General features: G+C 56.1%; 2 protein-coding genes, 3 long non-coding RNA genes and 1 other non-coding gene across 6 annotated transcripts; 3 read left to right on the forward strand and 3 right to left on the reverse strand.

Moving 5' to 3' along the window:
- Nucleotides 1–4,092: 4,092 nt before the first annotated feature.
- On the reverse strand, nt 4,093–18,141 carry LOC135363032 (uncharacterized). The gene is made up of 2 exons (XR_010408709.1): nt 7,164–18,141; nt 4,093–5,301 (listed from the first exon to the last, which is right to left on the reverse strand). It is a non-coding gene; the product is annotated as an uncharacterized LOC135363032 (long non-coding RNA).
- Nucleotides 12,632–12,733, forward strand: LOC123854798 (U6 spliceosomal RNA). Its single transcript, XR_006793357.1, has one exon. It is a non-coding gene; the product is annotated as a U6 spliceosomal RNA (small nuclear RNA).
- Nucleotides 18,142–19,256: 1,115 nt separating the features above from the next.
- Nucleotides 19,257–26,698, reverse strand: LOC135363031 (uncharacterized). Its single transcript, XR_010408708.1, has 3 exons — nt 26,605–26,698; nt 25,569–25,743; nt 19,257–22,057 (listed from the first exon to the last, which is right to left on the reverse strand). It is a non-coding gene; the product is annotated as an uncharacterized LOC135363031 (long non-coding RNA).
- A 1,906-nt stretch (nt 26,699–28,604) lies between these two features.
- On the forward strand, nt 28,605–33,729 carry ENPP7 (ectonucleotide pyrophosphatase/phosphodiesterase 7). The gene is made up of 5 exons (XM_045890164.2): nt 28,605–28,857; nt 30,140–30,285; nt 31,551–32,177; nt 32,837–33,062; nt 33,637–33,729. Exons 1-5 carry the CDS (start codon nt 28,605–28,607, stop codon nt 33,717–33,719), a joined length of 1,335 nt encoding a protein of 444 aa, XP_045746120.1. The 3' UTR covers nt 33,720–33,729.
- An 11,591-nt stretch (nt 33,730–45,320) lies between these two features.
- Nucleotides 45,321–45,690, forward strand: LOC123854674 (ubiquitin-ribosomal protein eL40 fusion protein-like). Its single transcript, XM_064583336.1, has 2 exons — nt 45,321–45,455; nt 45,541–45,690. Exons 1-2 carry the CDS (start codon nt 45,321–45,323, stop codon nt 45,688–45,690), a joined length of 285 nt encoding a protein of 94 aa, XP_064439406.1.
- A 9,491-nt stretch (nt 45,691–55,181) lies between these two features.
- On the reverse strand, nt 55,182–59,495 carry LOC135362917 (uncharacterized). Its single transcript, XR_010408368.1, has 3 exons — nt 56,443–59,495; nt 55,731–55,962; nt 55,182–55,515 (listed from the first exon to the last, which is right to left on the reverse strand). It is a non-coding gene; the product is annotated as an uncharacterized LOC135362917 (long non-coding RNA).
- Nucleotides 59,496–60,948: the final 1,453 nt, after the last annotated feature.

The following is a 60,948-nucleotide window of genomic DNA, read 5'->3' on the forward strand; positions in this document are numbered from 1 at the left end:
CTTGCAGGGGGACTTTTTACAGGGATTTGACTCCCCACCACAACTGTCGGAGCTAGGTAAGCTGTCTCTCTGAGGAGTGTGAGGTCCACAGGGCAGGTGGCAGGAAAGGGAGGGTGGCTGGCAGGTGAGAGGTGAAAGGGGGTGGAGAGTGCGAACCCCCCAGCATGAGCTGGAACCTGCAGGGACAGCCACTCTGGCCAATACCCCTCGCCCTTAGAAATGACCCACCCATTACCTGTTGGGGGGCTGAGACCTGTGTGCAGCTTGGAAATTTTCATGATTATAGGATGTCTAATTGAGGTCCCTACAAGTGTCTTCAGCGGGTGCCCTAGAAGGAGCGCCCAACCTGGGGGTTCCTGGTGGGCGACTCCCATGAGGGCTCCCAGAAAAGGCAGAGGGAGGGGCAGGAGAGTGGCAGGAGGGGACCTCAGCCTGGGGCCAGCCCTTTACACTTCCTGTCGCCCGCTGGTCACGGGGGGTGGGAGAGGGGGAGGCTGCAAACAGACAGATCGGCGGGGCATCAGTAGCACCCTCTCCAGCAGGGACCCCTCTGGCAGGTCCTCTCTCCCTCCTCCTCCCCATCCTCCCACCCGATGGGCTTGAAAACCAGAGCATGGCAAAATTCTCTCCTTGTCCCGAGACCCAACACAACCCAGCTCTTCCTGGTCACACCTCCTGGGGGACCCACCCAGTGATGGCAACTATCGGCACCTTCCGGGCTGCCCAAAACCTTCGGGAAGGCACCTTGGATCCTCACAAGTTTAGCGGTGCAAATAATAACAATAATTAAAAGGCAGCGGGTCCGGGCTGCATTGATTTCTTGTTTTATTTTGCTCTGAGTGGAGCTCATCTCATGGCTACTATTTAAATGGGCAGGGCAGACAGGAATTACATCCTCTTTCCCCCTCCAAATAGATTCTGCCCTCATCGGGTGACAAGAGCTTGGCAAGGGGCTTGGGTTACCGGCCCCGCTGTGACCGGGGACCGGCAGCCACGAGCAGCTTGCAGCTCTTCCGGTCCATTACCGCTGCTCCAGGAGACCCTTCGTATGGATTTTTATGTTGTGTTGGCAGCTCCTCACGCCTTAGTCACGCACGCATCAGACCCCAGCGCCGAAAGAAACCAAGCCACCAGAACAATAAGGCCCGACAGGAGGGGATGTGCAGGGCATCTGTGCAGGCCGTGGCAGAAGACCAGGCAGCCCGGGGGTCCTGGCAGATGGGCGCAGGCTTGAGTCGCCGGGGGCAGATAGAAGGTTCCAGGAGACATCCTCCACCCAAGGCGGCCTCCTCAGGCTGCGCAGAGCTTGTTCATGGCTAATGAGCCCTAATTAACATGTTGATGGGATGTGCGCTGTTTATATTTGGAAACTTTTTGCTGTGTTGGTTGTTGCTTTTGCCGGATTCATGGTGTTCAGGTTGGATCCTCTCCTCCTTCCTGGCCCCCTGTCCTCTCCTCCTCCCCGGCCCCCTGTCCTCTCCTCCTCCCTGGCCTCCTGTCCTCTGCTTCTCCCCAGGCCTCTGCCCTCAGCCAGCCCTCTGAGCCCAATCACTTGCTGGGGCCCTGTGCCCGCTGCATCCGTGGCTCTTCTCCAGACCATCATGGTTCCAGGCTACGCATCCGGACTTCCAAGCCCATCCTGCTTCTCTCTAGGCAACTCGTTGATCCTGGCACCTGCCTCTATGTTCACCACTCTTTGGCTAGGGCATCTGGAAAGGAGAGTCCTAAGAGACCATTTGGATGGGTGTCCTTGAAGGGAGCTGAGGGCTGAGGCACCAGAATCAGAATTAAGTTAAAGACTGTGGCCTGGGGGCAACTGGGTGGCTCAGTCGTTAGGCGTCTGCCTTCGGCTCAGGTCATGATCCCAGGGTCCTGGGATTGAGCCCCGCATCGGGCTCCCTGCTCCACGGGAAGCCTGCTTCTCCCTCTCCCACTCCCCCTGCTTGTATTCCCTCTCTCGCTGTCTCTCTCTCTCTAATAAATAAATAAAATCTTTTAAAAATTAAAAAAAAAAAAAGGCCCGGAGCCTGGATCTGCTCAGAATATCCTCCTAAGGATCGAGCCCCTCACTGAAACATCCACGTGTTCTGGTGGGGAGTGGTGAGCACCTGTAGTCATCCAGAGAAAATACCTTTTTCCCAAGTTCTATGGCAATTCGGGAGCAAGCCTGGATACAGAGGTCGTGATAAGGGGGAGAAAGACTGTGCCCTGGGGTAGGGGAGCTTCTCTGAGACCACTACCAGTTCATACAGCCTGCTTCCGAAGTGCTTTTCCAACTCCCCCTCCCCGCTCCTCAAACCCTCTCCAGCCTCCCTGCTAACCTCACACAGTCTTCTTCCTTCTGCACCCCTGCATAGCCCTGCCCTCCCCAACACCTTCGAACCCTCACCCCTCACCCCACATCAGCTTCCCCAAACCCACCCTCCACTAGAGTGAGTGCATCAGGCAGCTACTGCCCACATAATACTCCATAACAAACTACCCACAAAGTCAGTGGCTTACGAAAGAATTTGCCCTCACTCTGACATGTTTGCAGACAAATCTCCTTTCTGTCAGTTAAAGAAGGGCTGGGCAGGACAGCCTTGTCTCAGGCTGTGTATTACTTGAGCTTGACTCCCGGCTGCGGGTTGGGCCCAGGTCTGCTCCCCGTGTATTTATCCAAAGCCTAGGCTGGTGGGGCCCTGCTCATGGCATATCACCAGAGCACAGGATCCAAGCATGCACTCTGCTCATGCCTTGTCCACTGTCATCCCATTGACCAACACAAGCCACTTGATCAACCTTGGCATCGATGGGGAAAGGAAAATAATTTTTTTTCTCTGCCCACAGTGGGAGAGAGGCTATGACTATTTGCTAAACAGCAACCCAACTATCTCCCCTCGGCTAAGTCCCACTTCCCACAAAGCCTCCCTGGCTCTCCTGACCGGCCAGCCCTCATCTCTCACCTCTGAACTTCCTGCTTCATGACAGCCTCCTCTGGACCTGGCTCTGTCAGCATGCGGTGATGTGTGTCCTATGGCCTCATCTGGATTGCAAACACCCTGCATTTGGGCCACCCCCCAAGGTCCTATTTGCCCCACACAACCCTTAGCATGGTTCCTCACAAGAGATGCTCAATAAATGACTTACAAATACATGAATAAGTGAAGTTGTACCTTTGAATCAAAGGTGACTCCCCATCCATAAGGCTTTCTCCCAGTCATACACAGAAGGGCCAGGTTCGTGGGCCCCAGGCTCCACGAGGGAATGAGCATCCCCTGCCTGTTGGGAAGGCTTTGACATGCTGGCCTCACCCTAGGCCCCCAAGGTCAGGGACAAGGAACCAGGTTCTTACTCCAGCAGCCTAACATGGCCATGACAAGATGCTCCCTCTCTGCAGACTCCTCCAGCCCTGGTATGATTACCAACCACTCCTATACAGCTTTTCTAACGTGGCAGCAACCCACATTCTCTAAAAGGGACATACCACCAAAACTAAAAAATCCCAATTAATACCCAGGAATGGGATGGACACGCAGCTCTTCTGTTGGTGAAAATGTGGCTTCACATCTCCCTGTACGGGTGACCCTGTCACTGGCTCCACACTGTTGTGGGACACAGAGGTGTCAGACTCGCCCTGGCTATGGGTGATGGGGTTCTGGGAGCTGGGGCCAGGGAAGGGGAGCCAATCTACAAGTGCTAGAGCAAATCAATGAACTACTTGAAGGTCTTGTTAACACACAGTGGTCACCAAAGAAACATTTGTTGGATAGATGGCTAGATGGAAGGATGGATGGATAAGTGGATGGATGGATGGATGGATGGATAAGTGGATGGATGGATGGATGGATGGATGGATGGATGGATGGATGGATGGATGGATGGATGAATAAGTGGATGGATGGATGGATGGATGGATGGATGGATGGATGGATGGATAAGTAGATGGATGGATGGATGAATAAGTGGATGGATAGATGGATGGATGGATGATGGATGGATGGATAAGTAGATGGATGGATGGATGGATAAATGGATGGATGGATGGATGGATGGATGGATGGATGGATGGATGGTTGGATGAATGGATGGATGGATGGTTGGATGGATGGATGGATGGATGGATGGATGGATGGATGGATGGATGGATGAGTGGATGGATGGATGAGTGGATGGATGGATGGATGGACGGACGGACGGACGGACGGACGGGTGGATGGATGGATGGATGGTTAAGTAGATGGATGGATGGAGGGAGGGAGGGAGGGATGGATGGATGGATGGATAAATGGATAGATAAGTGGATGAGACATTGCCTCTATTGAACTATGATGACTGAACATAACCAACCATCCTAGTTGGCCCAGCACCCCAGTGAGGTTTTCTGAGATACAGAAAACTCAGGACTGTTCCAGGCAAGTTGGGGTAAGTTGGTTGCCTTCTGTGAACAAGCAAATCCATCAAGTCCTTCAGTGTAACTTTCCTGTGCCTGGCCTTGGGGAGAGAGGCAGAAATCAGGGCCATAACAGTGGGAAGCAGACCAGAGACTCACCCCACCTTCACACAAACTTCCCTGGCAGGAAGAAAGGATCAGTTCCTGGAGGAACGGACCATTCCATCAGGGTGACTCTTGCTGATGTCACCAGCTAGCTGCTCCTGAGGGGAAACAGTGGGAACCCCTGGAGGCTGAGAAAGCAGGCTCTCATGGGCTCCTTGACTGCTAAGAGCAGCTGTGCTGGGAGGGAGCAGGATTGTTTCTGGAACAGCGGAAAAGCAGAAAACTAGGGATTGCCTCCAAATCTGGGGCTTCTGCCCAGCGCCCTCAGAGGTCAGCCAGCCAGAACCCAATGTTCATAGCAATGCAGCCTGACATCCTTGAACACGTATCCAACAACTGGAGGATGGGGGTTTGTGGTGCACTCCCACACTGGAATTCTACCTGGCACTGAAAAGAAATGAACCACGTTTCGCATGCGTGAAGCTCAGAAAAAACAACATAGAGTTTAAAAAAGGGAAAAAGGTGCAGAAGAAAATACAGTGTGAGTCTATTCGAACAAAGTTCAGAAATATACAAGTAAATCATATGCTGTTTGGAGGAAACACAGAGTAGTTACAACCATAAAGAAAAGCAAGCAAATGAACAATTCAAAACACAGGACGGGGCGCCTGGGTGGCTCAGTCATTAAGCGTCTGCCTTTGGCTCAGGTCATGATCCCTGGGTCCTGGGATCGAGTCCCACGTCGGGCTCCCTGCTCCGCGGGAGGCCTGCTTCTCCCTCTCCCACTCCCCCCGCTTGTGTTCCTGCTCTCACTGTGTCTCTCTCTGTCCAAGAAATAAATAAAATCTTTAAAAAAAAAAAAAAAAGAAAACCACAGGACAGAGTTCCCCTTTTGGGGACAGGGAATAAAACCGGGAGGAGCAGTGGGGCCAGTGGTGGGTCCACAGGCACGTTGTGCTTATGTATTATTTACACTTCAATGTCTATGCATATTTCATAAAGCAAGCAAGGAACAGAAAGGCAAGGCAAGAAGCTAACATGACGGGACAGAGAGTGAAGGGAAGGAGAAGAGGGGCAGTGAGGAGCTGCTGACGTGATCTCTGAGCCAGGGAGGCACCCCCAACCCACTGATGGGGGTGTCTCTCAGTCCCACATGGTGCTTTGTCCTCCTGTCCCACAGAGGGGGCCCATCTCTGAGTCCGACACCCTACCAGAGCACGGCATGGGCAAAGCACGTCTGCTCTCCTGCCTGGGGCTCCCATGGTGCGACCATGGGGCTCTCCCCTGGGCTGAACTGGGCTGGACAGGGGTGCTGGCCCGGCTGCTACTGGGAAGTGTCCTGGGGGACCTGGCCTGGCCCTACCTTCCCCCCTTCCTCATTCCCACCTGCCAGCCTCAGGGTGGGGCTTCCTGCCACACTCCCTCTGCTTGGGGGCAGTGGGGAGGGAGCAGAAACCCAAGGTCCTCAGGGGCCATGCCTTTTCTCCCGGCAAAGCTTTCCTCTCAAGGGGTGAGGGGCATGTAGCGATGTCATCCCATCCCCTTTGGCCAAACCCTGTTCCATGCCCCTCTCCACCTGCCCCAAGAGGGACACCCTAGGACCCCACTCGGCACCCAAACGCACGCAAGCACAAGGCAGCTAACCTCCAGCCCAGGAGGAGACCGCCATGGGCCAGTCTCCTCTCTCCTTCCTCCATCTGGACAGACCATCCTGACAGGTGCCTTACAAGGCCCCTTGGAGGCTGGTCCTGGGAGCTGGGCTGTCCATCCCGCCTGGGGGGACTCCACCCCCCTCCCCAAGAAATCAAGATCCTTCCTGTCAGGCTCTGCTTCCCTGTGATCCTGGGCTGAGCCCTCCAGGACACCCCCAGAGCCCGCAGTGCCCCGTTCCTCAGCACCCACCCTGGGATCTAGACCCTCCACTGCCTTTGCAATGGATTTGCACAACAGCACATTTGTTCGGTTTCATGGGGTATTGCACGAAAATTCTGTGAAATTAGGTTCTGGTACTAATATCATGCTCTGCCCATTCGTCTGCTTTTATGTCCAGCGCAGAGACTGAAAGGAGAGGAACCAGGGCATGCAGTGGGGGCGGGAGGGCCTGGGGCGGTGGCTAGGGTTTTCCATCCGTCCGGGGAATGGGGGAGGGAAGCTGAGGAGCAGAGGGAGGCTGTGGGGCCCCGCAGTGGGCACGTTTGAGATGGTGGGGCTCCCAGACTCCTGCCCAGTCTGGTGCACCTTTGGGCCTGGGCCTGCTGGTCTCTGAGGCTGGTTAGTAATGCCACCAGCAGAGAGCAGCTTCTCCGGGGCCAGTAAGGAGGGAAAGGGGAGAAGGGTGGGGAGGAAGGGGAAGGAAGGAAGGGAGGAAGGGAAGAGGGGGTGGGAGGGGAGGGGAAAGGGCGTGGGAGGGGGAGGGGAAGGAAGAGGAGGAGGGGAGGAGCCACCCATGGGCCAAGGCCATACCCCTTCCCTCTGAGAGCTGCTCTGAAGGGGATCCGTGGTTCCCAAAACCCCAGCCAGCTTCCCCTTCCTCACCAGCTTCACCCCGAGGTCTCTGGGCTGTGAAACCCTCAAATGCAAATCCCCCCACACCACCCACAGCCCCCCACCCATGCGCACACATGCACCCGAGAACATGCAAACCCAGCCACCCCATTCCCACCACTTGGCTGGCCCCTCGTCCCACCGATAGGGCTTCTTCCACTGCTGGCTTTCGTGGGCTGGCATTGGGCTTGGCCCACCGTGGGGGCCCCTCCGCATGTTGGAGACGCATCAGTCCAGCACAGCCAGGTCCAAGCAGCCCGCTCATCTGGCCTGTCAGGGGACTGGGTCTAAGGGCCACTCTCCTACTCCCAGGGGCTCCTCCTGCCCCCCAGGAGGCCTGATGGGGGGGTGGAATAGGGACAGGAGCCTCGGAATAGAAGTAAGAAACAGCTGGGTCAGGCTCCAGAGCTCAGCTGCATGCAGGGCACACAGGTCACTGGGAGGAGAAAGAGCCCCGGGTGCCGGACACGTCCTGCCCACCCCGCAGAGAGGGTGTCACCCTGCAGAGAGGGGGTCAGGCAGCCGGGACGAGGCCATCTCCAGCTGGCCTCCCCGCAACTGATGTCGCTTATTTTAAGTAAGCACAACCCTGGCCAGCATGGCCATCTGCATTGTTTGTCTGACTCAGAGGGAGAGAAAAGAAGCCCCACGAGGGGGGGCGCCGCGAGTGGAAACTGCCGAGCCCCTCCCGAGGCTCTGCTGCAGGCTCCGGCTCACTCGGCACTCAGGACCGGGCCTGCTGCCCTGCCCTAAATTTAACCAGCTGGAAATCTTTTTTAAGTCACATCCTATTGAACCTTTTGAAATAAAGATTTGCCTTTTAATGGGAAATCTGCATTTCATTGTGAAGAAAGAGCTGAGCAGCCTCCTGGCTTTGGCTGCAAACCCAGGGAAGCTCCCAGTGTGGGCACCCTCCCCCTCCACGCTGTCCCTGGGCTGAGGGGCTGGTTCCCAGCCGGCAGGCACAGCGGGCACACAGGCTTCCCCGGAGACAGCAGGAAACCGAGAGAGCCAACCGTGAAGGAAAGATGCCCTACCAAGAAAATAAGTAAGACGTCCTTGCTCACGCGGGACGGGGACCACGATCACGAGGAGCCCACAGCAGCCCCAATCCCACAGGCTGCATCCCGGGGCTGGGAGCGGGGCCCTCCCCCTGGGTTGTGGGCGAGGCACAGCCCGAAAGCCAGATAGCGTGTTCTCCGTGGGGACGACCTGTCACCAAACACGTGGAGGTAGAGGTCACAAGCACAGAAGAAGCGCTCACCACATTCAACTCTGTGAGGCCGTGTGTGAGGCTGGCTGCAGAGAGCACAGCCCAGCCCTCACCGACCTCACGATCTCCGTGGAGATCCACAGCAGAAAGGGGGGGCCCGGTGTGGGGTCCCCCCTGCAGGTAACCCCGGTCCAGTCCCAGGTGACACAGGGCAGGGGTGCGGGGAAGGGAGAGGGAGTGTAGGGCTGCAGAGCCCCTTGGCCCTGCCCTGGCTGGCTCCTGCCCAGGAGGGGGCCTGCTGAGCTCCCCCCCACCATGACGTCTTGACGTGTCAGCATGTAAACCAAACCCCCAAAGCCTTCTTCTGCAAGGAGGTGAACAGGTCCCTTGGTAACCGTTAACCATCTGTTTTCTGGGCTAGCTTGCCTGCCTAACTTCACTCTTCCTCTTACCAAAAGAGCATATTTTCATCCTTTTCACTGTTTTTATCTCAATGACAGTGCAAGCCAGAGCCGGGGCCGTGGATCAGCTTGCGTGGCCTCTGAGTTAGGGTCCTTTGTTCTGGGCCTGTACGTACGACCTGGATGTGGCCGCCCCTGCCTGGCCCTGTGAAGGGGGTGGCCAGTGTGCGGTTTCATCAGAGGCTCACCTGGGGAAGGAGCCACTTCCAAGCTCCTGCTGGTTGTCGGCAGAACTCCCTTCCTTGTGGTCTTAGGCCCTCATGTCCTCCTGCTGGCTGATGGCCGGGGTGGCTCTCAGTTCCCAGAGGCCACCCACGAACCCTACTCTTCCACTCCCTCGCCTCTGATCTGACTGCCCTTCCGGGAGCAAGATCCTCCCGAGCATCCTTGCGGCTTCTGAGTTCTGGGAGGCATGAGGCTGGGATGATCAGGAGGCCAAGCCTCCAGGGTCCCCTGGACACCCACACCCTTGGGCTCTCGGAGAAGACGCTTGCTTTCTTCACCCCTTCCTGACACCAGCAGGGCCCTAGGGACAGACCCCTGGGACGGCGACAAGTCCTTTGGCTTCAGGTCACACCTTGGGCTCCAGAGGCCCCACCTCACCACGTAAAGGATGGGGTGGAATGCAGCAATTCATGACTAACCCAGAGAAGCTGGTGGGTGGCCCCTGGGCCACTCCGAATCCGTTTACTATTTTAGGGCTTTTCCACTAAGCCTCAGGGACCTGGAGCTGCAGCTCCAGGAGAGAGGGGGGAGCAAAATGGCAGTCAGAAGAAAACCTATAAAAAAGGAAACATTTCAATAAAAGGTATTAAAAGATAAAGCAGTGATACATTTTTAAACATTTCTCATTTGTTTTCCCGAAGGTCTCGACAACTGGCTTCTAGAAGAGTGGATGGTAGGCTTTAGAAATGTGATTTTAATTGTCTCCTGAGCAGCCACCCCGGCCCGCCCGCACTTCCACCCCCATTTATAGAGGCAGCTTTTCCAGCCCCTGTGGTGCAGTGACCGGGGGACAGGGCTTCACAGGCAGGCAATCCGGACACGCGTGGAGCTGCCCAGCCTTCACAGGCTTGTCTTGTATTATTCAACACCCAACCCTTTCAGCTCACATCGGCTGCAGAGCTTATGTTCCCAGCAGAGGGAAAGGAACCAAAGGAATATTTGCAAAAAGCTGAGTTAAGTAAATATTTTATACCTGTTAATGTGATGGCTCGAAATGATGTGTGGGGTTGGCCCAGGGGCGGGCAGCACATGCTGCGGAATGTGCAGAGGGCCCCCAGGGGGTTCCTGCCAGCAGTGAGATGATCTTGCCCCCCTGCTTCTCAGCCTGCCGGCAAGGACTGATCCCAGACACCCCCTCTGCCCCCTCGATGGCCCTTAGACACTGGCTTGGTTTCCAGCAGAGGCTGAAAGAAGCAAAACATGAAGTCCTGGTGCCATTCCTAAGAAGGGAAACTTTCCGAGCTTGGTTAACGTGGTTCTCAAAGTGGGGCCCCAGAGCACTGGCCAGATGAAATGTGGATTCTCAGGCCTCACCCGAGACGCCACAGAGTCAGACGCTTTGGGCACGGGACCCAGCGACTGGGTTTACCAAGTCCTCCAGGGGACTCAGACACAAGATCAGTGCCGGGTGCTGGGGGGAAGGTGGCAGTGGGTCTTAGACGAGGGTGGTGGGGGGTCCCAGCTGTAGCCACTGTGGTCTGGCTGCGTTGCTGTGAGTCTATTTCATAGCTGGGGACTCCCCACTCCCCAGCAGCCAGGGCTTGGGAAGGAGCCCAGGGTATGTGGCCACACAGGGCCAGGTGGCATCTGCAATGCCAAATCTGGGAGCCCCCACTACCCCTTCCCACTGCTGGGGGCCTGGAATCTTGGGTGGGGCCAGGCATTTGGGGACTGAGCAGAAAGGCGGAAGCCCAGCTACAGTGGGAGGGAAGGAAGGAGCAGAGGACCCCTCGGCCTACCGACCGGGCACCTACACTGGACGGTGTCCCTTCTGTGACATTCTCCTTGGCCTGATCCTTCAGGGCTTTCCTAGGCAGGGGAGCAGGGAGGGGCAGGGGCTCTGCAGACGAGGGACTGCAGCTCCAACAAGAAGCCTCCACAGGCCCAACCTGGCCCCAGGCCCCTCTGCCCACTGGCACCATCTCAGGGGTCTCCCCCACCTCCCCCCAGGGCTCCGTGATGATGCATCCCGAGGGAGGGGCCTTCCTTGCAGATAGAGGCTTTCTTCCCAGGTCCGGTAGGAGTTAAACCCAGAGGTGGGAGCCTGATGCCCAAGGTTAATAGGGAGCTTGGGGTGGGGGGGTGTGGAACCCCATCGTCCTTCCCTCCCCTGAGGCTTCTCACCAGAAAGTTCCTCCACCCAGCTAGATGAGTCGGTTGGTGCAAGTGGAGGAGAGATGTTCTCCTGGGCCTGGTGAGAAGGGGATGGGTGGTGGGTATTCTGTCTTCCTCCTGGAGGGCCCTGAAGGGAGGGACAAGGCATGGGGGGGGGGCAGGGACCCGGGGAGGGACGTGGGGTGGGGGAGGGCCGGCAGGGCGCAAGGGCGGCACGGGGAGGGGCTGGTACGTAAAGTCTCAGACCGGCCGCAGGGTGCAGTGAGGAGATGCCTGAGCAAGAGGCTCCTTTGCTGCGGATCAATGGCAGCCAAAGCCATTAGCCACGAAAATGAGATCGAAGGGAGGGGCCTGGTCCGCGATCGATAGCAGGTTAGGCAGGACGGGCGGGAAAGGGCCCAACAGAGGACACCAGTGTCCACCACGGACGTCTCAACCCCAGGCGGCAGCCAGAGAAGCTCTTCTGCCCCCACCAGGGCCCTGCGCTCGCCACCTTAGTCTGGGCTCCGTGTGGCCCCAGAGAACCGTGGGGCCTCCCAGGGGCAGCCGTGCGGGCAGACAGCACCAAAGGAAGGAGGTCCCCAGGGGGCCGGGTGTCCCCAGGGGCCCGGGCTACTGCTGCAGCACTCGGGGGTGGAAGGCAAGGGGGCATGGCTCAGAGGATGTAGGAGGCCCAGGGCAGGGGAGGAGCTGAAGAATCTGGCTCACAAAGGCAGGGCCGGGTCACTGCAAGGACAAGTCAGCCCTCCTTTCCGCCCAAATGGCCCTCTGCCCAAGACTCAGAACCTGCGAGAGGTGTGCAGGGGGCCTGCTTATGGTCCAGTCCCACCCTTGCCGGGAGAGAGGCAGCCCCCGCCCCTGCCATCCAGGAATCCAGAGCCGTGTCCACCAGGGCAGGGGTGGAAGCCCCCGAGCGCCCACTCCCAGACACAAGTCCTTCCGTTCTCAGACACGAATACCAGCTGCGTGGCCTCAGGCAGAGGCCACTTGACACTGTCCCTAAGTGGGGAGCTCTGCAAGTTCTCTGCGCACAAGGGAGCTCCTCCCTAGAGAACAAGATCTCCTCCCTCCTGGCTCCCAGACTCACTGGGGCCCCTCCAGGCCAGGGAAGCAAGGCTCAGGCTCTGTGTCTGCGCAGGAGGCCAAAGGTCTCAAGCAGGAGTGAGCCACATCCACAGCCCAAGGTGACACCTGCAGAACCAGGGATGCCCATGGGGGACCCGGGTGATCCCAGGCAGGAGGAGGGAGGGGAAGCCCGGCAGAGTGGACGAGGAGCAGACAGGACGGGGAGGGGGAGGAGGAAGGCACGGGAGCCAGGGTCCCCCATACCCACAGCCACTGTACCAGATGAGGAGCCCCATGACACGCGGGCAGGGACAAGCCCAGGGACAGCCCACGTGCGGGAACAGCAGAAGACCACAGGAAGGGGCTGCGTCTCTGTGTGCCTCAGGTTCCCCCACATGCAGCACGAGGCAGCATGGAGTCAGCCTCATGACGAGAAGGAGCCTGGCACTACTAGGATTTCAACAAAGAGTTTCATCATCATCCATGGACCATAAAGAAGGATCCAGATAATAAAGGTTAAGACATGCACCAGAACGCTTGCGCCTATATGCTAAAACTGAAACCGTACGGAGATGCTCAGCGTGGCCCCTGCACCAGGACAACACCCACATTTGCAAAGGGTTCCACATAAAGAAAAATGCAACAGGTGTTCAAATAAAAATGTGTACACACACGTTCACAGCACCATTCCTGACAAGAGCCGAAAGGTAGAAGCAGTCCAAATATGCATCGATGCGCGAAAGGAGACGCGGGATGTGGTCTAGCCACACCGTGGAATATCCCGCCGCCGCGCAAAGGGACGGACTCTGACCCCTCCTGCGACGCGGATGGACCCTGAGCACATGGTGCCCCGAGGATGGCGCCAGGCAACTCCAGAGGCAGACGGAAGGTTGGGGGCTGCCAGGGGCGCTGCTGGAGAGGCTGGGGGGTCCCCGGGGCTGCTGACAATGTTCTAGAAGTAGACAGCACTGATGGTGGCAGACACCGCAAGGCACGAGACGCCACTGACTTGAACGAGTTTCTCTAACGTAAGTGGGTTCCACCCCAACAAGAGAAAACGAAGACCACAACGTAGTGATTATAGGAGCGGGCACCAGCTGTGTGCAGGACGGGGGGGGGGCCTAAGCCATCGTCAGTGAATCGTCACAGCGACCCCACCAAGTACAGATGTGACTGTCCCCCTTTTACACCTGAAGGAATCAAAGCCCAGAGAGGCTGAGTGACCTTGGGCAGGTATGGAGGGGGATTGGACCCTGCGATCTGGCTCCGGGAGAGCTGAATTTGGGGAGGAACCAGGGAGGAGGATGGCAGGGAGCGGGCAAGGTGAGCTCCCTACAGCCACAGGCGGGGTGGGCAGGGGGTGCTGCCCAAGCCCTGAGCCCTCACTGGGGCAGACGCCAGGACCACACTCTACCCGGCATCCAGGGGACCTTCTGGAAGGCCACCTGGACCCTGTCACGCCCCCTCCTCCACCCTGTCTCCCCCACACCCCCGCCCGGTCCCTTCCCTCCCGCCTGGAGCAGGGGACCGGCCTCCCTCCCTCACGGGAGGCGCTCCCGGCAATAGGAAAACCCCAACGCTCAGCCCGAAGCCGGGCTCTGTGAAAACAGCTGTTTGTCGCACTGGGCGCAGCAAAGGTTTTCCTTTGTAATTGGCCAAAAAGAGAAAAAGGTATTTTTCGAGCATCATTATCAATATAAGAACACAATAGGATCAATTCTCCCAACCCCCTCGGGCCCAGGACATGGCCGTGGCAGACCCCGCACAGGGGTCTGAGGACTGACGTCCCGGGAGGTGACCCCACAGCCTCCCCTGGATGCCCAGTCTTCGCGCCTCTCACAGTGGAGCGGACCACCCCCCGCCTCCTGCCTTGGCCTCCGTCTGCCCACCCGCCACCCTCGTCCCACCCTGGAGCCTGCGTGGGCTCAGCCATCCGGTCCTATGGGAAGCAGCCCTGGCCCCCCACCGGGGTGACCCTCCCTCGGCTACTGACCCTCGTCCATGACCCCCTCATCTGCTGTAGCAAGCTGACTGCTGATGACAAGGGAGCACTTATCACCTGCCTGTCCCGGGAGCCCCCTGGCATCACCTAGTGCCACATGCTCTACTCTGCCACCCCTGGACTCTCGGGAATCCCTCCAGCTCTGTGACCACCGGCCCAGTGCCAGCTGCGGGAAGGGGGCTACAAGACCCCAGACCAGCCCTAGGCAGGGACACCCAGCCCTGAGCCCTGGGTCAGAAGGGACCCAGCAGAACATGAGCAGGCCTGGGCCTCCTCCCAATTCAACCCCAGGTGGACAAGAAAAGCCCCACCAGGAGCCTGGAGCAGATGGGGCGGGCTCCGGACCCCTGCCCGGCCCACCATCTGTCCTGACAGTCGGCCCATCTGCCCGGGCAGCCCCTCCTCCCGGCCCACCATCTGCCGGCCTGCTTGGCCCTCCTCCTGGCTCCCCCAGGGCCCTCGGGAGGGGATGGGCCAGGAGCCAGAGCCCGGACCTGGCTGCCTCGGACCAACCCCATCTGGCACCCCTGAGGGGAAGGGGACGGCAGGAACCCAGCCAGGCAGGGCCATCTCCACAATGGCGGCCCCATGACTAGGGGGTGGCAGACGCGGGCCTCGCCCCTGGAGGAGGTGGCAGCCACACACACCCTCCTCCCCGCAAGGCCTGGCATCCCTGCTGAAAAGGCCTTGACCAGCCCCTTGTCCAGGCCTCCCCTGCCCACTTCACTTGCCCCCCCCCCCCCCCTCCGGCTGGCAGGTCCTCCAGGGTCCCTGGGAGCTGGCCAGAGCCTCCCCCTCCCTGAGAAGGAAGAAGAGGAATCTCCCTCCAGGACCCCAAGGGCAGGCTGGTGAGGGCAGAGGGGCATCGGAAGTCCCAGTTCTGCCCTGAGGCCCAGCTGCCAGGCCCCCATGCTGGCAACCCCAAATTTCCCAGCCATTTGCTCCCGAGGAACCCAGTGCTGAGAGGGCCAGGTCTGCCTTTGGAAGCCCACCTCGGGCACAGGGCTTCGCGGGCACCCAAGAGGTCATGAGATGGGGACTCAGCCCCTCCCCCTGCCTTGGACCCTTTGCTCATGAAACCCCCCCAGGGCCCCCACATCCTCCCTGGATCCCCTCACAAGGTGACACGATCACTCGGCCATAGAAGAAATGTGGGGTGCATGAGCTCTACTTGGTGAGGGGGTGAGGCAGGGCATGGGGGCCTACCAGGCTGTGGACGGTAGCCCAGCAGGTGGTCAGTCCCTCTATCTGGTCCCACAGACCCCCCACTCCCCATCGTGCCCTGAGCAGCCCCCAGGACGGCACCCAGCAGGGAAGGCAGTCAGGGGCTGGAACACAGGAGCCCCCCGCTCCTGCCCCAGGGGCAAATGGCTGGTCGGGACCTTGCCCCACCTTCCATCCATCAAGACCCTCGCGCCGGACCCCAGGAAGAGCTTCCTTTTGCCTGATGGAGGATGCCTTCCTGGTGACCCGCCATTCACCAGGCACCCTTGAGCCAGGGAGCCCCTTCCTGCCCTCCACCACACTGGACCACCCCCCATTCCCGCCGGGGGCAGGAAGCTGGAACCCACACCCACCAACGGGCCACCTCACTCCGGCGACACCCACCTGCCCCCCAGCCCCAGCTGGCTAACCAACAGACGTCGGTTTTCCTTTTAGGAGCAGGTAGACACAAGCCCACCCTGAGCCCCTATCAGCAGGGTGGAGCCCAGCATGCCGGGGTTGGGGACAGCACCAGCAAACCCACATCCACGCACCCTGTGGGGCACAGGGGACTCTGTCCTCCCTTGGCCCCCAGGGCCTGGTGGAAGCAGCCGGCAGGGGAACCCATTGGGGTAGCGCGAGGCCAGCAGATCGGTGGCTGGACAGCGCCACCTGGTGGCCCTCTCAGAGACTACAAAGCCAGGCGACCTTTTTGTTCTGGTTCTGGGGTTTTCAGGCGAGGCATTTCTTTCCCTCTTCCCAACAGGGCTCCGTGACTATCAGAACCCCCTGCCCTCTAATCGGATTCTGCTTAGATATGGCTAGTTATCAGAGGGCTCAACCCAGGCACTTCAAACAAGACAGGAAAATAAATAAAGAGCTTTTCCCCAATGAGGCCCCTGCAAGGCTAGCATGCCGGTCACCCGCTGCCTGAGGGAGTCACCCTTCCTCCTGTTCCCCGCCCCTGGCCTGCCACCTCTGAGGGGGGGAAAAGTCAGAAATCCCTGGCCAACGAGAGACAAATCAAGCCTAAAAAGAATACTAAAGGCAAGTGATAAAAACACACTAAATACATAAAATAGAAAAATATGTAGAAAAAGAGAAAACAAAACAAAATTTCAGGGAAACCCACTGGACGTAACAGGCTCCCAACTCTACTTTGAAAATTGTGAAAAGAAACGAATTAAGGATGTCTCCTTTTGAGCTGGATTCCAGGGTAATCTGTAAGTCCAGTTGATGCGGATGGTTTGGTTTGATTCACAGGAGGATTCCAGCTCCTCACTGCAGAAGGACGATGCCATTCGGAAATCACCATTTTGCAAGCTCTTTGTGACATAATTATTTCTTGAAACGGTCATGGATGGATAAGACCATCGATGAAAGATGTTAGCGAGGAGCTGGGGCCCGTCCAGCAGACCTGCTGAGTGGCCCCAGCATCACAGGTGAGCTCTGGGTGAGACACATGCCCGCCCATGAAGGGTTCTAGCAGAAAGATGAGCCTGCATGGGATCAAGCTTCCACAGCTAAACTTCTGTTTCCAGGAGAGATGGGAACAAAGTGACGCCACAGGAGGTGATCAGATCAATCGGATGGAGAATGTGCAGACACTGGGCAGGACAGCTGATCTGGCTTCTACAAGTCATGGCAGGAGGGAAATTGGGGTGGGGGTGATGCCTGATCTAGATCCAGAGAGATTTAAATGGCCCAGCAATCAAACTTGATGTGTGGACCTTGTTGGGAACCCAATTTAAACAAACCAGCTGCAAAAAGGTATTCCTGAGGCCATCAGAGAAGTCAGTTACGGACAGGGCATCAGCCCATAGGGAGGAATTCCTGCTGATTTTGATACGGTGTTATCAGAGCTGTAATTGTGTCACAAAATTTACGGGGGCAAAACCGCAGAGTGTCTGCTATGGGTTTGGGGATACTTCAATGAGGTAATACCAGTGTTGGGTGCTTATTAAGGTCACTTGATGGAATTGATGAAAAATCATAACAGATGAATTTAAAAATTTAGAAATAATTTTTAGAGGGATGACCTTGCAGTTACAGGGGTTAGATATCATTGTAAACAAACCTTCTGGAAATTACAGAGTAATACTGAAGGGGGTTACCCAAGGGAACAGCAAAGAGCAAGGAAACGATAAATAAACGTGACAATTCTCAGGAACTGTCAAATCAGGGTGATACGCACAGGACCTTGTGTTCTGTATTCTATTTTTCAGGGATTATGAAAACTTCCATTATAGAAATTTTTTCAAAGGAAGACACGTCCTGTCTCCTGCAAACGTCATCTGACACGGACCATCGCAGACGCTGACCCATCCTGCATGCCTGACCTGTCTCCTCTCTTTCTCAGGGACCTGTCTTGGGGTGGGAACATCTCTGGTGTTTACGGCCCCCGTGTCCCTGAGTGCGTAGGGCCCCCGCAGCGGGGCTGGGCACCTGCTCAGAGTCCCTGCCTGGCCCCCACAAGCTCCAGCACCCTGGGTCCCTGAGCAGCCCAAGCCAGCTGTTAGTCCCTGGTGATAAGGATTTGATGACTCAGCATCATCTCATCCTTCACAGAAACCAGCTTAGATGTGGTTGGTAAAAAAAAAAAATTCTCAGCTGGCAAAGCACTTTCTCCAGCCACCAAAGACCCCCCTGCCCTTCTGCCCACCGAGGAGTGCCACCAATATCCCTGAGAGCAAAGATGCACCACGCTCTCCGCATGCTGGGGGCTTTATGGCTGTGCCCACAAGCAGGTGCCTTCAATGGTTACTCCTTCCCTCACCTACTCTCAGACCCCAAGCAACCTGTCCGGGAGGGTTATGGGTTTCAGATCTTCTTAGAACTCCGGCTAGTCTGGGCCTCTGACCCCAGCCGTGGTCTCCAGAGCACCCAGGCTTGGAACTCCCCAAAGTGTGTTTCTGGGGTGTGCTGGCTTTCGAGGCTTCCCCTCTTGCCCCAGTGGCTGAGCTCTGCTGGGTGGGGAGGGGGCCGCAGCCGGGCCGGGGGGGGCAGCTGGGCCAGGGGCCGTGTCTGGGGCTCTCTGCAAAGTGTAAAGGGTGCCCGTCTACACCCCAGCCTTTAGAAAGCACCTCCCCCAATGCCTTTCACACAGCGGGTGCCCCCGCAAGTGCTGGCCGAACAGAGCGGCCCCCTGGACAACGCAAGCTGAGATGGAGGATCACGGAGACGCTTGTAAATTAACGGGTTGTCGTGCTGTGGCCGCATTACGTGGGACACAGGCCAGCCTCCAGTGAGATTTCCTGAACCTTCCCCTGGAGGGTCTCAGCGGCCAGAGCACAGGAGGACATCCACGCTCTCTCCCCCGCCTTCCCTCGGACCCGGGCCCAGGTGGGTCACAGTGGTTGACAGGGCGGTTCTTGACTTCATCCGTCTGCAGCCCGGGCTCGGCCCCACACACCTCCCCTGGTCGCCAAGCGTCCCGCTGGTGAAGGACTCGGACGACAGCAGCACCCATATAAAGGGGGTTCTCTGCCCGAGGGCCTTTGCTGCACGAGAGGGACACCGTCCTCCCCCAGGTGGGGGCGAGGAGTTGGGAGGAACAGCCCCAGCAGGGACATGTTAGCCGTCCCTTATCCGCCCAGCATGGCCAAAGGTAGTCCCTTATCTGCCTTGACATGTCCCTTCTTCATTATCTGCACATACACAGCATCTAAGTGGCTATAAAATAGATGGTTCTGAAGATAGCAGGTGCTCTGAGCTCCCCCGAGGGAAGGTCCTGGGACAGCGGCCCCGATGGACCCAGATGCCATCTGTCCTCTTCCCGCTGCCCGGTGTCCAGAAGGGCCCTCGACCTGCCTGGCCTTCGGGCAAAGTCAGCACTGCCACGCCCGCCCCCTGCCCCCACCCACCAGGGTGGTCGGCCAAGAGCCGGGAGCCAGTGGAAGGACAGACGGCCCCTGGCCCAGGTCCGCGCACCCCCCGCCCGGCTGCGGCCCCCTCCCCGCCCAGCAGAGCTCAGCCACTGGGGCAAGAAGGGAAGCCTCGAAAGCCAGCACACCCCGGAAACACACTTTGGGGAGTTCCAAGCCTGGGTGCTCTGGAGACCACGGCTGGGGTCAGAGGCCCAGACAAGCCGGAGTTCTAAGAAGAAAGCAAAGGCAAAGATTTATGCCTAAAACACCCAGGGGACAATGACAAAGCAAGTTCCAGGAAAAAACCCTCACGGATTAGCTGCAAGGGAGACCGGGCTTGCAAGGGGGTGGCAGCCAGCAGTGGGCTCCCCTCTGGGGGGGTTGGGGAGGGCTCAACCACAGACAGGACCAAGTTACTGGGGGCTCTGGGTGGGAAGGCAGGAGTGTACCCTCAGGTCCCCTTGCTCTGTCCCCCTCTGCCTTCCTGCCCCAATCAGCTGACAGTGCTGCTGACTCCCCCCGCCCACACAACCCTGCCTTGTCCTCCAGGGGGCCAAGGGCTCTGAGAAGGTGGGGAGATGCCCACCCAGGCCTTTGCTGCCCAGGACAGATCATGCTGAAGCCCTCATTTCTCATTGTCCTCCTTGCAATGGACCTGCTGGGGTCTGCTGGTGCTGGGGGGAAGCAGGACAGGCCAAGGAGGCCTCCCCGGGGCAGATTCTCAGGGCTGGGGGACACTATGGGCCGCAGGGTCGGTAGTCTGGCCAGGCCTGGCTGCTGGCCCCAGTGCCATCTGCCCGAGACCCCTCCCTGCATCTTTCCCAGGCCACCGAGCCCCTCCCGCTCGTCTGTCCTCAGTGGGAACGCGGGGCCAGCACCTCGCTGGCTAAGGACCCGGGACCCACCCCTCAGCTCACAGGTGCCAGAGGAAGCAGGAAGAGCAGGGCTAATCCAGGCTGGTTCTGGCCAGCCCAAGGAAAGCTCAGACTCAGCCACTGCCCAACCTCCCCAGCCAGGCTAGCTCCCCATTCGTGGTCAGCGTCCACCCAGCCCCTCTGGGGTCCTCCAAGCCAGTCTAGCAGTGAAGGGAGGAGTCTCCTTCATGCTGATCCAGCAAGCGAGCTTGTTAAATAGCAGGTGCCGCGGGGTACCGGCCAGAAGCACAGGGAGGGCACAGACAGAGCCACACACCCCGCCCAGGGGCCCCACGGCCCCCACAAACCTCCGGGGACACCTCCTCGGGCTCCTGAATGGAGATCCAGAGGTGGGGTCCTGCTGAGTCTGGGCGTCCAGCCAGCCCAGCCCTCGACCAGCTCTCCAAGGTGACCAGACCTCACACTCTCTGGACCTGGGAGTCCATTCTCGCATGATGGGCAGCTGGTGTCCCTGAATAAATGGTGGAGAGCCATGCTCACTGAGGAGCACAGTGGGGAACAGCTAACGGAGGGCAAGAGGAAGCCGGGAGAAGGTGAGCGCCAGGACGGGAGCCAAGCTGTCCCAGCAGGAGAGCCAGTGGAGGGCAGGGGCGGAGAAGGGACGGGTGGACGGAAGGCTCCGAGCAGGGCGATGGCCCCAAAGAATGGCCAGTTCCGCTCAGAAACAGCCACAGAGTCTCATCCTGCAGCCCCCAGGGGAGATCACTGGCCCTTGGAGCCTGCCTGGGGCCTGGGGTCCAGGGCGCAGCCCCAAGCCCAGCTGGGTGAGGAGGTGATGATGGGTGAGGAGGAGGAGGAGGGCTGGGGGCCCCCAACTCCCAAAGTGGCCTAAATCCAGGGCCTCGTGGCCGTGGACCACCTCACAGGAAGACCACTGATGGGGAACCAGGGGTCCCAGGCCTGCGAGGCTCAGCAGGGCCTGGGGGAGTCCCGATCCTCAGTGCTCAGCTCAGGGGCCCTGCCGGCTAGAATTCCCTTACCCCACGCCCCCACCCCACGCCCCTGCAGGCAGCGTCCCCACACTGGCCGAGGATGTTCTGTTGAGCTCATCACTCACTAAGCACTAAGAGGGAGAAAGACAAAATCCAAACTAACATTTATGTCACACTGACCCACACGTAAGTGGATATTCATGACGTTCGAGGAGAAAGATCATTGGTGGCCACAATCCCTTGGGTTGTGAGCTTTAAATATACTTATTTTCCTCTCTATGCTCTTCTGTATTTTCCAAATGTTCTGAAATGAGTATGAATTACTTCCAAAATTATCTTCTTAATTATCACTAAACGTCTAAAACTATTTTACTTATTTGTAAAATGGGGGTGAGGGGTGGGTAGAGGTTTTATGACCGTGATTTCGGTGTGCAGGTCTGCCCTCCACCAAGGGCGGGGACCCCATCCTTCTTATCCTCATCTGGAAACGCCTGACATAGCCGGGGCCTCGCTGGGGTTGTCCACCTACCACAGAATCTAGAATTCTCCAGTGAGGGCTGAACCCCCCTTAACATCCTTGGCATCTCAGAAAGGCCCCAGGATTCCCGGGTCTTTTTATTTTTAAATTTTTACTGGTAGTAAAATACACAGAACGTGAGATTCGCACTCATGTTGTTGTGCAACCGATTTGCAGAACTTTGTAATCGTCCCAAAGTGAAACTCTGTCCCCATTAAAACACTAACTCCCCACCCTGTCCTCTGACCCCCGGTGCCCCCATCCTACACTCTGTCTCTATGAGGACTCTAGGAACCTCACATAAATGGAATCCTATACTACCCATCCTTCTGTGACTGGCTGATTCCAGCTGGCTCCATGTCCTCCAGGTCCGTCCACACCGCAGCAGGTGTGCGGATGTCCTTCCCGTCTAAGGCTGCATGATATTCCACCGTGTGGACGGACCCTCATCCGAGGAGGGACTCCCGGCTTGCTTCTGTGTTTCAGCTCTTGTGAATCACCACTATGAACACAAGTGTGCAAATATCAGCCCTGGTCCCTCGTTCAGGGAGCCAACCTCCCTCCCTCATTCATTCCTCAGTGGTGGGAAAAGCAGACCAACTCATAATTACAGAGGTGACGAGCAGTTCAGCAAAAGAATCACAAAGGTCCCCAGCTCTGCCTGGGGCCATGGGGAAAAGCTCCCAAGTTGGGGGCGGGCCCTTCCTCCAGCTTATGAAGGACATGGTGGCTCTGGGAAAGGAGACCGATGCAGGGGTCCCTCAGACACGGGGATCCACAGGGCCAAGTGCGCAGATCCAGGAAGCCCCACCTGAGAACCTGGGTTTTGTCCCTTGGTCTCTTCAGGGACCTCACACTGCAGGGCTATCCCTACCCTGGGACAGATCTGCTCTTCAAGACAACCCGTCCCCACAGCCCAGAGCCCTCCCCCCACCCCCCATCCCAGAGTCGGGAACCAGGTGGCCCCAGCTCTCCGACCTCAGGACTCCGCCTCCCCGCATACCAGGAGGGAGGCCTGGGGGGCAGAGGAGAGGCTGCAAGGGAGGGGAGCACCCGTGTTCCCGGAGAGTCCTGCTAACCCCCACCACATAGTCCTGTTAAAATATTAATCCTCATTTAGCTGGCGGCGAGGTGGCCGCTGAGATAAAGCTCCTGAGTGGTAATAAAAAGCAGAGGCAACTGATAAAGTAGATCTTCGCACTCATAAAATCCTGCTGTCGTGAAGGTCAGGTCAGGCCCCCGTCATGGGGAGCAACCAGCAGACAGGTCCCAGTGGCACTAGGCAGGGGTGACCGCCTCCCACGACAGCGGAGGGAGGGTGCTCATCTTGGGGGGGGGGCCTGCTAATCCCTCCAGCAGAGGGAGCGGAGGGAGGCTGGGTCTCTCAGCTCCTTCTTCCCCCCCACAGTGCCGCTGGCCACCATGGCCCTTTGGGAGGGAACCGCCAGCCTCAGGCCACTGTCTCTCCCGCAGGAACACCACCGATCGCGGTGCCTCCTGCAGTTCACCTGCTGAGCCCAGGCCAGTCTGCGTGTGGCTCCTGGTGGCCTCCCACTGCCCCCCCCCCCCCGACACCTGTCCCAGGCTCAACGGCTCAGGCCTCCCAGGGACACGAGGATGAAGCACCCAATCCAGCCCCCACCACAGGTTCACAGGGACCCCCTCCCAAGGTGGCTGGCATGGCAACGGTGACATCCGGGACCCTGTTTGGGAAGGGTCATCTGCCATGTCCCCAGGTCAAATTCTTTGTTCATCTCCATCCTGATGGCAACGCTCCTCTCCAGCAAACTGTGTGGGCACCACCACCGCTTTCACTCCAAAGGGGCATGGACTGGGCACGGGGAGAGACCCACTAGACCCAAGCTTGCCACCTGTCACTGTGGACATGGGGAGGGTGGGCTCAGGATTTCCACATGCCTCCAACAGAGGGGACAGCCCCCGGCCAGATCACCTGCTCCTGCGCCCAGTCCCCCTGCCGGGGCGTCAGGGGCTCCCTGGCAGGTCACACCAGCCCGGGACTACACGGTGGCCAGACAGGGAGACGGTGATTCCTGGTTTGGAAACATCACTTCAACTGCTGCATAGAGATGAAGGAGAAGCTAGGAGATCCATCAGAGCCCAAACCCTGCTCCCGACATCCACACCTTCTTTCCTTCCGGCCCACTGTGCCAGGCACCGTACCAGGAGACAGGGAGAAAGTGTCGCTCACGGCCAGAAACAAGGGCACTGTCACTTGCCACACCCAGCTCTTGGTCTCTAGTATCAGCACCAAGAAAAGGAACCAGGGCCCCTGAGAAATGCCTGATCCCAGGCCTGGGGCAGCAAACACAGGAGGGGAGCCTGGAGCATCCTCTGGTGCCAGAGACCAAGGATGTGCTCAAGGAAAAAAAGCAACGGGCATGACAAGGGGACCCAGGAGCCCATGGAAAGAGCTCCTGGTGGCCAAAGACAGAACAATTAGAGCAACGAAATCAACCAGGTAGCAGTGGGATATAATCCAGTGTGAAAGAAATATCCGTGAGTCTGTACTGATATAAATTATTGAAGAGATAAATAAATGGGGGGAAGAGACAATCTCCTGCTCAGAACTCCAAATAATGGATGTAGATACTCTGCCCCCACAGAGGTGGAGCATGACCCCTCGCCCCTGAAGTGTGGGTGGCACATGGTGACCTTCCTTCCTTCCAAAGACCAGAGAGCGCGAGAAAGAATGGCCATCCTGCAGAGACGCCTGGAGACGTGCTCTTGGCCAAGGAGCAAGGTCGCGCAGCAGCGATGAGTCACATTGATAGGATGTACCCTTGATATGATGTTATGGGAATGACACTTTATCTTGTGCCCTTCCTCCTAAAACCCCATAATCCCCGTGTAATCAAGAGAAAAACAGATAATTTCAACAGAGGGACATTCTACAGAATGCATGACCAGCACTCCTCCAAACCGTCCATGTCATCAAAAACAAGGAAAGTCTGAGAAATGATCACACCCAAGAGGGATGTAGGGGACATGGTGATGACCTAATAGGACCCTGGAACAGAGCCAGGGCAGCGGGGCAGGCACTGAGGACATCTGAGTAGAATGTGGGCCTGTCAATACTGAACAGAATAATAACTTAAACCAATATTGCTCACGCGCTGTGCAAACACACCACAGAATGTAACATGTTACTAACCGAGGAAACCAGGCGCGGGGCATGTGGGAACTCTACCATCTTTGCAGTATTTCCTTAAACCTGAGATTGTCGTCCAATAAAGAGTTTCTTTTAAAAAATGTTTTCCCTAACCAAAAGTACGATAGATATTTGCACAAATTTTCCTTCTAAGCATATCTGTTCATCCAACAAATACAGGGTGATGCCTACTCTGGGCTGGTCCCCGTGCCAGGCTCTGGGGATACGACGATGAACAATATGGCAAGCCCTGTCTTTGGGGAGCTTCGGGTCTACCGTCTACCCGAAGAATGACCAGTGTGCAAGAGAGTGGGAAAAGTTACGAGTGACAGATAGAAATGATAAAAGGTCTATGAAAAACAGCTTGCAGAGTATAGATTCCCAAACATATATATTACAAAATACATACAGAACCGATGAAGCCCTAAGATTCGATGGCCGCTTGGACCACCTGACCCATGGTCGGAGACAATCAACGATCTGCCCATGGGGAGCAGAGCGAAGAAAGTGTGACATGGAAAATCTCCTAGCCTCTCTCAGGTAACGCTTTCCGACATCATTACACACCTGTTAAGCACACAAAAGGAATAAAAAATAAAACCCAACGGACACCGTGGGGCAGAGGAGTTAGGACAACTCATGGCTGGTGGGACCAGCGACTCACAGCCTCAGCCGTTCCTGACAGCAAGAGGACTCAAAGCACCAAGCAGCCTCTCCGTCCTTGTCCAAGGACCCCTTCCTAGGTAGCGCACCCCAAGGAATGACGAGAACGTAAGAGGGAAAAGTCCGTGATACCCCACCGTAGTCACAGCCGCACCATGTTTAAAAGAAGTCAACAGGGCACCTGGGTGGCTCAGTCGGTTAAGTGTCTGCCTTCGGCTCAAGTCATGATCTCAGGTCCTGGGATCGACGAGTCCCGCATCTCCTTGCTCAGCAGGGGCCTGCTTCTCCCTCTCCCTCTGCTGCTCCCCTTGCTTGTGCTCTCTCTCTCTCTCTCTCTCTCCCAAATAAATAAAAATCTAAAAAAAAAAAAAAAGAAGAAGAAGAAGAAGTCAACAGCCCCCCAAAGCCGGGCAAGAGGGTCCCAAGTGGCTGGTAGGTCAATGGCACTCAGAAGTGGGTCAAAGCAGGGTCCTGGGCCCTGGCTCCTCCACCTGCTGAGTGACCTGAAACCTCTCTCTGCCTCGGTTTCCCCACACACGAAGTGCGCACATTACTAACTCCTGCCTTCCAGAACCACCTTGAGGCGCGAATGAGATCCGGGGTAAAGCGAGCGCTGGGTCTGGAGAGATGCCCCGTTACTGCTGGTCACAGTGGGCGAGGACACCCGCCCTTGCTGAAGTGCTCTCGGGGCCACGGAAGGGAAAGGAGCCCCGTGCAGGGCGAGCCGCGAGGGCGGTTCGGCGGGGAAAGGCCGGGCTGCGACGTCGGGGAGGGCGAGGGCGAGGAGCGGACGTCTCCTGCCGCCCCCAGGCCGGGCCCCGGCGGGCAGGCGAGGGTGAGCAGGCCCTGAATCCACACACCGCCCACGGGCCCGGCAGGTCCCCGAGGCCTCGCTCGCCCGCACCCCTGCACGCACCTGCCGCCAGGACCCGCGCCGGCCCCACCTCTGCCCGAGGCCGGGTCTGGCCCCTCCCGCCTCCCCCCTGCCCGCGCGGCCGCCCGCAGTTCAGGTCACCTCCCTGCTTAAACCCGGCAAGGCCGCCCAGAGCCTGGGACCGGGTCCCGCTGAGGCGCACCGAAAACCCAAACAAGGCAACAGAACCAAGACGACGCGCGCACATCCGCCCGCGAGGTGCAGCCGGGCGGGCCACGCCGCCCACGACGCCCTCGGGGGCCGCCCCCTCGGCGCACACCCGCGCCGCCCGGGAGCCCCTCACCGTCCAGCCCAGGGCGGCCCCGCAGCGGCAGGCACCGGCGGGAGGAAGACCCCGCAAGGGAGAGCCGGGGCGGGCTCGCGACAGTTTCCTTTCGTCCCATTGGCCAGAACGGAGTCACGTGGCCAGCCCTCGCTGGCGGGAATGCTGGGAAATGTAGTCTTTCTTCTTGGCAGCCATTTTACTCTGGACGACAGCTAGCCCAGGATCTAGGCTCCTCCATGACCTGCCCCCTTGCCTCCAGCCCGACCCCGCCCCTCCTCCAGCTCACTCTGCTGTCTCGATCCATCCCGTAGGCCTCCGGGGACGTCAGGCCCTCAGAGCAGCCTTCCTGGTCCTCGCCCCCCAACACCGGCGTAAATGCGGCCCCGCCGCGCTCTCCCAAGGCACCTGCCCCCACTCGCACACGGCTGCCCGGCCCTTCCCTGGAGCTGGGGCCCTGCGCCGTGGGAGGGAGGGTGCCGCACCCCCGCAGTCCTGCACCTGCTGTGCCCCGGCCCACCGCCCCGCAGCCCCGCCCAGCCCCACCCCTCCCGCGCTGGCTGTAGGAGCCCAGGCCGCCCGCCAAGAAAAGGAACCAGGGCCCCCGAGAGATGCCTGCTCCCAGGCCCGGGGCAGCCGACACAGGAGGGCAGCCTGGAGCACCCTCTGGTGCCAGAGGGCTCGGGGGCCGCTGCTGGACGAGGATTCCCCCCCGGGGTGTGTTTCAGCAGGTTGCGCGGGGAGGGCCCAAGAATCTGCACCCGTGGTCCCTGGGCCACACCTCAGAGGAGGCTCTGAATATGCTCCTGTGGCGCGGGTGAGCTGGGACTCGCGTGGTGAGCACATCCGCTTGCGGCAGCCAACGGGAGGGGGGGCGGCTGTTGGCAGGGGCGCAGATGAAGAAAATCCAAATCAGGACGCGCACCACCTCCTGGACACCTCCACCGGGAGGTCCTCCAGCGCAGTGTGGCCCCAGGGGACTGCTTGTTTCCGTCCTTCACCCTCTCTGCGTGTGCACACACGTCATCCTCTGACTCGACCCTGGCCGCCACCTGGGGTGCTGCCCCTCCCCAGCCTCACTATTTTGCTGTTTTCCTTATTCGCTCATCTGTCTCATTCACTGCTGTGTCCCCCCGAATTGAGAACCGTGCCTGCCTGGCTCACAGAACGTGCTTCATAGGTCCTGAGAGAGGGAGACGGACAGAGCAGAGATGGGGGGGGTGCGCACACTAAACTCAGGGATCCCTTTCCTGCACACACACACACCCCCATGAGCACAGCTAACAAGGGACCCCCTCTGACCGCCTCGTGTGATGAAGTCCACAAGTGAGATCACCCGCATCTGTGAGCCTCTCTGAGGTTCCACGGGACCCAAGGGGGCAGGTGCGGTGGGCGCTAATCCGGGCCACCAGGCTGGAGCTGTGGCTGCCTCATCCCAGGACACCCCTTCATGGGCACGGCAGGAAAGGGGGCTCACCCAAGCTGGGGCTCCCACAGACAAAGCCAGCCTTGGGCTGAGCTGCCGGCCCTTGACTCCCAGGTCCTGGGAAGCCCACCATAGCCCTGACCCAGGCAGGCCTGAGACCCATGCACCCCAGAGCTCTCCCCAACTTACAAGCTGGAGGGGCCCCTCCCAGTGCTCTGGGGCCAGGGTGAGCAGGGCACAGGGGCCAAGAGTGGCTAGGAGAGGTGGAGTGGGGACACAGGCCTGCGGGATGGAGTGGCCCCTTCTGCTCTCCAGGCCTCTGGGACTGGTCCCCATCCTCCCTGCGAGGACACGTGTGCATGGGGGCGGGGGGGGAGAAGCCCGCCCAGAAGGCTCTGCCGGCAATAAAGGCAGATGCCACCCGAGGGCTGGGCCAGGGTGGCAGGCACGCGGCGACCCAGGCTGCATCCTGAGAATCAGGTATGTGCACAGTCTCGTGTTGAAGGAGGCACAGGGCAAGACCGGCCCGGCTGACCTTGGGACTTTGCTCCTCAGCAGGAACCAACCGGACGCCCTCATGTCTGGAAAGCCCATCATGGGGCACTCGGCTGTCCTCCTGGCCCTGGCTCTGGCCACCCTCCTGGCTGCAGGGGCAGGGGTTCCGCTCGGCAGGAAGGGCTCCCGGAATAAGCTGCTGCTGGTGTCCTTTGACGGTTTCCGCTGGAACTATGACCGGGACGTACAAACCCCCAACCTGGATGCCATGGCGCTCGATGGAGTGAAGGCCCACTACATGACACCAGCCTTTGTCACCATGACCAGCCCCTGCCACTTCACCCTGGTCACTGGTGAGCGTCAGCCTCGGGCTGGGGCCTGGGGGCAGGGAGGGGGCTGAGCATCTAGCGGAACCGACAGAGGGAGCCTGGTGTGTGCACAGAGCCCCATCCCCCCAGGGACCGCACAGGGACAAAGGAGACCAAGGAGGGGATGCTGTCCCTGGGAGACACAGCACGGCCAAGGGAGGGGGTCATCAGCAAGCCCCACTGTTGGTGGGAACTTAAACAAGGCATCAAAATGCCCAGCAGTCCCGTTTTAAACCGTGACCCCCAACCAAGGTGGCAACCCAGGAGGGCTTCTGGAGGAAGTGAGCGTGGCCGGGTTCCAGACAGGCAGAAGAGATGAGCCTGAGGCTCCTGCTCTTCCCACTGCGGCCCCTGAGATGCCCTCAAACCCTCCATGGCTCTGTTTGGGCTGGAAGTCTAGAATGCAGGTGTCAGGAGGGCCATGCTCCCTCGGGAGACTCTAGAGGACACTGCCTGCGGCTCCCAGCCTCCGTGGCGCTTCCGTGGCCCTTCCGTGGCCTGTCTCTCCAACCCCAGCTGTCTTCCCCTTGTGTGTCTCTCCTCGTCCTGTGAGGACGCTCATCCATAGACATAGGGCCCACCGTGACCCAGACTGCCCTCATCTTAACCTAACTTGTCACATCTCCAAAGACCCTATTTCCAAGCAAGGTCACATGTTGAGGCTCCGGGTCAACGTGACCTTGGGGGGAGACCCTACTCAGTACGGACGGCTCATCCGTATGCCAGCATTCTGTGACCAGGGCCCCCTGCTGCAAACATCTGGTTCTCCCCTCCTGCATGCCACCTGTTTCCTTACTAGATCATGGATGGGGATGGGGGGACAGGGGGCATGCTCTTCATCGTCCCTCCTCCTGTGGCTTCTGAGCACGAGTGCATGTGTGTCCCACACAAAAAGTGAATTTTAGAAAATAACTCATGGATGGAGCTCCACGTGGTGCATTGAAATGTCTGCCTGGGATTCTGCTTTATGACTGGGCCATAGCTGTCTCATTAAGTCCCTCCTGATAACCATCTGGGTCACTACCGGTCTTCGCTAAAACCCACGAGGCTACAGATAACATCCACACACACGTGCGTTTGCCCTGTGTGCACATTTAGCTGGTGGAGAAACCACGGGAACAGGTCATAGAACCTCGGGTTTGGAGAGGATGTGCCTGTGACCCCGAACGGGGGCTCCCCCCGGCCGCGTGTGCGAAAGCCTGCCCGCTTCCCTCCTGCCCTCCCACCTCCTACCTCCCCTCTGCCATCTCCTCCCCCCACCCCACAGGCAAATACATCGAGAACCACGGAGTGGTTCACAACATGTACTACAATACCACCAGCAAGGTGAAGCTGCCCTACCATGCCACGCTGGGCATCCAGACATGGTGGGACTACGGCAGCATACCCATTTGGATCACAGCCCAACGGCAGGTAATGCTGGCCCCGAGCCCACGGACGGCAGTCGGGGGACAGGGGAAGGGAGGACCTGGCCCAGAAAGGCTGTGACCTTGTGAGACCCATGCAGGCCTACTCCCCCCCCCAGAATCCTGGGCTCCCAGCATGGAGGGGTATTAAGTGGAGCCCCGAGGGTGGTGGGTGCTGGGTGCTGATGAGCATCCACCAGCAGGCTCCGTGGCCCTGCCCAGTCCTCCCTGCAGCCCTGGGATGCAGAGGGAGGGCCCCATCCTCCCAACGGGAAGGAAAACGGCGCCCCTGGGCCCCTGGCTCTGGGAGAGGGGTCCACACAGGGAAAATAAGATCACTCAACAAAAAGGCACCTAACAATAAAACAGCTTTCTGCCTTCCCCCTTCTGAATTCCTCCCGGGGCTGGGCCGCTAACTTCCAGAGGACGAAAGATAAGTAAGGGGTGGGCTGTAGGGTTGAGCCAGGAACCCCTCCATCCTGCAGTGCTCTGGGGAATTCCTGGCCCTCGAGGTGTGCCTGCTCCTCAACAAGGTCAAAGGGAGGTTTTTAAGATGAGCCCAGAATGAACTTCAGAGCCTACACCCACCCTCTGGGCAGGGCGTCTACTCAGGTCAGAGTCCCTTTACTCTGGAAGGAGCTACCCCGACGCCAGGCTCACGCATAGAAAGCCAGAGCTAAGAGCCTGGCATCACATGGTGCTCGGTCTAAACAGAAGGGCAGCTGGGGAGCGGACATGCAGACAGGGCGAGCTTGGACGTATGGCTCAAAAAGGACAGGATCTGTAAATAAAGCAGCAATGGATTTATGAAAAGGCAGATGGATAGCCAGGCAGATGGATGACCAGGCTGAAGGCTGGAAGGGCAGGCAAGGGGACACAGGTAGAAGGGCCTGGACGAGAATACAGTAGGGAGAGGCCAGTCTCCAGGCCAGAAGGGGAGGGCTGATTGGGCAGCTCAGCCATGGGGACCCAGGGCCATGGTGACGAGGAGGATGCCAAATATCTGGGGACACTTTTATATCCATTAGGTCGCTAATGCTGGGTCCACTGGGCACCTGATCTCTCCTCTATAAAATCAGTATCAGCCGTGGCAACATAAGAGTTATAAAAGGCCTCCCCCAAAAGAAAGACCCGTGCCTGCGCCGGGAGCAGGGCTGAGTGAGCCGACGGGAGGAGAGGCGGGCGGGCAGGGGGCAAGCCGTGACCGCGGCAGGAACGGGCAGGGGGCAAGCCCAAGGAGGCCTGTGGCTTTAATGCCGCCTTCCCTGGCAGGGCTTAAAGACTGGCTCCTTCTTCTACCCTGGCGGGAACGTCACCTATGAAGGCATGGCCGTGACACTGAGCCGGAAGGAAGGCGTTCTGCACAACTACAAAGATGAGGCGGAGTGGAGGGCCAACATCGACACGGTGATGAAGTGGTTCACCGAGGAGGGCCTGGACCTGGTCACGCTCTACTTTGGGGAGCCAGACTCCACGGGCCACAAGTATGGCCCCGAGTCCCAGCAGAGGAAGGAGATGGTGATGCAGGTGGACAGGACGGTGGGCTACCTTCGGGACAGCATCAGCAGGAGCGGCCTGGAGGGCAGTCTCAACCTGATCATCACGTCCGACCACGGCATGACCACCGTCAACAAGCAGGCCCCGGACCTGGTGGAGTTCCATGCGTTCCCCAACTTCACCTTCAAGGACATCGAGTTTGAGCTCCTGGACTATGGGCCCAACGGGATGCTGCTCCCCAAGGAAGGGATGTTGGACAAGGTGTATGAGGTCCTCAAGGATGCCCACCCCAAACTCCACGTCTACAAGAAGGAGTCCTTCCCTACATCCCTCCACTACGCCAGCAACCCCAGGATCACCCCCCTGCTCATGTACAGTGACCCTGGCTACGTCATCCATGGGGTGAGCTGCCTGTCCAGTGCCCGGCTCGGGACAGGCTCCTTCACTGGGTGGCTGGGTCTCTTTCCATTTTGTAAAAAGCACCCCCTATTTCTCACTAGTCCCCAGTTGGAGGGGCACTGGCCACCAAAGGGACACACCCATCACTATGCAATCGGAGTGTGTGTGCGTGTAGTATACATGGGTGTAAATGTGTGAGATTTGTGTGCGTATGAGCTTTGTACATGCTTTGTGTGCATGTGTGTGCATACATGTACGTGTGTGTGCATGCGTGTAGGGTAAAGTGTGGGAAGACTGGCCATAAGGAATGAGAGAGAAGCGAGGGCAAGGAGCCCGCTCTGCCGTCAGTGGTCAGTGGAGAGCCGAGGGATGCCGAAGGGGAAGGAGGTGCAGGCAGGGGAGAGGGACTCGGGAAAGGAAGTGCTGGTGAGAACAGGCACCACCCCTTGTGCCTGGGGTCTGCCCCTGGGTTACCAGGTCTTCCCCGAGGCCCATCCCTTGGGCCGCGGATCTTTGGGGGCTCAGAATTCAGAGAAACCCTCCTGCCCCCACGTGTGAACCCCTCCCAGGGGTCCTCTGCCCCCACAGGGGTGCAGCTGCCGGAGACGGCAGGGCTGGCCTGGGAGTCCCTGCAGAGGCTCAGGACCTCCCCTCCCCGGCAGAGACTGAGCGTGCAGTTCAACAAGGGAGAGCACGGTTTTCACAACGAAGTCATGGACATGAAGACCATCTTCCGGGCCGTAGGCCCCAGCTTCAAGAGGGGCCTGGAGGTGGAGCCCTTCGAGAGCATCCATGTGTACGAGCTCATGTGCCATCTACTGGGCATCGTGCCCGAGGCCAACGACGGGCTCCTGAGCACTCTGCTGCCCACGCTCCAGGGAACCTCAGGTAAGGGGCTGCCCATTCCGCCAGCAGGCCGCTGCAGACCAGGGAGTGCCATCAGCCACGTGAGGCCGCCTGTTCTTTCCTTGTCCTGGACCCCGGAAACATCTCAAGCCCCTGACACTCAAGCCCCTGGCAGCAACGAGGGAAGAGCAGGTGGAAGTGAGCAGCCTTGGGGAGACTGAGGGCCAGAGAAGCAGGTGCTTTGGCCACAGGACAGGCCCCCTGGTGAAGTCCACCTCCAGACTCCTGGTTCCCTGTGACCTGCTCTCCCGCATGGCCATGTGAGGCTCCCTCCAGGAGTCTTCCTCTATCGGCCACCCCCCAACACGCCCTCACCCCCACCCTGGCTCATCCCAGGGCCATAGGTCACCTGGGAGCTGACAAGATGGCAGACCCCAGTGGGGGGCTGGCTGGAGGTGTGCTGGCCCTACTCCTCAGGGGAGAGGCCTTGGTGAGAGTCGAGATCGGGGGGCTTGTGGGGCGGCAGTGGGGAGAGCACCTGACCCACCATCGAGGAGCAGGGCTGGGTGGCCTGCTCCCACTTCCCTCATTCACTGGATGCTCTGAATTTCCTCAGGCTCTGCCCTCCTGCCAAGTGGCCAGCCCCTCCTGGTGACGGGACTGCTGGTGGCTGTGATTCTTCTGGTCAAGGTCGCATAATGCCCCACCGCTCAAGGTCAGAAGCCCAGGAGGTGGAGGGGAGGGTGGGCCTGGGCTCCCTGCTGCTCCAGCCTCATGCCCCCACACCGCGGCAGAGGGGAGTCAGTCCTCGAGACCCCCACAAGCCCCTTCCAGCCGCACTGCTCTAGGCTTGCAGCGGGTCTTTCCGAAGCAGACAGACAGCCCGTGAGATGTGAACCCTCCCCAGCTTCCTCGCTGCCTGCCTGCAAGGCCTTGGTACTCCGGGGGCAAGGGAGTACCCAGAAACCATCGGGGTCAGGTGTGGGGGGGGGGGCTGCAGGGGTCCGGGAACATCCACGGAGCCAGCTCGAAGGACTTGGCGTGCTGTGTGACAGCCCCATCTTGTTCCTGCCCTGCGGTGCCATGGCCCTCCAGCCAGAGCAGAAGCCAATCATCCATTCCTTCTCACACCACACAGTGGGAGCCTGCTTGGTGTGAGGCTCTGGTCTGGGCTCTGGGGATCTGCAGTGAACGACGCAGCCTGGGCCCTGCACCCCAGAGTCTGTGATTTAGGGGCCACGGAGGGCGGACAACAGGAAGAGAACAAATCAGTGCACGAGGTGACGGACCAGGTCCAGTGTCACTGGCAGAGAGAGGACTGGGCCACAGCGGGGAGTGGGAGACCTGAATGAGGAGGATGAGCCAGCCTCGCTCAGCGGGGGGATGAGGCCCCAGGCAGGGGAGGGCAAGTGAGAGCCCCCGAGGTGGGCCTGGCCCTCGTGTCTGTGGACGAGAAGGGAGGCCCGTGCTTGGAGGCTGGTAAGCAAGGACAGTACATGATGAGCTCTCCGTGGACAGAGGGAGCAGGCTTCCCTGACAGGCAGCGGGGACCCCCAGCCAAGTGACACGGGGATGCACCTGATTCGACACCAATGACTAAAGGAACACAAGACCGCCAGGCTCGGGAGGAGGGACAGCAACTTAGGACAGTCCCTCGGGGTCTGGGCAGAACATCTTGGGGGCAGAGCGGAGATGGTGCAAAATGGACAGGTTCAAGATACCTTTCAAGGTTTGTGAGCAGGGACAGATTCAGATGTGATATGAAGGCTGCATCTGCAACTCGGGGCCTGGGCTGCCCGGGGAGGGACAGAGCCACTCACTGAGCCCCGAGGAGAGACAGGAACGTGGCAGCCGAGGTGGGACGGAGGCCAGAAGACAGAGGGGCTGCAGGGGTGTGTGGTGGGGCGGGGGCTCTCGCCACCAAATGGTGGAGCTGGATGGGACCAGGGAGATGATTTGCCAGACCCCCTCTTACCCAGACGGGACGCTGCAGCCTGAGAGGTTAGCTGGCTAGCCCGGGACCCTGGAAGCGACAGAGCTGTGTCTGAACACTGGTTTTAAGTCCTCATCTGGAGTCCTTTCAGCTGCCTCCATCACTGGCGCTCTGTGCTCAGGGGGACCCGTCCTTGCGTGAGGCAGTGATGTAATAAGATTCCCCAGGCCTCTTCTCCACGACACCCGAGAGGTGGGCTCAGGCTTCGCAGGCGAGGAAACGGCAGCTTCACAGGGAAGACCCGTGACTGCGCTGGGTTGGGGGGGGTTGCCAGCAAACCCACTCTCCAGACCAAAAGCAGTAAAAGTCCCGACGTGTGCCCTTTCCCCTCTCTGTGGTGTAAGTGCTCCCACTGAGGCCAATTTCAAGCTCCCAAAGCAAGGTCACAAAGGCCAGGTCAGGAAGAGACCGCAGAGTCGGCCATCGGGCTGAAGCCCACGCCCAGCATGGAGCTCAGAGCCGTGGGCACAGCCTCCCCAGTTGGGTTGGTCATCACGGCTGCTGAATCCAGTTCCGAGCGAGGGCTGCCGTCTTGTGGGCCAGGTTCTTCACTCCAAACACAGTGCCCGAAGGACTTGTCGCTCACCTGAGAAACAGGGCAGCCCTTCACCGTGACCTATGATCCTCCCTACCCAGGCGGGAGCAGGCGGAGTGTCAGGGGAAACCGAGGCACCCTCGGGGTCTCCTCCCTTCTGGGTCTGCAGTGTGCGTGGCATGACCCCCAGCCAGGACCAGGATCGTGCCCCCAGCGTGGGGAAGGGTGTAACGCCCCCAACAATTCCCACCCCCACCCCCACCCACGCATGCCCTCCTGGGTCCAGCGGAGGGTCTGGAGTCCCCACAGGGGCCCTTCCCCTTCACAACCTGACGTGAGTGTCCCGGCCACTGCCTGCCCAGCCCACCGCCCACCACTCCCAACCTCCCTGCAGCCCTGCTTCCTCTCCCCTCCCCCTAGACCTGTCCTCACCCTGCCCAGCCCTTCCCCCCAGCCAACATACAGTTGTTCTTCCAGGCCTGCCTCTTCCTGGAAGCCTCCAGAAGCTACCCTCTCACGGCGTGAGTCCGCTGGACACGGATGAGCCCGTCTCCCCACCTGACCACAGACCTCAGTGTCCCCCCCAGCCCCAGCCCATGCTCAGTCGTTGGGTGCTGGCAATAAGGCCGCTGCCCGGGTTTAGGCCTGGGAACGCACAAGGTCCCCCTCCCCCTGCCTCCTCCCCCCCCCCCCCCCCGCTCTCCCCGTCTTCCCGCAGGCCCCGCCCCAAGAGCCATGCCGTCCGCGGCCACGCGGGGGCGCGCGGGAGCCCCGCGCGGGGAGGTCCGGACCTTCCCCCGCTCAGACCGGACGCGGCCCGGGTCTCCAGCTCCCGTCGAGCCGCACGCCTCCGCCCTGGTGCCCGCCCCGCCGGGCTGGCCGGCTGCACCTCCGGTGGGGATGAAGGACAGCCTGGCCGCTGCAGTCACAGGGCCCAGCTGTAAGTTGCGGGCCTTTTGCTCCAAAGCCTGCTGGGTTTTCTAACAGCCTTAGCAGTCGGCCCCAGGTGTGATGACTTCCTGATGCCTTAGGCCGCCTAACAACCCCTGGGAAGCCCCTGGTGGGCCTGCCGGGAGAGGTGCCACAAAGGGTGGGATGAGAACGTTCTTTGTGGACTCACAGGGAACCAGAATCTCTAAGCCACGTTGTTCTGCAAATAAATAAATAAATAAATAAATAAGGTGCAAGCACTGCAAATAGTAGACACCTTTGGTGGGGGTGAGGAGGGGAAGGGGGACAGAGTGTGTGCACCCCTGCACCTCTAGACATCAAAATACCGCTGGAGAGGGGCGCCTGGGTGGCTCAGTCGTTAAGCGCCTGCCTTCGGCTCAGGTCATGATCCCAGGGTCCTGGGATCGAGCCCCGCATCGGGCTCCCTGCTCGGCGGGAGGCCTGCTTCTCCCTCTTCCACTCCCCCTGCTTGTGTTCCTCTCTCACTGTGTCTCTCTCTGTCAAATAAATAAATAAAATCTTTAAGAAAAAAAAAAAAATACCGCTGGAGAACTCTCAACACCAGAAGAGCAGTGACCGGCTCCAGAGAGGGCACTGGGTGGCCAGGCCAGGAGCAAGAAGGATGTGCACCCCCTAGTCTGAACACTGTGCAGACCAGAGCATCTCAGGACCACTTTCTAAGAGCACAGGCTTTGGAGTAGAGCAGCTCCTACTCCAGTCTGTCCCCACCCACAGGCTGTGACCTTGGGGTGGTAGTTGACCTTCCCCAGCCTCAGGCTGCTCATCTGAAAACACACGGGGCAGTAAGGAGAGGCGCGCCTCCCTGAGATCGGCCCAGGGTAATGCGTGGAGGCAGGTGCCCCACTGGTGTAGCCATGGGCACAGTTAAAACTGCTGTGGGAGGTGCCGACCTGTCCAGTGCAGCTCCGGAAAACAAATCCAGCTGTAACAGCGTGAGACACATCCTTTGACGGATGCGTTTGCAGGACCTGCCTATTCCTTGCCTGTGAAGCCCCCTCTCCCCTCCCTGGGCCTCTTCTACCTATGACTTGATCTCCACCTCCATCTCCAGGATACGTCCCAGCTCACCCTCGGCAGCTGCCTGACCAGCTACCCGGACCTGGAGTCCTGCCTTGGCCTTAAAGGCCCTGTGTCCCTGGCCCTGCATCCAATAATTTTCCTAGAAGAAATGCCCCACCCCCGTGGCAGCCTATGCTGGGATACCCAGACCAGCCTGCCTGCTCACACCAGCTTCTGACTCTGGACAGGCCCGGATCCGGTCTTGGCCCTCGGGAGTCGGCCCCATCTGGCTGGAGGGGACCAGGGGGAGTATCCTCTGCATTCCTAACTGCAGAGCAGTGAGCATACACAGTTGCTGGAGTAACCACCATGACCCACAGGTCTCTAAGACACCCAGCCTTCCTCTGAGAGCGCCCTGTTAGGTTGCTCAGCCTAGTTTACTTTCCAGGGGATGGGCCAACAGATACTCTTAAGAATAGCTCAATGACTTTTTCGAAGAGAAAAATAACCAGGGCTCAGTGCTGTGAGGCTATATTTCCCATCTGTGCAGCTGTGGGGGGAGTTCAGGGCACCACCCTGAGCCCCCACACCCCCACACTCACTGATGCAATGCTGTGCGGCCCCAGGCAAGTTGCTAACCCCTGGGCCATTTCCTCACTGTAAAATCAGGAATGATAGCAGTATCCGTCTCATAGGCTAGTCCTGATGATTAAATGAGTTATCATTTGCAAACCGCTTGGAACAGGACCCGGCCTGCGAAGGCCCACCTGCCACGTGTTCTGCTTTAGGACTTAATGAAGAGGCGGGGAATGGCTGGGGAGAAAGTCCCAGCTGCTCTCTTCTCAGCTCCCCTCCAGGCCTTCTTGCTTCTCTCCCAGGAAGTTTGGGGTCAGTGACACTAAGCCTTAAACGCCTCACTGCTGTAGCACAGAGGGGGCCCAGGCTCGGAGCTGGGGTGGGCAATGTATCAAAAGGTACAATGTTACCCCACGGGTCTCTCTGCATTGTCTTGGCTTTTATGATCACCTTTAGTTTGCTGTGAGAACTACTGATTTTTGCATTTATATCTGTTAATTCCCATTTTTTTCCTTTGAAAATTAACTTAAGAAGGATGAGTTAATTTAAAGGAAAAATAGCGCGGTTGGCGGGGGGACAGGACAGAATGTATAAATAGTAAGGGAGGGGAGCCAGAGACAAACCTGCTGGAGGCCGCCCCTGCTCTCGCCTGCCTCCCCTCTGCTCCCAACCACGTGACCAGCCCCGGAAACTTCTGGAGGGCAGCACTCGGTCTCCCCGGGGCAGGTGTCCAGAGACTCCCTCCAGGGGAGTTCAGGACACTACTGAAAACTAACATTGTAATTGACCATACAAAGTTCATTTTACTATCAGCCTAACGAAAACAGGAGAAAACTCCAGCTGAAACAGAGCAGAGCACTGCATTCTGGAGCCACATGGAGGTGACTGACACTCAACACTGATTGCTCCATCCATATACTGCTCTCTGTCAGCTCAAAGCCTTTGTTCAACTGAGCCAGTCCAGGGGCTGGCAGTAATGGGTGGGACATCCAAGTACTGACTGGCCAGGTCAAGAGTGACAGGGCGTATGATTGGGACAGTGAAAGCCCCCTTTGTCAGGAGGCCTCGCCCCTGTAGAGCCAGCCCCGCATGCTGTCACCAGGAGGCGGCACTCTCGGGCTCTTCAACACCCCTTGAAGCCTTTCTCAAGCAGCTTCTGAAATAGGAATTCAGAACCTCCTGTTCCTCCAGCTTCTCCTTCCCCGGCTCCTCTGAAATAACCACATCAACCTTAGGGGCGTGGTCAAGGAGTATTTGTTTCCCCAAATTTTAGAGGGAGCCCCAATGGAATGCCGGTTGTTCAGAGAAGAGAAGTAGAACTTTCCAAATCAGGTTTGCTTTCAGATCCATTGAGGGAAGGGATCATGTAGCCCCATGCTACGCACAAAGGCCACTCTGGATCTGTGTGCCTCCCAAGCTCTTTGTTCGATCAGATGCTGTGCAGGTGAGCCTGAGCACACATACACGTCTGGATCTGGAGGTCTGGAGTAGGCGTGAGAACCTGCATTTCTGAGTAGTTCCCAGGGGATTCTCATGCTGCTGTCCACAGTATCACACTTGAGAATCATTGCACTTAATAAAGGTTATGGGGGTACCTGGGTGGCTCAGTCAGTTAAGTGTCTCCTTGGGCTCAGATCATGATCCCAGGGTCCTGGGATCAAGTCCTGTGTGAGGCTCTCTGCTCAGTGGAGAGACTACTTCTCCCTCTGCCTCTGCTTCTCCTCCTTGCTTGTGCTCTCTCTCTCTCTCTCTCTCTCAAATAAATAAATTAAATTTATCTTTAAAAAAATAAAAATAGGGAAGCCTGGGTGGCTCAGTCGGTTAAACGTCTGCCTTCGGCTCAGGTCATGATCCAGGGCCCTGGGATGGAGCTCTGAATTGGGCTTACAGGGAGCCGGCTTCTCCCTCTGCCTCTCCCTCTGCCACTCCCCCTCCTTGTGATTTCTCTCTCTCTCTCTGTGTGTCAAATAAATAAAATCTTTAAAATATAAAAAATAAAAATAAAGGTTATGAATGAATGAATGAATAGAAGCTGGTCTGGCCCAACCTCCGCAGGTTAAACAGGATTACAACTGAGGCAGCCTCAGCCACCAGCTAGCCCTGAGCGGAAGTGGGAGGGGAGCACAGGTATCTCCAAGTTCAATCCCAGTAGGGCCAGGCCAGCCCTTTCTCTCAGGTGCTCTCCGCTGAGGCGAGTAAGTCTATTCTTCCCAGAACCCAGGGAACTGCTTGGCCCAGATCCTCTCCTCCCCACTGAAGAGGCTCCTTTGTCAAACGCGGCGGCTCCCTTTGGCCCATCCGCCTGGGACCCAACAGGAGCACCTGCCAATCATCAAGCCCCACAGCGGTGCTTGCGGTCCAGGCCATCTTTAGGATCGGGAGCCGACCGCCTTGCTGCGCCTTCGCACCTGACGGCACTGAGAGCTTTGCGCATCTACTGGCTGCGAGGCGAGGCAGCTGGACTCGTTCGTTGGGCGCCCAGCCCCAGGCCCGCGGAGGACCCGAGCGAGGGGTCCAGGTCCCTCAGGCAAGCAGCAGGGACCGAGGATGGGCCTGGGCGCCCCATCAGGAGGGGTGTCAACGAGAGGTGATTCGCAAGGGTGTGTCGCAGGGCAGCCCGGCTCGTCCGCGCGTTTCTGGGGGCGAGCGGCCTCCCCTCCCCCACGCCCGCCGTCCGGGGTGCGCAGCGCCCCTCACCCAGACCGCCGAGCTGCGGGAGCTTCTGTTGCCATGGTTACCCGCCGCGCTCCGCTCCGCGGGAGGTGCCTGCGCCGCAGGCGGCGCGCTGTCGCTGAGCCCGGAGCTGGGGGCGCAGGCGGGACGCGACACGGAACGCCGCGCGCGCCGCCCACGCACGCTGCCCTGTCCCATCCCACCCCCACACACCGTATGGACACCCGCACACAACAGCACGCACACCACTCACATGCGCACACGTAACACGCGCGCACGCATCACTCGCGCTGCACTCACCGCATCCACCCCCACTGTACGCGTCCCTTCCCATGCCAGCCACACACACCGTGATCCTCGTACAACACACACACACCCTAAACCCACTCGGGACCCGGACACCTGAGGATGCGCTGTTGGAACAGGTCCCCGGCGTCTACACTCGCAGGCACAGCCCGCAGAGGGTCGCAGCCGGGTCCGCGCACGCGCAGCAAGCTGGTGCACCCCTCCCCTTTGTGACCCTCTCTGCAGATCCACCTTGTGGGGTCACGTCAGAGGAGGGGTGGCCTCCTAGGCACGCACTCCCCGACAGGAAGGTCGCCGCGGCTGCCCGGGGTCCACCACCAAGCCTACCGGGAGCGCCCAGACACCTGCCATCCGCGGGGACTCGGGGGCAGGCGCGACCAAAGCGCAGCAGGCGGTGTCCGAAGGCGACCAGGTCCGGGCCGCTCATTCGGCAAGGACCCGCGAGACGCTGAGCCTCGGGACCCGCGACCTCGGGGACACCTCCGTTTCCTCATCCCTCCCTCCCGCCTGGCAGGAGCAGGAGAAGGGTGGGAGAATCTGGGGACCAGGAAGGGACCCAGGCCACTCACATGCCACATACCGGGAGTGCCAAGAAATCCCGGTATCTCATTCATGCGGAAGAGAACCTAATCCAGTCAATTTTTTAAATTTTGTTTTTGGTGATAAATCACTGCGTGGCTTTTGACTTAAATCTCCAAAGAAGTTCAGAAAGCGGCGCCTGGGTGGCTCAGTGCGTTGAGCGACTGCCTTTGGCTCAGGTCGTGATGTCTGGGTCCTGGTATCCAGCCCGGCAATGGGCTCCCTGCTCAGCGGGAAGTCTGCTTCTCCCTCTGCCCCTCCCCCCTCGTGCTCCCTCCCTCACTCTCTCTCAAATAAATAAAATCTTAAAAAAAAAAGTTCAGAAAGAGGAGGAACATAGCCCTAGCAAAACTCTCCCATTATCATGTGTGAATTGATATAAAGTTTTCTCATAGTCTACACTAATAAATGAAAACAGGAATGAACCAAGTCTTAGGAAATAAATAATACTCACCCAAAGACATATGAACTATTTGAAAACATGCAGCTCCATCCATCTCATTAAGAGATGCAGTTCAAGGGGCACCTGGGTGGCTCAGTCGTTAAGCGTCTGCCTTCCGCTCAGGTCATGATCCCAGGGTCCTGGGATCGAGTCCCGCATCGGGCTCCCTGTTCGGCGGGGAAGCCTGCTTCTCCCTCTCCCACTCGCCCTGCTTGTGTTCCTGCTCTCGCTGTCTCTCTCTCTGTCAAATAAATAAATAAAATCTTTAAAAAAAAAAAAAAAGGTGCAGTTCAAAATTTTAACTTTTATATATATTGTATTTATATATTATATATTACATATATAATAAATATATACCACAATTTAATATACTTACGTTTGTTTGGTCAATTGATTAATTGCATTACTCAATCCAGAATAATTTTTTTTTCATACTAAGAGCCTTAGAGTTGCCGGAAATAACACGTTAAATTTAAATTATGCTTTTCTTGCAGAAACCTATGCTTGGGGGCGCCTGGGTGGCTCAGTCGTTGGGCGCCTGCCTTCGGCTCAGGTCATGGTCCCAGGGTCCTGGGATCGAGTCCCACATCGGGCTCCCTGCTCAGCGGGAAGCCTGCTTCTCCCTCTCCCACTCCTCCTGCTTGTGTTCCCTCTCTCGCTGTATCTCTCTCTGTCAAATAAATAAAATCTTTAAAAAAAAAAAAAAGAAAGAAAGAAACCTATGCTTGAGTGATCAGTGAATTACTTTCAAACATAAAAATGTTTTTATTAAAATAAAATTCAGGGGAAGAAGTGAGACAGGACCCCCCCCCCCCAGGTGAAAGAGAGAAGAACCAAGAAGAATTTGTCTATCTCTCTGGTCTCTCTGGTCTCAGAGGTCACTTCACTACATTATTTACATTTCATTTGATATATTTAAAAGAATGGCCCCAGGGAAATGGGAGGCAGTTGCATTTAGGAAAAGAAAAGAAACTTTTCTTGCAAAGAGTGCAGGGGAGGCTGACTTCACCAAACAAAAAACGCCATCAAGTATTTAAAAGGCAAAAAAAAGTCACAAGAAAACCGAGTTTCCAGCGGCCACTTTCTCACATGATTATGCTAATCCTAAAGATCAGGACACACGACAGGAAGAGCAAAGGTCAGGGCTAAAATTCTGATTATCAGAGGTTCACAGGAAATAAACAGGGTTTTCTTATTGGGGGACGCTGAGATTTGGGGTTATCCTAGGGTGCAAAGCGGTTTGCTGGTTTGGTTTGTCTGTGACTGAGGAACAGGATTTACTCAATGACCTTGAAAGCAGGACAGAATGTCAGGTTTTGCTTCTACCGAGCGAGGAACTGTTCTATTTTTTAAAAGTTGGTGTTTGGGGTGCCTGGGTGGCTCAGTCGTTAAGCTTCTGCCTTCTGTTCAGGTCATGATCCCAGGGTCCTGGGATCGAGCCCGGCATCGGGCTCCCTGCTTGGCGGGAAGCCTGCTACTCCCTCTCCCACTCCCCCTGCTTGTGTTCCTGCCCTTGCAATCTCTCTCTCTCTCAAATACATAAATAAAATCTTAAAATAAAATAAAATAAAGTAAAAGTTGGTGTTTACAATACACCAGAAATCCCATCCTTTGCACCCTTGTGAACTTAATGACAAAAAACGGTAGATACCAACCTCAAAAGGTACCAAAAGGGCATTTTTCCAAATTCTTGCAAGGGCTCCATGGACAAAGCAGCTTGGAGGCCGCTGACCTAGTTCTACTTCCTTTTGGACCCAAGAATCGGAGGAGGTGTCGGTGACAAGCAAGCCACCAAGGAGCGCAGAGAGGACACTCACCTGGGAAATGCAAGTCCAAGCCACAGCATGCCACCTTACACCCAAAGGAGGACCATCATAATAAAAGAAGAGAAAGAAAGGAAAGTGACAGGTGCCTCTGCAGACGTGGCACGGCAGCCACATGGAAAGCAGGCCAGGGCTTCCTCAGCAGGGGACACACGCAGGCGCGGGTGACCAGGGGTGCCACGGCTGGTGCATGTCCCAGGAACGAATGTCCATAGCAGCATTCTTGATAATTGCCAAAAGGTGGAAACAGCCCAAAGACACGGGTGTAGACAGAAGCAGGGATCAGCGAAGTGCGGTGCGTCCCCACCACGGGACATGACACGCCCTGGAAAGGAGGGAAGTCCCCTCCCCGCTCCCCGCCCCCCCGCTGCATGGATGGCCCTCAGAGACACGCAGAGGGGAAGAAAGACACAAAAGGCCCCACATCACAGGATTCCTTTTTTGCCGCATGTCCAGAATAGACAAATCCTAGGAGGCAGAAAGCAGGGGAGGGCTGCGGGGCTGGGGGGGGGGAGCTGGGGGGGTTGGTCAGCAGCTGCTGAGTGAGTATAGCTCCCTTGTGGCGAGATGAAAATGTCCGGGAACCAGAGAGTAGTCACGCTTGTATAGCATCTTGAAGGTACTAGATGCTACTGAATTATACGCTTGAGAGAGTTAAAATGGTAAGTTTCATGTTCTGTGTATTTTAGCACAATTTTTGAAAAAAACAGATTCCGGGACCCCACCAAAAATCAAAACAAAAAGCAGGGAGGCTGCAAGTAGGGGCTGTGTTTCAGGCCAGGGAGCCTCAATAGCAGGGCTCAGTCGGCTTAGCTGGCTTCCCCAGAGCTGCCCTGGTCCTCTGGTTGGCTAATAAATATGCCGCCAGGGAGGGACCCAAAGGCTGGGCTGGGGGAGGGGAGCCAGGAGGAGCAGCTTGAGTGTGCACCCCCCCACCCCCAGAGCCTGGCTAAGCCCCCATCCTCCATCAGAGAGGCTCAGGGAAGGTGGGCAGGGATGCTCCAGTGAGCACCAGCCTTCTTAAGGCTTTGCTGGGGCTGTCTTGAGAGTTCGGCCCACTGGTTGCGCAGGAGGCTGTGAGAGTCCAGGTATGGGAGGGGGTGACCCAGAGCCTGTCCACACGGACCAGGTTCCACACAACGGCCAGGTCTGCTGAGCTGGGCATGTGGGGCCAGGATTCTGAGCTGGCCTGGGTCCCGGGGGGCGAGCCGGCCTTTGAGAGAGAGGCCTGTCCTCTGGGCCAGCCCAAGCTATCCCATGAGGACTTAGGTGTGTGGATGATCTTCCTGGGCAAACCCGAGTTCATGCAGGAGGGGTATGAAGCTTTTCTCCGGGCCGTACAGTGCGCCAATCCTCTTAGAAGCGTCAAGTCCTCTTCTCCCTACCACGAGCGGACGCAGGCATGCAGATCTTTGAGAAGACCCTGACAGGCAAGACCATCACCCTCGAGGTGGAGCCCACTGACACCACTGAGAATGTCAAAGCCAACATCCAGGACAAGGAGGGCATCCTGCCTGACCTGCTGCATCTGATTTCTGTGGGCGAACAGCTGGAAGATGGCAGAACTGTCCAACTACAACATCCAGAGAGAGTCCACCCTGCACTTGGTGCTTCATCTGCAGGCTGGCATCATCATCGAGCCTTCCCTTCACACACTGGCCCAGAAATACAACTGCCACCAGACGAACCGCGGCAAGCATTTTGTTCGGCGACATCCCCGGGGCTGTCAACTGCGCCACACCAACAACCCGTGCCCCAAAGAGGTCAAATAAGGCCCCTCAACCAGCTCTTCCTTCGCCCGCAGGGTGGCCTCCTGCCCGAGCCCAAGGACCTGGGGCCTCAACAAAGTTTCCCTTTCATTGCCTGGAGCAAAAAAAAAAAAAAAGGCTTTGCGGTGGGGGGGGGGCCCTGCCGCAGGGAGGGCAAATCCTGGTGAAGTGCCTCCTGCTGGCTCACTTTGCAGAACGACACTTTTCAATCATCAGATTGAAGCAATCTTCAGATTGCTTGATTTTTAAACAGAGAGAACACCTTAACGGATACCTCCTACCCTCCTCATAAAATATGCAGGTTGAATGTATTCCCCATCTGGAATTAACTAGGGAAGGGGTTCTTTTAACCAGCAGCTCCTTGTGAGAAACTCATTCTGGAAAACAAATGCAAGAACCAGCCTTTCTGAGTCAACCACACCGCAGAGACAAGCCCTCGGGAAGGCCGGTGTGTTGTGTGAAAGCCTCAGGTGAACAGGCAGACGACAGCACCTGCCACAAGCATGAATCCGCTGCGTCCGGCCCTGGCAGTGGGGAGCCCGGTGTGTCTGTCCAGGACAAGTCCTTTCTCCTGCGCCACACCCGCGAGGGAGGACTGGCCTTGAAAAGTCTCTGGCTCCGGGTTTGCTTTTGGTCATGTGATTCTTGATATCGCTACTCTTAAGACTTCATTAAACAAGTAGTGTTTCTTATTTACATCATTTTCTTTTTTTTATGTCCTTTTCAAAAGAAGTTTGCTTTTCTCATATGAAACGTGGTTACAGTCAGTTCTAAGAAATACAAATGGCCCGTAAGCAAGAACAGAGACGGATGTTCATCCTAAAGACCCACAATTCCCAACTGCAAAGAGGTGCTATGTGGACCTGAAAATTCTTTTGAAAGATAACCTGAAAAGCCAGGGCCCTCCTGCCTCCTCTCACCCTGAGTGAGAAGCATTCATCATCACTACCTACACTTTGCTCTTTGTTTTTTTGGGGGGGGGGGATCCCATATTCGGTTTTGCCATGGATTATGTACCAGACCCCGGGTAAATCGCATCCTCTCTGTGCCCATTTTCCTCTTGGTTAAAATGGGGATTCATGTAGTTTTGCCCTTTTGCTAGTACGTAGGCTGAGCAAGGCCTCCTGTCCTGTTATACTGACCACAGAGGCCACCATGCAACCAAAGCGTTCGTATCCTGCGTCACCTGCATCCATAAGGATGCCACGCTTCCCTTTCACCCACAGAGAGAATCTGGCCACCCGCTATGTTGGCACTGTAAGAATGAGCACGAACTGGGGGGCTTAAAACATCCCAGACTCATTCTCTCACAGCTCTGGAGCTCAGAAGTCGGCCTGGGCCACCCCTTCAAGGCTGTAGGGGAGGATCCTTCCTGCCTTCCCACTCCCAGTGGCTGCCCGCACCTGCAGGCTTGTGGCTGTTCGCTCCAGTCTCTGTCTCTGTGGTCCCGTGGCTGCCCCTCCTGCTTGGGCCTTCTACTCCTCCGTCTCTTAGAAGGACCCTTGTCATTGGACTTAGGACCCACTCAGTTAATCCAGGATGATGTCATCTCCAGATCCTTAATTACATCCGCAAGCACCCTCTTCCATAAAGGCTCACATTCAGAGGTAAGGAGGGTCAGGACCTGCGCATGTCTTCCCAGCGGCCACCACTCAACCGTCCACACCTGCTTGCTTCCTATGCCTAACAGGTTCGCAGTGGGGGCGATTAGGATTCCACTGATCAGAAATCAAACCCATGATTAGGATATCATGACCTAGATGACTTAGTCACCTACTAGTAGAACTGAGCCTCATCCGGAACCCAGCCAGAGGTCCACTAAAATGCCCTGCGGGAAATCAAAATGGGAGAGGGACCCGTTTGCTGGGGATGAACCAGATCCGCTGGGCTCTTGGCCCGCAGACCTACCCTGCGTGCATACTCCATACGCAGGAATACTCTTCTCTCCCCGAAACATGGAGACCTTTCCACCTGTTTCCTATTTTCCACGTTTGATAGAGACGCAGGTAATGGAAATATTTTGGCTTTTTTTTAACTCGACTAAAAGGAAAACAACAACGTAAGCACTATAACGTACGGCAGTCAGCCTCTGGTCTGTGTCCGAATGCCACTGTCCCGGGATGAGGAGCTGCTCACTGCCGGTCACTGACACACAGGACCACAGCCCAGTGTGGCCACAGTGCCCTATCTTTCACAAGAAGCTGGACACTGGATATTCTTGGAGGGTGAAATCTCCCAAGTATTAAATGTTGACAATTCAGTATATTTAAAAGCCCTGGTTAGTATGTGTACCTCCCATGTCCACAGATCCACAGAAGCAGTATCACCTACAGTCAAGGGACGGAAGCACCCCATTTTGGCCATCGATGGATGAGCGGGTAAGCAATATGGGGTCCATCCAGACAAGGGAATCTGATTCATCCATAAAAAGGAAGGACATTCTGACACCGACTACACATGGAGGAACCTCAAGGACACGGTGCTCGGTGAAATCAGCCAGTTGCAAAAGGACAGATCCTCTCGGATTCTACTTACGTGAGGTACCTGGAGTCGTCGAATCCGGAAAGCTGAGAGGTTGTCAGGGGCTGGTGTTCCATGGGGACACTGTCAGTTTGGGACGATGAAACACCTCCAGAGACAGACGGTGGTGGTGGTTGTAACAGTGTGAATGTAATTAGTGGTTTTATGTTGTGTACATCTCACCACAATTTAAATTAAAAAAAAAAAGGACCCACCTTGGGCTGATCACTGGCCACACATCACATCTGGATGGTGAAGGATGCCTGCCAGTTTGGGAGTTGGGCAAAGTTCCTTGAAGGCAGCGGCGACCCTGTCTTATTTGCTGGTGTTCCCCTGGCGCCCAGGCCACCACCTGTCCAGCAGGTGCTCAGTGCTTGAGATGTAACAGAGCTTTGATGTTTCGGCTTTTCAATGCCGTGTCTGTGGTGTACATACGGTACAAAGGGATTGTGTGCGCAGAGAATCGTGTGAACCTACACACACACACGGAGGAGACGAGTGGGTGAGGAGTGTCCGGGGCGCCTAATGCTACCCACTTAGCCATCCAGACATTCAGGTTGCAACCTCTGGTCATCTGGACCTTAAAATCCTTCCCTCGGATTATGTAGAAACCTTTCATTATTCAGAGGGATGAGAGAGAGGATGTTGGGGGGACACAGAACCAGAGAACTAGTTGGAAGGATGAGCAAGGGGCTGTGGGAAGAGACATCAGCATGTCCAAGTTCAAATGCAAAGCCACCCAAAGCCAGAGGGGGAAGCTGCTCTTTACAGGAAAGAGAAGAGGAAAATGTCCTGTCGTTAAAGATCTTCAGCTTCAGATACCAGGTGTTTGAAGAGTCTGTTCTTTGCACCCAAGCCCCGGCCAGCCCACCCTAGAGCAAGGTATCAGAGACTTTGGAGAGGGGAACAGCAGCTGCTGCCCATTGTCACCCCGGCCCCCACCCCCTGCCCCTCTCTCTTTTGTCCTGGGGAGGCCCCAACCTCGTCACCAAACTAGCCCACCTGCGGGGCCAACAAGCCCAGACAGGAACCAACAGATATGGTCAATGCAGGTCTTGCTCCAATAACTGGATCTCCATATTTATCATGAATCTTCCTGGCCCGCCCTCTCCCGTCCCCACTCCCCTCTTCAACCCAACCCACTCCCCCACACTCCTCCCCACCTCTACCCTCTCCTCAACCCAATAGTAGATGACATGCCATCGTGGGGGCAGCAAGGCTTCAACTCACACCAACTCAAGTCACTACTGACCGCAGGGAGCTTTTGGTTAGGAAGGATTCTGAGGTCCAGTCTAGGCTCAGAAGGCAAGGGTGCTGTGGTAAGTTGGTGCAGATGGCCTGAGAAACAAGATGGAGAATGATGGTGCCTTCTGGTTCTGGGGTTTTTATTCTAAAGTGCATACCAAAATCAAACAAACGTTTCCTTTTGACATTGTGCAATGAAGGTATGTAAGCAAAGGAACGCCATGATTGAGCTGCTGAGTCTCAAAACTCACATCACTAGAACCATCTACCTGTTTTGCTGTAGGTATAAAATTATTTCCTTTCCATGCCTTTCAAATACAGGGTCCTAATTTCTCCGGCCGCCTGTGGGTCAGGGTTTCGGGAGGAGCAGCTGGTCTCTGACCCACAGATTTCACATCAGGAAAGTGTCTTATTTGTCCTCTCGCTCCCACTTCCTATGCGGAGCTCACCACAGCGCTACCTGGGATGTCTCCTATGGGACACTAGCCAAGTCCCGTCAACAAAAAAGGAGTCAATTTGTGGCGTAGACACTCAACGGAATACTACCTGAAATGAGCCAGACAGAAAAGAGCACATTCCGTACCATTCCATTTATACAGATTTCTAAAACAGCCAAACCAATCTGTGGGGTTGCAAGTGAGAACGGAGGTGAGCTCTGGGGGCTGGAGGAGGCCTTCCCCACGCCATTGTGCCTCTCAGAGCGGTAGCTACACAGACATCAACTCGCGTGAAAATATGCCGAGCTCTCTCCTTAAGATCCGTACCCTTTACTTAATGTAAGTTAGAGCTCAATTTTATAAGCTGCTTTTCCTGGGAGCGTATGTTTTATATGTATGGAAAACACAATATACAAAAGCATATTTAAAGTATCTTAAATATATACGAAAACACAAAATATAAATATATTTTTTTTACTGGGAGCATGTATTATTTTATATGGACAACACAGTATGTGAGGAAAATAGAAGACCAGCCTCTTGAGTTTGTCTCGGGGCACCTGGGGGGCTCAGTGGTTTGGGTGTCCGACTCTTGATTTCGGCTCAGGTCGTGATCTCAGGGTGGTGAGATCCAGCCCCACATCCAGCTCTGCACTCTGCAGGGAGTCTGCTTGGGGATTCTCTCTCCCTCTGCCCCCCCCCCCCCCACGCTCTCACGCTCTCTCTCTCTCTCTCTAAAATGGATAAATAAGGGGTGCCTGGGTGGCTCAGTCAGTGAAGCATCTGCCTTTGGCTCAGGTCATGATCCCGGGGTCCTGGGATCAAGTCCTACATCGGGCTCCCTGCTCAGCCAGAAGCCTGCTTCTCCCTCTGACCCTCCCCTTGCTTGTGCTCTCTCTCTCTCTCTCTCTGACAAATAAATAAATAAAATATTTAAAAATAAAAAAATAAGATGGATAAATAAATCTTAAAAAAAAAGAAAAAGAAAAAGAAAAGAAGGTTTGTCTCCCGGCCCCTCCACATGCAAACGGGTCCCCTTTTGGGGGCTGTCCACAGCTCACCCCGCTCCTCAGTCTTGCCTCCCCTCCCCGGCACCTGGCCACCCCAGCTTTGGGGCGGAAGACATTTCTAAATACTTGCACTCCAGAAATTGTGAGATCAAAAGAATCTTGGCCTATGTTTCCAGAGGTCACATCCAGGGGCAGGCCTCGGCCCCGGGGGCAGCGCCATCTCGAGCCGCAGGGCTCTGCATTGCCAAAGACCGTGGGAAGGGCTCTGGGGGGCTCCTGGGCTGCGTTCAGCACATCAGAGGAGGTTTCCTGCGATTGACCACCGTGGGAAGGCAGGAGAGCTCAGGATGAATCCGGGCAAGGCTCCCACGGTGTCAAGACAAAGCTGACTTTTCCTTTACAGCTGCAGAGTCAGCCCCAAGGGGTCAGGGAGTAGGAGGTGCCCACAGCGGTGCTCTGGGGTCAATACTGCAGCCCCCTGAGCACCTATATCCATAACAAGGAAAACAGGGTCCAGCAGGTGGTGGGGATTGTGTTCTTTCCGGTTGTCTCACTGCTTAGAGAATCAGCGGGTCCCCTGGTTTGGTCCAGCAGGAAATGGGGAAGCAGAAGGAAGAGGAAACCAGTAGATATTCTCCACAGGACAGCCCAACTCTCTTCCCAGGATGAAGCTTCCAGACTCCTGCTGCCACCCAGATGCTGGCAATTTCCTAGGTGAACCCACCAGTGTCTCCCGGCTCAGGAGCAAGCAGCGGGAAGGTGAGGACCACTTGGCATTTTGTCGTTCAGCTGCATCTTTCCGCTGAAAGACAGGTTATCATGTAGCCGTTTGAGGGCCAGGCTAGGAGCATCTCCTCTTTCCAAAAGAGGAGAAGCTGAGATGTAGAGGGTTTGCACACCCCCAAAGACACACAGGACTGCTGAGAAGGCCAAGGGCACCCCCTGTCCATTCCTACCTCCTGCTATCAATGCCCTCTGAGGCAGAAGGCCCCGAATACTATACAAAGCTGACACCAGAGGGACAGACAGGGTAGAAACTGTGACATAGAAAGTTACCAGTCGTGACCCAGAGAAACTTCATATGCTATGTGAGCCAAAGCTAGCTTATGTGTTTTGACTCGAGTTCAAAAAGTATGGCAGATATTTCAAATGCCAGGTTGACCAGCTATCCCGATTTGCTCAAGATTCTCCCGGTCTTAGCACTGAAAATCCCTTATACTGGGTAGCCATGTGTCCTAGGCTGCCATAACTCATTACCACAATTTGGAGGGCTTAACACAACAGAGATGTATTCTGTCCCAGTTCTGGGGACCAGAGGTCTGAAATCGAGATGTCAGCAGGGTTGATTCTTTCTAGAGACCTGGAGAGAGACTCCTTCTTTGCCTCTTTCAGCTTCCAGTGGTTGTCCCGTGATCCTTGGCATCCCTTGACTTGTAGACATATTCCAGTCTCTGCCTCCATCCTCACGTGGCCTTCTTCCTGTGCCTGCCTTAAATCTTTCTCAGGTAAGGACAGGTGTCATTGCATTTAGGGTGGCCCTAAATCTGGGGTGATCCCACCTTGAGATCCTTGCCATAATTACATCTGCAAAGACGCTTTTTCCAAATAAGATTAAATTCACAGGTCCCAAGGGTTAGAACTTGGAAATATGGAGGACGCAAGTCAACTCATTCCAGCAGAAGAAAAACCAGGATGGAATCGGTCCCAGAGAGACCAGGATGATGGTCACCTGTTCCCCCACACACACACCTCCACCACTCAGGACAGACCTTCTGCAGGAGGCAGAGGTGGGGCTCCCCGATCCAGCCCTGTGCTCACCTCAGGGAGTGGAAAGCTTGTCACCATTGCTGGGCAAGGCCCGTGTGGCCAGTTCCTGGGCAAAAGACCCCTTTCCCTGGGGTGGAGAAGACAGAATAAAGCCTCTTTATCTGCCTGCGAGCATCTGGTAGCCCCTTTTGTGGGATGGAAGCCCTGTGGTCCCCACATCTGTGGCCTCTCTTCAAGTCCTACGCTCTGTCCTACTCTCTGACATTCCTTTACTACATCCTACTCTTGGCCTCTGCTCTTTGACTCAGGCTATTTTTAGAGCAGGCACATAGTAACATAATAATGACATCTAAGGCCTGCTGGGGGCCCAGACCCACATCTGCTGGACACCCAGAGTCTTCCTGGGGCGATTTCCATGGCAGCCTCCCTCCTGGTGCCTCCATCCAGAGGTCGGGAGCTGGGTAGGCCCCTGCGTCCAGAATAGCAGACGGGAGTCGGAAAGAGAGAAAGCAGGTGCACTCAGGAGCCCCTGTGGGGAAATCAGCCCAGGGAGACCTGCCTTCCACGGTTCTCAAGGGATGACAACAATTGGAGCTTCAGAAATATCCCACTGCTCGGTCTCATGACCCTGAGGCCATAACCTGAGCCAAAACCAAGAGTCGGACGCTTCACCAACTGATCCACCCAGGCGCCCCAGAAATATCCCGCTTTTTAAACTTCAGCTCCGATTAAAAAGAACATGAGTGGATTAGGGAAATGCAAATGCTGAGCATAAGAAGCCAGGCACCCGGGCCACACACTATATGGTTCCATTTATAGGCAATGTCCAGAACAGGCAAATCCATGGAGAGAAAGTAGATAAGGGGTTGTCAGGGGCTGGGGGACGAGGACAGACAGCTCCTGGGCACAGAGCTTACAAATTTAACCTTTGGTCCATCTGATTTTTTTTTATTTTTATGTCGACATAAGGAGTACAACATTACTACTTTTTCCCTAAAGGATTACCAATCAGTCTGTCACTTTTTATGGCCTATCCCTTCCCTCTACTCTCCACCCGTCCTAATGTCACTACCATCAGAAGGTCAGAACCCTCCGTGTGAGTCTCCCGGGGCTGCCGTAACCAAGTACTGTGAACTGTGTGGCTTGAAACAACAGGGCATTAGTCCCTCGTGGTTCCGGGCACCAGAAACCTGAAATCACGGTGTCGGCAGACCCTTCCCTGCCTCTTCAGCTCCTGGGGGCCGCCAGCCTCCCCTGAAGGTAACACCTGTGTAGCACAACATCACAACCAGGACACTGTCCCTATAACCCCACAGACCTTACATACAGATTTCTCCACTTCTGCTAATTTTTTCCTTTTGGGGGGTACAGTTTCCGTACAATACAATACACCCATTTGAGGTTAGTTCTATTAGTTTTGGTAAATGTATACAGTGTGCAACCACCAGCATAATTAAGTTTTAGAATAGGGAAGATGAGGAGGAGGAGACCGGACTGGAGGGTCTCCGGGCTCCTTACAAACACCTTCTATACGTTTTCTTCAAGGATACACATTCATAGAGCGAGACACTATTTTTTTTTAAATAAGCAGAAATTAGTCGAGTGTATTTCCAGATTTTTGTATACATAGATCTAGTTCACAAACATGGAGTCATTTGGGGTACATAGTTTGTTTGTTTTTTAAGATTTTATTTATTTGACAGAGAGAGAGATAGTGAGAGCAGGAACACAAGCAGGGGGAGTGGGAGAGGGAGAAGGAGGCTTCCCGCAGAGCAAGGAGCCCGATGTGGGGCTCAATCCCAGGATCCCGGGATCATGACCTGAGCCAAAGGCAGACACTTAAGGACTGAGCCACCCAGACGTCCCTGGGGTACATAGTTTTAAAATTTGGTTTTTTAAAACTTAACATACCTGTCTGCCCATGACAAGAAAAAAAGAATTTGGGCGCTTGAGTGGCTCAGTCGGTGAAGGGTCTGCCTTCGGCTCAGGTCATGGTTCCCAGGTCCTGGGATCGAGTCCCACATCAGCCTCCTTGTTCAGCAGGGGAGTCTGCTTCTCCCTCTGTTTATGCTCTCTCTCTCTTTCGCAAAAATAAATAAAATCTTTTAATTTTTTTTGAAGATTTTATTTATTTAATTTGACAGAGAGACACAGAGAGAGAGGGAACACAAGCAGGCGGAGTGGGAGAGGGAGAAGCAGGCTTCCCTTGGAGCAGGGAACCCGATGCAGAGCTTGATCCCAGGACGATGGGATCATGACCTGAGCCGAAGGCAGACGCTTAACGACTGAGCCACCCAGGCGCCCCTAAAATCTTTTAAAAAAGAAAAAAAGTTCTACAACTTTCTATACAGTAATAAGGCATTCTGTTGCAAGGCCATCCCGTGAGAAAGGCCAAAGAAACCCCTGGGACAGTGAAGCAGGATCCCAGGACTCCATCCCCCATCCAGTTTGGGGATCATCCTGCCCAAAAGCCCCCTGTGCCCTTTGGCAGTCAGCCCCCACCCCACCCCTGGCTCAGGACACCCCGGATCTGCTTCCTGGGTCTGTTAAGTCTTGCCTTTTGTAGATTTCGTAGAAATGGAAGCATCTAGGATGTCACTCTGTGTCTGGCTTCTTTCGGTGAGCAGAGCGCTTTGAGACGCATCCCCGCTGTGCTGTCATCGACTGCCCCTTCCTTTCCATCCCCGAGCCGTCATCCCTCTACAGCCGCCCTGAAACTTGTTTATCCGATTACCAGCTGACGGGCATCTGGGCTGGTTCCGCTGTGGGGCTATTAGGAGTGAAGCTGCTGTGAGCATTCGTGGACAGGTTGGTATGGACGTACGTTTTCAGTTCTTTCGGAGAGATACCTAGGGGGATTTCAGGGTCATATGGTTAGTGCTCATGTCGCTTTTAAGCGACTGCCAACCTGACTCCCAAAGCGGCTGCACCCTTTCGCAGCCACCAGCGCCCCAGCACCCCGGATGTGTGCGTGGCTCCTGGCTCCCCCACATCCTCACCAGCACTTGGTGTCGTCACTCTTCTAAGTCCCGTCCACTCTCAGGGACATGCGGTTTGAACTCACGTTTGCCTTGATGCAGAGCATCTTTTGGGGTCAACATAAGACGTAACATTCCTACGGCTGCGTTTGTGGTGTGTCTGTTTAGATTCGTTCTCGACACCCTCCCTCTGTTTATCAGTCTCCTGTTCTGTGACATTGTGACCAGAGAACGGGGCCCATATGGTTTCCACTTGGGGAGTTTGATATTGTTTCTGGCCTAGAACGTGGACAAGTTTTACGGATGTTTGACGGGAAGCTGAAAGGAAAATACAGTCTCAGGTTGACGAAGGGACAGAAACTCAGCTCAGACTAGCTGAGCCACCAGGGGATGTCCCAACTAGCAAGGCCCCAGGTGCGTCCTGATACTCTGGGTCTGTCCCGGTTTCTGTCTGTTTCTCTGTTTCTTGTTCTCCTCTTCTCACCCTGCTTCTCTCCATGTGCTGTCTCAGAGACTCGTAGTAGATGCGCATAACCTGGGGCAGGGAGGCATGATGGACATCCCTCCAATTTAGTGACCTCGGAGGAAGCCAGACTCTCCTGCACAGTCCTCGGGCAAATGCCCAGGGGAGGGCTCGAGGCACAACAGTCCCCAGGCTGGGAGCTGCGGAAGCTTCCGGGACCAAGACCCATCCACTCCCCACACACACACACAGGACCCCACAGAGGGGGGGTCACACCCCAGGGGAGCTGGGTGCTCTCCCCATAACCAGAGTGAGGCAGCTGAACATACACATACCTCCTGCCCCCCAAACAAGACGCACAGCAGGACAGCAGGGGCGTGAGGCTCTGGTCCTGGGAGGCCTGACTCCTTCACGCCCTCTGGGTTTGCGATTGCTCACAAGGATGTGCTGAAGTCCCCACTGTCCTAACAGGCGTCATGTGCTGCATCTTTCCTGTATGAAAATTCATGACTAGGAAACCTTGGGCTGCAGTAACATCCCTTCTCCTGTTTCATGATTTTCGTGGATGATGCTCTTTAATCAAACCAGCCTCTCGTCGCTTTTCTGGCTTCTCGTTGTCCCCACATCTCTGAGTCAAGAAGCCTGTCAGTCAGGAGTCTGCTCAGAAACGCCACCTGTAGAAGTCCTATGTGTTCATCGCGGAAACGCTGGAAAGTACAGACAAGTACGAGAAGGAAAAAAAAATCATTGTAAGCACTTCTGTATTTTTATTCTTTCTTTCCACTCTCCTCTCTGTGCACTTTTATACACAGGTATTTTCACAATACTGAGACCACACTGTGTGTTTTCCTAATCCACTTTTTTCTTTTTTTTTTTTAAGAGTGTATTTATTCGAGAGAGAGAGAGAGTGCACAAGAGGGAGAAGCAGACTCCCCGCTGAGCAGGGAGCCCTATACGGGGCTTGATCCCAGGACCCTGGGATCATGACCTGAGCCCAAGGCAGACGCTCAACCCACTGAGCCACCCAGGTGCCCCCCAATCCACTTTGTTCATGTAATGTTACACATGGTTTCCACCGTATCGTTCCAAAGATCTTCCAGAACGTGAATTGTAAGGATTGCACTGAATTTCCTTGCATGAACACACTGCACTCGATTTAAGTCAGATGCCACCGGAGGGACACTGAGCTATTTCCAATTTATGTACCAGCTCTGCTGCCGTGAACGCATCGGTACACAAATACATCTTTCTATGCATCTCCGGTTCCTTTTTATTTCCTTCAGATATTCCTTAGGTGTGGTTGAAAGGATGTGGGACGGCACTGGCAAACTGCTTTCCAGAGACACGGAAGCCATTGTATCCCCACGCACGTGCGTGAGCGCCCATTCCCCCACACGCTCACCCAACCTTTGCCAGTGCCTTTTCAACGGATTTTTAATTTAATTGAGGACGTGAGGGTTTAAAATCACAAATATGCTCTGTCTGGGGATGAATGTGCCCCATGCCTACCTTTACACTACTCATTTTTATGGGTAAGGCTGTTCTGTGCCAAGCCTTGTGGCAAATACTGCAATCCCACTGTTGGGGATTCAGACCCTGATGGGGAGGAATGCAAACCAAGAAACAGTTCAAGAACAACAACACGCAAATTAACTAAACGCAGAAACCCACACTCACTTGCAGGAGGTCATCAAGCTGGAAAGGCAGGAATGAGCCTTTTGAAGAGTAAAGGGGCATATACGGGGCGGTGGGGGGGGAGCCTGTAAAACAGAGAAATTCTCTCCATGGGGCAAGCTGACGATTCATGTCAGAGTCGTAAAAATGTTTGAATGTTTTAACGAGATTTTCAAACCAAAAAGAGTGATACATTTTGATCAAAAGGAATCATGCTGATGAAGTTACAAGGAAGGCATGCATGCTGGTGAATACTGTCCCCTGGTGCATACTGTCCCCTGGTGCATACTGTCCCTGACATATACTGTCCCCTGGTGCATACTGTCCCCTGGTGCATACTGTCCCTGACATATACTGTCCCCTGGTGCATACTGCCTCCTGGTGCATACTGTCCCCTGTGTCCACTATCCCCTACTGCATACTGTCCCCTGGTGCATACTTTCTCCTGGTGCATTCTGCCCCCTGGTGCATTCTGCTCCCTGGTATATATTGCCCCTGGTGCATACTGTCCCCTGGTGCATTCTGTCCTCTGGTGCATACTGTCCCTGGTGCATTCCGCTCTCTGGTGCATTCTGCCCCCTGGTGCATACTTTCCCCTGGTGCATTCTGCCCCCTGGTATATACTGCCCCTGGTGCATACTATCCCCTGGTGCATACTGTCCCTTACTGCATACTGTCCCCTACTGCATACTGTCCCCTGGTGCATACTGTCCCCTGGTGCATACTGTCCCTGACGTATACTGTCCCCTGGTGCATACTGTCCCTTGGTGCATACTGCCCCCTGGTGCATACTGCCTCCTGGTGCATACTGTCCCGTGTCCACTATCCCCTACTGCATACTGTCCCCTGGTGCATACTTTCTCCTGGTGCATACTGTCCCCTGGTGCATTCTGCCCTCTGATGCATACTGTCCCTGGTGCATTCCACTCTCTGGTGCATTCTGCCCCCTGGTGCATACTGTCCCCTGGTGCATACCACCCCCTGGCACAAACTGCATCTGTCATCCTTTTGCAGAGCCAGTGACAGTACAGAAGGTCCCGGTGCCATTGTCTCAGCAGTGGGACACAGGACCTGGCGTTCATCTCCTCCCCATAAGGATGATGTGTGTTCCATGTGCAGTGCAAGCTTCAGAGATGAGCAGCAATCTGCTGCCACTCTCCTCCAGGTTGGGGGGAGCTGGGCTTGGTCCCAACACTATCCCATTGGCTTCCAAGTCTCCCCTGCTTCAGCCCTGCCATATCCCAGTCTCTCCCTGGCTGTCTTCACGTGTGGGTGGCAGGCAGAAACTTCTGCATCCATTCTACAAGTTTCTGAGAGTCTGTTGTGCCGTGACCTACTCTACAGTGGGGCTCCCGGGTGAACCAGCTGGACCGCACCCCTGGCCTCTCGGACTTCACTAGACCAAACCACACCACACTGGTTCCGTATTTATGGCAAATCCTGATCAGAGAGTGTGAGTCTTCCTACTGTGCTCTTTTTTGAGATTGTATTGATGACTCCAATTCCTTGGTATTTCCCCACAAATTTTAGAATTAGCTTAAGTTTCTTTGTTTTTTTTTAAGTATGCTGAGATTTTGAATGGGATTGTGTTACATCCTTAGATCAATTCGGAGGGAATCAGCAAATCTTTCAATCCATAAACAGAGTCTTCTTTATTTAAATCTTTAACTTCTCTCAGCAATAAAGAAATCAGAATATATTGAGCGGAGACCAGAACCTGAATATTTTTATTACAGAAAATTTTTATAAACTTTAAGGTTTAAAAACTCGATTAAACTTTAATCAAAGCTTAAAGTAATCCAAGAGTTTAAATGCTAAGTAACTCAGGAAACTGTATTTTGTATAAACGTATACATGCACGGTGGGGGGGGCACCTGGGTGGCTCAATCGGTTAAGCGTCTGCCTTCAGCTGATCCTGGGGTTCTGGGATCGAGCCCCACGTCAGGCTCCTTGCTTGGCGGGGAGCCTGCTTCTCCCTCTGTCTCTGCTGCTCCCCCTGCTTATGCTCTCTCTCTCTCAAATAAATAAAAATCTTAAAAAAAAAAAAATAAAACATTGCACATAGTTCACAAGGCCAAAAATTGATCATTATAACACTCTTCACTGCCAGCAAAAGACAGCGACTGCTCTCAGTGTCTTGGGTATCCTCAGAGGAAATGGGTATACATCCACCAACACACGGATTCCTTTTGGTTGCACGACAGAAATAAACCATATATTATTTGTAGAGGGTTGAGTAGTGGCCCCCAGAAAGACGTGTCCAAGTTCTAGTCCGTGGGACCTGTGGATGTGACCTTATTTGGAAATAGGGTCTTTGCAGATGTGACTGAGTGAAGGATCTCAAGATGAGATCCCCCTGGAATTAGGGTGGGCCTTAAATCCTATGACTGGTGTCTTTAATAAGGCTGAGGGGAGGGAGGTCTGAGACTCAAGGACGGAGAAGAAGGGACCCAGGGGAGAAGGCCCTCTGAAGATGGACGCAGAGAACGGGATGGTCCCTATGCCAAGGGACGCCAGGAATGGCAGGCGTCCTCCTGCAGGAGCTGGAAGACGCAGGAAGGCTTCTCCCCTCGAGGCTCTGAAAGCAGCAGGTCCTGCTGACACCTTGGTTTCAAACTGGTGGCCCCCACAACTGTAAGAAAAACAATTTCTGTTGTTTAAGCCCCCAAGTTTGTGATAATTTATCGCAGCCCTGGGTAATGCAAACAGTATCGTTCCACACTTAGGGGTTTTTTCCTCCCACATAATAACACACTACCTTGGAGGTCTTGTGTGCCCATTCGACTAGGCTACCGTCCCCACTCACTCAATCAAACATGAATGGAGGTGTTTCTTTGGAGGTATTTTACAGATGTGACTCACATTCACAATCAGTTGACTTGAGGTCAAGGAGACTGTCCTGGATAATCTGGGTGGGTCTGACCTAATCAGTTGAAAGACCTTAAGAACAGAGCTGAGGTTTCAGAGGAAGACAGCAGTCTGCCCATGGACAGCGGCTTCAGCCCCAGAGGTCCAGCCCACCCTTCCGGACAGCCTGCCCTGGGACTTCCAGCCTGTCCGGGAGGCCCCCCGCGATGGTGTAAGCCAACTCCTTGCAGGAAATCTCTTTATGTTTGGCATTTCTGGCAGCCTCTCTGGCCCTGGCCAAACACAGCATCTGGCAGAGA

This window comes from Mirounga angustirostris, unplaced genomic scaffold (genome assembly GCF_029215605.1).
Source record: "Mirounga angustirostris isolate CCGP_5_RB_7025 unplaced genomic scaffold, mMirAng1.0.hap1 SCAF_17, whole genome shotgun sequence".
NCBI classification, from domain to species: Eukaryota; Metazoa; Chordata; class Mammalia; order Carnivora; family Phocidae; genus Mirounga; species Mirounga angustirostris.

Coding starts and splice junctions, on each gene's coding strand:
- ENPP7 (XM_045890164.2), top strand. CDS start 28,605: ATGGGGCACTCGGCTGTCCTCCTGGCCCTGGCTCTGGCCACCCTCCTG. Junction 28,858..30,139: donor CCACTTCACCCTGGTCACTG/GTGAGCGTCAGC, acceptor CCCACCCCACAG/GCAAATACATCGAGAACCAC. Junction 30,286..31,550: donor GGATCACAGCCCAACGGCAG/GTAATGCTGGCC, acceptor CTTCCCTGGCAG/GGCTTAAAGACTGGCTCCTT.
- LOC123854674 (XM_064583336.1), top strand. CDS start 45,321: ATGCAGATCTTTGAGAAGACCCTGACAGGCAAGACCATCACCCTCGAG. Junction 45,456..45,540: donor ACCTGCTGCATCTGATTTCT/GTGGGCGAACAG, acceptor CTTCATCTGCAG/GCTGGCATCATCATCGAGCC.